The sequence below is a fragment of the Phragmites australis genome, chromosome 13 (genome assembly GCF_958298935.1).
Source record: "Phragmites australis chromosome 13, lpPhrAust1.1, whole genome shotgun sequence".
Classification (NCBI taxonomy): Eukaryota; Viridiplantae; Streptophyta; class Magnoliopsida; order Poales; family Poaceae; genus Phragmites; species Phragmites australis.
In genome coordinates this window covers 12,411,086-12,483,174 of record NC_084933.1, presented here as the reverse complement: position 1 = coordinate 12,483,174, position 72,089 = coordinate 12,411,086, and the positions used below count along the sequence as shown (strand labels likewise).

Below are 72,089 nucleotides of genomic sequence, written 5' to 3'. Positions count from 1 at the left end.
GATGTCAACCAGTATCGAGTAGATTAAAACTTAGTTGAGTTGACAAAAAGCTACTTGAGAACAAACCAAATCTACTCAAAATTTTCTCAGATCAAACACTAGATATTGTAGCAAGATTTTAGATGGTTAAACCAAGATGAAACTTGATAAAAGCACGAGTTTAATTGAAAACCAAAACCAAACATGCAGAATATAGAACATAGAAAAAATTCCGAATCAGCAACTCATCAACTTATGAAACTTGATTTTCGTTGCATAGACGAGTTTACAAGATGCCTCTCCAAAGCATCCAATAAGGATTTCCACGAAATTCTAATACAGCTCTCTCTCGACTTTCTCTATCTATGTTGCGTTCTGCGCGCTTCTGCTGTACTCTACCCAATATAACAGTCATCTCTATTTATAGGGTAGCCACACGCACAAACGTGACCAAATTGAATTACAACTCTCGGTCGTATTTAATCTGATCTCTATCATCTTCTAATCACAAGAGGACAAACAACTTTCACTAATTAATCTAATTAGGCAACAACTCTAACATAATCATGCATGGACATCTCCCATGCATTCAGCATATACGTAACCAACTCAGAGTCCATCTCCGACACCAACTCTTGTCTCAAGTCCAGCCACCACACGACTCCCTCGTGATTGCTTTGACTCGAACAAGAATTCGTCTTCACGTACTCTCACGATCAGATCGCCTCTAGCGTCCATCGTGAAACCTTGTCTCCATATGCGTTGTTCTCTCAGCTCGAACGTCCCGCATGACATCCTCGATCACCACGACCTCAGTTCCTCCTGAGCCTAGTCACGGAACCTCAGTTTCTCCCGAGCCTAGTCACGGAACCTCAGTTTCTCCCTGAACTTAGTTCGTTGATCCGTCATTGACCATGTTCGCCTTCGAGCAACACCTGCACATGAATCAAACAACAATCGAGTACGAGCACAAGTCCTTCCCGACTTGACTCAAGATCAGTTCACGCAACACTACGTAAACTCCAAATAAAACCAACATGATAACATAAGCATACCCAACTAATGATAGCGCATCAAACCAACTATGTTATCCAAGCATATCTTAGCAACTCATGAACATCAACCAAATGTCATTATGCTAAATCACTTGGCTCTGCCAATATCATCAATCAAACCAATTTTTCATCACATGATCTCATATTCTTTATAAATAAGCTCTCAAAGAGCAGGAGAGGAGGACCCCAGAGGTTTTCCCCATAACACTGGCTTTATTTCTCTCTCGTTCTATCCTCTTGGCTCACTGTTCAGCTCCAAGCTTGAGCCTCCTCTTATGAGCGGGGCTCTTGTCATATCTGTTCGGGGCACGCTTTCATGCTCTAACACTATCAGTGTCAGTTCCACATACCAACCGTCACTGATACTTGCTACAATATAAAAGCCCACCTTCTCCCTCAGCTCGACCAGAACAGAGCCGCCAAGAGCCCAAGCAAACAACACTGGCCACCATTCTTTTTGCGGTCTTGTGGTTGGATGATTCAAGATTAGGAGGAGTTAACTGCTCTAAGTTTAGTGAGATGATCTATATTTCATTTTTAGAAAGATTTACTTGATAGATTACTCTAGGGTTGATGTTTGGTGCTTGTTCCATGGTTATAAATTTTGAGATCTAATTTAGAAAAAGTTTGCAACTTTGTCATTATTAGATCCATAGAGATGATCTACATTTCATTCTTAGTTGGATTTTTTTGCTAGATTGCTCTAGGTTTGAATTTAGCTGGTTGTTCCTTGGTGTTGAATTTTGGAATGAGCAAGAGCTCCAATATCGATATAATTTAGAGAAAGATCGCAATTTTGTCATTGTAGATGATTTAAAGAGTAGATTAAAGTCACATGTAAATATATGTGGGTGTGTATATTAAAATCTAGGGACAATTGCAAATTTGCCACTATTTGAACAGTTATTGCCATTAAAAAATTACAAAAATACCACTAGAACTGTCATTCGAGTGGCATCCTTGCAAAAAATAAAAAAAATAGGGACCTATTTGCAAATACCCCTAAAATATAGCTCCAATTTTCTAGTATGCGGATTGCGTATATTTTTAAAGTCTTAAATTTAAATAATAATCTAGTGGATTTCCTCTATTAACTAATCAACCTAGTGAATTTAACACATTTGACAGAATATTATGTTGTCGGTATGGCACGCCCACCTACGGGTTGCAATCAGGCACGGCAGCCTTTGGAATGCAGGTCCCCCGACCTGGCCCAAGTACTGAAAGGAGATGGTCCCTCTAATAGGGACCAATCAAGATATGAGGTAATTCAATAAATTTGTTCTAGATTTTGAAATGTTTAATGATTATAAGTTGAATTGGTTTAATTACAATGATTTGTAGATAGACCGGTCATGGATGTACAAGGATCTAGGGCCAAATGTAAAAAGCTACAATGCATACGCTCAGTGCTTGGAGGAAATGGGGGGAGGGTGGTGGTTGATGAACAGTCGGAAAATGATCTTCATGGGTCACCGTAGGTTCCTTCATCTAGATCACCCATACTGCAAGAATGAAAGAGTTTTTGACTAGACAGTAGAGCATCATCAAGCTCTGAGGATTTGCATTAGAGAGCAGGTATTTAAGATGGTAAAGACACTTAGCGTTGTACTTAGAAATGGGCCAGATAGTAAAAAATTCGGCTGGACAACATGCTCCTATGTGGAAAAAGATATCAATATTTTGATTGCTACCTTATTGGAAGTATCTTATGGTTCGACACGCAATCGACGTCATGCACATGGAGAAGAATGCGTTTAATAGCTTGATTGGTATCTTACTAGACATATCTGGCAAAACAAAGATATACTAAATGCATGGTTGGATCTAGAAGAAATGAACCTCAGAAAGGACCTACATTACATACAATTAGACAATGGTAAAAAGAAACTTCCCATATCTTACTACAATATGAGCAAGGAAGAGAAGATTAGCTTATATGGTTGCTTGCATGATGTCAAAGTTATGATTGGTTACTCCTCCAACATCAGAAGCTTGGTAAATATGAAAGATAAGAAGTTAGTTGGCATAAAGTCTAATGATTGTCATGTGATGATGACTTAGATGCCTCCAATTGCAATTAGAGATATTCTACGGGATAAGTTCCAAGACCTAATCAAAAAGTTGTGTTCATTCTTCAACGCAATTTCACATAAGGTCATTGATCCGAACAAACTGGCAAAGCTGCAGGAAGACGTGGTCCATACTGTATGTCAGTTTGAGACTATTTTCCGTCCGACATTTTTTGATATAATGCCCCATCTAATTGTTTACGTTTTGGGTGAGATAAAGAGCTTTGGGTCCGTGTTTCTGTACTAGATGTATCATTTCGAAAGGTTCATGGGGGTTCTAAAGAGATTCATAATGGATGTCGCTCGGAAGGTTGCATTGCCCAAGGGTGAAGTACAGAGGAGGTCATTGAGTTTTGCATTCACTACATGAAATTGAACGTGATTGGTATGCATATATCTCGTTATGAGGGGAGGTTAAAGGGGAAAGGGACGATAGGTCATCAATCCATATCAAAGATCGTGTTTCATTCACTCAAGCACACTTCGCAGTTCTACAACAGTCACTTGTAGTGGACACGTATGTTAATATGCATGTGAGCATGCTAAACTCCACAAATCCATCGAAGTTAGAGGATTGGATCACAAGAGAGCACAAAGATAATTTCGGTAATTGATTACGTCAACACATGATGGGTAAGGATACCAACGATGCTCTGTTAGAACTGCTGGCTAATGGTCCATCAACTACGATTCGCACATTCCAAGCATACGAGATTAACGGCTATACATTTTATACGAGAGCACAAAACAACAAGAGCACAAACCAAAATAGCGGTATCTGTATTGATGCCTATGACCGCGCTGGCAATAGGGATACCTACTATATATTCATAGAGGAGATTTGGGAGCTTGAATATGACGAGTTGATGGTTCCTCTATTTCAGTGCCAATGGGTCAGACTCTTAGGGGAGTCAAGGTCGACAAATACAGTATGACTATCGTGGACTTCAAACTCGTCGGATAAAGAGAAACAACCATTCATTCTTACCAAGGATGTTGCACAAGTCTTCTATGTAAAGGACCCAGACCCAACTAACATGGAGGAGGGTCACGTGATTCTTCAAGAAAAAAGAAAGATTGTCGGGGTTGAGGATGTTGTGACAAAGAAGACTATGACAACTTCGACGACCTACCTCCTTTTGGAGAGAATGTCAAACTGTCTCTCACTGATGACACTGAGGAAGCTACCTACATACGCCACAGCCATAATGAAGCATATGAAAGCAGCTTTCATGTATTTGTAGGATAAGCTTTAATTCGTACCGAGGACATGTATGGTGAAGAGTAACTTTTTGGAAGTTCTAATCTGAGTGTCGGACCAGGCGATCAGACTTATGTGACACCACTCTTTTCTCTTGTTGAAAATCTATATTATTAAGTTTGTTCATGTTTGAATTGGTTACAATTCAAATAGGATTAAAAGGAGAAAATCAAATGAAGAGCTAAAAATCACAAAGTTAACCAAGAATCAGTCGTTAACGTTAATTTTCATGTAAATAGTATGAAAAATTAAGTTTAACATTAGTTTCACATGTTTTTTTGGATATGGATATTTTGTAATTTCATTACGGAATTAACAAATTATAGACTCATTAATGAAATAAAGATAATTCAATGCACATTTCATGCATGCAAGTATTTTTATCATGTAGGCGACAGTAATACAAACTCAACAAATTTGGTTTGATATTTTTTCAACTCTAATCATTTTTCTATGATTTTTTCAAGTTGTCATCCGAATTTAACAATAGAAGAATATTTCTAAGGAAAAAATAATTATCAGTGCTGGTTCTAAATAATTAGCTCGTCGTCACTTCTCTGCGCTCTGCCGACGTGTTGCCCCGTCGACCCCTAACGCATTGCCCCTCTTTCCGACGCGCCACTGCTCCTCCTGACGCACTGGCCCACCAACTCCTCCCCGACGCGCCACCTCATAGCCAACCACTGCCTCCTCCCTATGCGACCTTGACGTCGGCAGCCTCCTTCCCGGTGACCTCCTTCACGCGAACTCCTCCTCGGCCACCCAAGCCCCCCTCTCCGTCGACTGCCCGGATCCCTGTTGGTGCCCCTGGTCAATTGGGTGCATATTGGGGGCAGTAGATGATGGATGGATGCAATGACAAATTTAGGGCAAATTTTTGTTTATTAGTCTCAAAATGCCAAAAATATACCTTAGAAACTAGTTTTTGGGAAAATTTATTGGATGCAGTGGATGATGGATGAATGCAATGGCAAATTTAGGGCAAATTTGTGTTGATTAGTCTCGAAATGCCAAAAATATACCCTAGAAATGGTATATTAGAGTCACAGATGTCAGCTCCCTGTGTGAATTTTTTTTGGTAGATGACCTAGTGTAGTGCAAGGGATGAGTTGTGCTGGTGAATACCCTTGCCATCCCTGCACAGTATTGTCTATTGTAATAGGCATATCTTGGGTTGTTGTTGCTTTTATTTTTTATATGAGTTGGTCTGAAGATGCTATTATTCTCTATCTGAACGATTATCTTGAAATTTGAATTATTCAAGATTTCTATGGGTCGGTTCTAGCTAGTGTAATCTAAGGATTTCAATTGTCAATGTGTTCACTACTATATGTTATGCCGCATAATAGTATAGGATGTGTAGAGTATGGACTATAAAGTTCTATAGTTTTTTTAACACATGCAAATGTGTTTTCTATGTTTTATTCAATGTTGCTATTGATGTTGTTTCATGTGTCAAGGCAGGGTAAACAATGAATTTTTGTTGGTAAATTCATTCTATCGAACTAAAAAGTGTTTCATGGAAATTGTCAAGGCACTGGACTTGACATGTCCAATTGTTGGAGCTGTCAACTTTGGCATAATTGTGGAAAAACAATGAAATCTAACTAGCTTGGCTTTATGCTTTGATGAGTGAAACATGTGTATGGTTCTTGTCTTGTAGAAAATTAGGATTTAGTCTCTATCCTTATGAAGCTAGTGCCCTCTTTTGAATGAAGAAAATTTTCTAGTATTGTCACCATTTAATATTAAATATAATCATGGTGTTCCAATTGGAGTTGTAGTTTTGAAATACCAAAGTTTATCGATACTACATTTTTTTGCAATTCTGGTGAAAACAAGGAGGGCAGCTCGGATGTGGGAGGGTAGCTGAAGAGTATGGTTGCCTTGGTTTCAAGAAAAGAGATGTGGGGAGTAGATTTTTTAATAATCCAAAAATGCCATGCCTTGGTTTCTAGCTTATTATTTGATATACATCCAGATCTAGGACATGTTCTTTACAGTTAATGGAAAATGTCTATCCATTGCTGACATTTGAGTTGGTTATGTGTTGAAGTGTACTTTTTCATAGAACTTTTGATAATCAAATGCTTGACAGATGGATTGAATTGCTTGCTATTGCTTCTACTATTTCCTTGAGTGAGGAAATTGATTCTTTGATCTAGCAATGTGACAATGAAGGAACACATATACTTCAGTACTTCACTCAATTAAGTCATGCATAGCACATTTGGCTTCATATGAAATAATGAATCGAAGTTTCTTTTGTCGAAGCCAAAATATATTTGCCATTCACCTTGCGCTCTCCTAAGCACTAGCCCAATTTTGGAAATTATAACAACACATACACATACATACATACATGCATATATATATATATATATATATATATATATATATATATATATATATATATATATATATATATATATATATATATAACTCTGCAATTGTGCACTAGTTATTGTTTTGCCAGATATCGTGAATTTTAATTCATATCTCATTTTTTAACTCTAAATCAAGTGCTTCTCATGTCTAAAATTTTTATGTAGGAATGGCAAGTACAAAATCCAATCATCGCGCACGGCCCCGCCCTACCCCCCCCCCCCCCCCCTCTAATACAAGGCCCCTCCTCATATCTAGATCCAACCTCGGTACAAGATGAGCCTGCAAACATGTAGCCCTAGTGCATACCTCAACATGGATCAATTTAAGTTGGAGACAGTCGTTGATGTTGCGCAGGGTACGGCTGAAGATGAATCTTCGGATGGTCGGATTGATCCTAATGTTGATGCTACGGAGGGTGAGGCATTCGAAGAAGAGAGCAGTGGATGAGGTCCCAGCAGGATGCCTGAGGGACGTTTTGTCATCGTGGAGGTCAATTAAGTCGGGGAGCCCGCGAGACCTAAAGTTGTTCTAGGGCCGTTCAAGATAGCAATGGGGTGTCTAGTGAGGGATCATGTTGCAGTAACATATATAAGTTAGAGAAGCATACGAGATGATAGGTGGGTGATTCCCGATAACATCAAGGATCTTATGTGGGGCAAGTTGGTGGCAAAGTTTAAATACCCTAAAGGATGCAACATGACCATAGCGAAGAGTCATGCCATATCAACAATGACCATCGCATTCAGGAATTTCAAGAGTAAGCTATGGAGAAATTATTACTTGGTGGGTCGCACACTGAAATGGGATAATTATCCGATGGTGGACCTATTTTGGAATGATTTCATAGAGCACAAGCAGTCAGAGGAAGCACAAAGACTAAGTGAGGTAAACAAGGCCAACTCCCATAAGAACTTGTACCCCCATAGAACTGGCTCGTGTGAGTATGTGAGGAAATACGACGAGTGGAAAGAGATGGAAGAACAAGTGGTGCCATACCTCAGACGGCCGACTGGATTGAATAAGTGAAGCACTACTTGTACATGAGAGGGGTGACTTTATCGGCAGATGACAGCCTAATCTTCAAAAGCGACAGAGAATAGGAAGTGACTCAAAGAATTGCAAATGCTCATGTCCAATCTTTCCAAAGCTCTTACAGGTCAGAAAGTGAGAAAGACCAGCTAACCTTGGCACTGAGAACCAAGGAGTACCAAGGTCACACCAGAGGCAAGGGTGTGGTGCCTTGAAAAGAGGGATTCCCAGAAGCCATCGAAAGTTACAGGAGTCAGAAGAGAAGAGGAGAAGAATTGGAAGAGTTACTGGCTTTAGTACGATAAGAACTTGTACAAAAGCGACAGATGACAGACCTCAAAATCAAAGAAACATTTCAGCAAGGAAACAGGCAACAACAAGCCAAAGATAATATTGTGATCCATGGTGGTTGTCGGAGCAGCTGCATGTCCGCGGGGTTTACAGAAGAAGAATTGGCATGTTACCCTGTGGATGACATCACAGAATGCAAAGTGTGCAAGCTTGTCGGGCCCACCTTGAACATTACCACCACAGTGGCTATGGGGCATGTCAACAAATGCGTGGAAGAGGCTCTCTTCAATGATCTACCGATACTGCGGGGATACACCAAGGTCCACATGGACTCTGTGTGATGCTATACTGTAAGATTGACATGGATTACCCAGGAGAGATGGGTTCCAAGAGGCTCAGATCAAACGTAGGTGGCATCATTATATGGCATAAGTGTTATATAGTGTTTGAAGAAGAGACAGACGAGTCGTCTGATGCGATGTTAGACCCACCACACAGAAGATCTCCAACTCCTCTACGGTTGCCGTCATCGCTATCGTCACCAAGAAGATCTCCAACTCCTCCCTCATGGAAGTCGCCACCAAGAGAGCCAACTCCTTCTCCTCCCCCTCCGAAGTTAGCACCACTACCACCAAGAGAGCCAACTCGTTCTGTTCTGAAGTCAGCACCACCGCCACCAAGAGAGCCTACTCCTCCCCTCTGAAGTTGACAACACGTGCATAGTCTAAGAATTTGAGTTCATCTCAGAAATCAGCTTCATCCCAGAAGCAAAGGGCACCTAAGAAAGTGGCAGCACCTGAGAAGTTGTCTTATGAACAAACTGAAGAGTGTTGCCTTATGAACAAACTGAAGAGGAAACCAGAGTGATAGTGAACGCTAGTGTCAAGAAATTGATGCAAAAGCCAGAGCATGAGAAGACAATACCAATCCGTGCAGAAACACAAAAGTTTTTCTTGAAAATGACTACAACTGTTGAGCCTAAGCGTAAATCAGACCACACGCACATCAAAAACAAGAAATACTTGAAGGAGTCTTCTATCGAACAGTTACTACAAGAACAAAATTTAGAAAGATTTCTTGAAGATGCCAAAATAACAAGAGAGCAATTTCTAGATGAGTCCTTAGCACCAAAAGCAGCCAAGAGATGAAAATTTAAACTAGACGAAGTGTTGGTTGCGTCAGACATGTGAGACAAACTGACATTTCAACTTTGGAAATTCTATGTGTGGTACATGATGGAGTCGAGGGAGAGTAGAGAAATATTCGAGGCCCGATACATGGATCGAGATTTTATCCACGAGGATGACACTATTTTTATATTATTTGATGAAATATATTGAGTGTACCAACAAGATGCCCTCGACGTGTCTATCTTGAGTTATTGTACTTTGTAAGTATCATATATGTATAATTCACAGTATACATTTCTGTACTATTGGATTGAATGTCTTAACTCATTCCTTATGTAGATGGAGGTACAAAGATGCAGGACGGATGACATCCAGCATGTGGGATTCATCGACCCATATCATGTAAACCTGACAATGATCGAATCCGATCAAAAAAACCGAGGACTATGCATTGAAGTGTATTCTTGAGCTATAATTAAAAAAAATACATACTTTTACCCTACCACTTTGGGTATGTTTTTCCCTCCATGAATGTTCGCTCTTTTTGAGCAATATATCGTTAGAAATTAAGACCAACTAACCTACGGTGACCTATGTGCAGTTATCACTAGATCATTCTTATTATCCAGCAAGACATTAGCAAGATTGTTATCTACAACTCACAAAATAATCCAAAATAAACCTACCAACCTATCATTAACTTGCTACAAAGGTAAAATCCGACCATTTTATTATTAGTTGTAATATTTAATTTGATTGAATCTAAGTCTACTTATGATAATAATCACACATATGCAGAGTGTACCTACAATACATCAAGAAGAGTGTTTGACACTAGTCATTCAAAAATAATAGATAGTCCTACATAACTTTTCTTGTAGGAAGTAAGGCTCGGTAATAATTTATGTGATTTTTATGTAATAAAATTCATCCACAGATTCAACGGATACGCATCACTCTATGTGGCCGATGCTGAGGTAGGCGATATACATATTGATGACTAATTTTTAGATCCGATACATGTTTATAAGGATTCATTTATTCAATTCTTTAAATTGCAACTGCTTAAGCTATCTAGAGATTGTCTCATGTCTATTGAAATCAATGCACTTCAAAAACAACTCGTCGAGTTCATCAATGACCAAATCATCAGTCTAACCAGTGAGTTCTATGAAATTGGCTCATCTCTCTCGTTACCTTCATCCAACAAGAATGAGCACAGTTTAGATCCTTCGATTAACAAGAAACCTAAACTCTTTATTATTGTTGTAATGAAACTTGACATGTATGCGGTGTATATATACTATGACGAGATATGATGTTTTATGGCTTAAATTTATATGTGCTTATGTATATATGCTAAGATAAAATTTGACGTCTCGTGAATTAAATTTATATGTATGTATCCATAAATATATCGTATACTATTAGCGGCAACAGCCAAAATTTAAAAATAGACACGGTATTAACAGCAACCGTCAGATTTTAAAAAGAGCGAGAAACACCTATCAATACCGATTACTACTGATAGTGATTTTCAATATCGATTCTATATCCGACATTAATAATCACTGACTATTAATACTGATTAATCAATAACTATTCAAAATCCGTTACTGATAACAATTTTAAACTGTCATACTTTCTTAATATTTTATTACGCACAAGTCTAAAACTCCGGGCCTTTCTTTTTTACATCACGCCAGAGAAAAAAAAATATCAACAGGTTTTGATGTCATCACCGAATCTAACACCCACAAGCTTTCGATCCATCGATCGGTGCTTCATTAATTCGATCTCACGACCGCGTATGATCGTCGTGGTCCACGGTACCATGCACAGCCCGCTTTCTAGCTCGCTATAGCGTAATAGAACAGTAGATAGAGGATCGATCCATGGAAGCACAGGAGGCTAGGCTCTCTCATTAACGGCAGTGTCGCGTCGTCTTCCTCGTTGCGGCATGTTACGCGCACTGCTGCCAGCACTGTTCATGCTTGCGATCGGGTCGATCGTCTGCCACCACCGCGCGGCCTGCTGCATCAGTGCACATTCTCCGTCAGCGAGTAAATTTTCGGTTAGCGCAGTTTTCAGTCAATTTCCCAAATGGAATTTTAAAAGAAACTTACCGTTTTTGTTGACCTCAAGCCATATACAAGTGGAGGTTATTGGTGACTGTATGTTAAAATTAGGGAATTTTTAAATATTATCTGAGTGTTTAAAGTGCTCCAACACCTGAATGAGGTAAGGAAAACTCGTGTTTTAAGGCCTTCTAACGTCTAATTTTTTTATACCTAAATTACAATTAGTTTATATTGGAATTACAAGTACTTTAAAAAAGAGTTACATTCACTTTTTTTGTAATTTTTGAGTAATGATGGCGTAATGTTCTAACACCTGATTTTTTTTTTTTGTTACTATAAAGTTAGATCTAATATGAACAGTAGATCTCAAAGTTTGATGGCTGAAAAATCAGGTGTTGGGAGCCCCTAAAACAACTAGGTGTTGTATAGACACTCCCTAAAATTAGTATTGCAATTGGCAAGACTTGGCTTGAAAGAAAAGGTGGTGTAACTACTTACGGGAGAGTTTTTCGGAGTTTCCCATTAAAAAACCACACTCAGCCTACTATTCACCCTTGAGGCCTTTCGGTTCCTGCATTGTAGGGCCGATTTTGGCTAGACCAGAATCTACAATCTACTGAAGACTTGTCTCCTGCATCCTCGTCATGTCGTCCTGATGAATCGACAAGCACGGCATGTGATGTGACGATGTGAGGGGCGAAGGTTCGCTTTTTGCCGGCAGGGGTGGCATACATGCGTGGCAAATAAGGTCATACACCAGTAGCTTTGAAGCATTCCATTACGACTTTGAAACATCGGATGATTTTCCCCTTTTTATGAAATTTCGGTTTGGGCTTCGTTTGAATGAACTCAATGTCTACGGATTGGATAGACGGGCCAGTAAAACTGTTGTCTTTTTCACCAGATCAGCAGCCTAAAGTTCTATAGATGAGCTGGCTGGTATAGAGAGCTCAATACACTCCCTTTCAAGGCAGAGAGTGTACCAGATTTTTCAAAAAAAAATAAAAAAAACATGCTTTCTAAATTTTAAACGCCTAAAATTTAGAAGATGAGATCAGGCGAAGAAGGCCAGCGGCCGATGGCGGGGGTTAAGGTTAGAGGTTTCAGAATTTAGAGTATCCTCCATAGCTACCGGACTTATGAGGTCCGAGGAAGGAATGTTGGACCGATGGTAGTGGTGGACGTGAGGACAGACCAACGAGGCAGCAAGGGCGCTACCGGCCAATGGGCTAGGGTGAGGGGAGGGTGTCTCGGCATGCCGGAATAATGCGGTAGGGGCTGCGGGAATAGATTCGACGGCGTCCTCACCACCGAAGATGGCCAGAGGCGGGCAGGATGAGGGAGCGCGGGGAGACAGGGTGTGGCGGAAAGTTGAAGACAGATGTGAGCCATTGGATGCCCATTCAATAGATCACTGCTATCGTTTAAATTTTTTTCAAAATTAAGCGTCTGAAATTTAGCATCTGTCAAATAAAAATGTTGTAACGTAAACTTAGTTAACTATCATCAATTGTTAACTTTTTTGGTTCAATGAATCGATAGGTGTGTGGAAAGCTCGATACATTCAAACCAGAAAAGATCTAAAATTTACCACAATCAGATGCGTTGATCCTGTGTTCTTCAGTCTATTCGAGAAGGTTGCCATGTTTACCTCTGAACCTTTTCGAGAGGCTACTCTGCTCTGCTTTCCTGTTCAGCCGCAAGGAAGATCTTAGGCTTGATTGGTTAGGTACTTAGGCATGTTCGATTTACTTTCACATATTATAGCACCTCTTTACTAAATCAGGTCTAAGTATGACTAACAATTTAATCGGTCACGACACCTTAGGTAAGATCGTGTTATATCTGTGACCTAACAATGTTTGACAACTAACCAAACATATTCTATAAGACTATTTGGTGAGATGTCGTGTCCAGATAAACCGATCTGTGCTGTGTATCCATGCACACGAACAGTGCCGGTCCTTCCATGGAACCTCTGGGAATGGAAGGGATCGATGAGTGCCTGTCGCCTCCCCTGCATGCCGAGATGATATCATACAGCGACGTCCAAACAGAGCACAAGCTAACAAAGCACAGCTAAGATGGAAGAATAGTATGGGGCGTCTAGCGAGATCTGCTCCCTGTTGCTTCAGATCGCTTTACACATGTGCATCTTTGTCCGTGTCAGGTCTTTGCATTGGTGGCCAATTATTTATGTCCACTACTCCCGTGTGTGTTAGAACTCACTTGGCATAGGTCTTTCCATAGTTGGCCAATTAACACGACGTTAGCTTTCTTGTTGAGTCTAGGAGAATGGTGTTGTCTTATAGGCCTCAATATAATCTTGAGATAACTTAATTGATAATCCTTACAATTTATATCTTACATTGACTTAATATCCTCTTAATTTGTAGGGCAGGAAAGAAAACATATTCATCGTAACGACATCCGACACAATAGCATATAAGTTGACTCGTAGCATAACTTGTCGAAACTGAAATTACCCGAACGAAAAAGTTAGATAGAAACTTGTCGCTCCCATAACGAGATCCACAACTGTGCCGGCACAGTGCAGAAACTTCAAATCTCAAAAAAAAAAAAAGTTACAGGAACTCTTAGCGACTATAATAAATTTGCAGTATTATTTCACATATAGAAGAGTTTTGACAAGCCAATTCTTCAAAGGTTACCGGGAAACAGCATCGTTCATCACAAAATGCGACGAACTATGAAGTTTGCAAAATATTCCAGCTGGTAGGAAAAATAAATTGAACTAGTTCATTACATGCTACCAGGACCGGGGAACAGTTCCGATGATGTGCACCAGAAACGAAAAGGGGGTCAAGAATTCCTGACCTGTACATGCACGAGAATAGCTGCAACGTGCAAGATGTCTGGCGAGACGCTGAACCATGACCAACCATACCTTACCGCACAATTTGCACTTAGGCCCTGTTTGTTCCCCCCAGGGGCAAACAAATAGGGTCTTATTGGCAAGGTTACAGTAACAGAACATCGCTGTTGCTCTCTTGTAATGTAAAATCGTCCATCTGAATTTACAAGACAGAATACAACCCTTTCGAGGATCTGAAGAATCTGTGCGCACCTCACAAGATGGTGAGGCACAACACCTTCAGTGGTGCCCTTCCCCTCTGCTTACTAGGTGTACAATATTATACTACCACCTTTCAGTGGTGAAACTAGGACTGAACGAATTAAGCATTGCATCGTCAAATGTTACATTTGTCATATCCGTAAAACCACGAGTTGAGGTCCGAGCTCCTGGAGACCTCAAATGATCCGCCCTGTTGTAAGGTGCTGAACTCCTCCCGCCACTGCTGGTCCCCGGGGCTCCTAGCTGTGTCATACCTAGCAGGCTCAAGATCGCTAGGATCAGCTTGCTGTATAACTTCCTTGTGCTGAGAGGATTCAGGGAGACGCTGGTTCGAGGCAAGGATTTCCTGATCATAATTCTTTTTCAAGTTGTCAATCTCCTGATAGGCTTTCTCCGTCTCCTGCTCTGCTAACAAAGTCCGCCTCTGCAAAAAATGAAGAAAAAGCTTGTTTTACTGGAACTGAAAATCCAATCTGATGCTACTAACATTTGACGTGCTTGGCTAACAAAATACAATCAACTATATGGGAGGATTCAGGGAGACGCTGGTTCGAGGCAAGGATTTCCTGATCATAATTCTTTTTCAAGTTGTCAATCTCCTGATAGGCTTTCTCCGTCTCCTGCTCTGCTAACAAGGCCCGCCTCTGCCAAAAATGAAGAAAAAGCTTGTTTTACTGGAACTGAAAATCCAATCTGATGCTACTAACATTTGACGTGCTTGGCTAACAAAATACAATCAACTATATGGGAATTCACAATCCACATTTTCATCCTAAAGTTTTGATCTACCAAATTCATAAATTATGGTGTATTCTCAACTGTTGACAACTGTTAGATTCGATCCCGTGAGAGGTGGATTGGAAGAACACACACGAGCACACACTGGGCACAGGAGTTTTGTCGCTGCTAACAAAAGTTTTTCATGGATTTAGAAGCTTTAAGGCTTTTTCTCATTACAACCAGGGGGGGTCAACCCAATACATATAGGCACACACAAACCGACACACAAGGACTAACATTACTTCCTCTAAGTTTTGTGTGCTTGCTTAAGTTTAATTTGGACCATTCCAGTTCTAGCTCTAGGCTTCTGAGATCGAACTCGTCCTAATGCCTTTGTTAAGATGTATACGAGCTAGTCCTTGATGCCAATGAAGTCTACAATGACACTCATGTTGTCCAAGCACTCCCTGATGAAGTGGTAGCACATATCGATGTGCTTACTATGCTCATGGAACATAGGGTTTCTGCTCAGTGCTAGAGCTGATTTGTTGTCAACCTTGAGCTCAACAGTATCGGCAGGCTTCCCCATGAAGTCACCGAGCAAACGAGCCAACCACACACCTTGTGTAGCTACAGTGGTGGTGGCAACATACTCTGCTTCACAGGACAACAGGGTCACCACCATCTGTTTGAGAGAATGTCAACTCACCAAGTTGTCATCGTAAAAGAATAGAGTGACAAAAGTGCTCTTCTGTGAATCAATGTCACCAGCGAGGTCGTTGTCTCTGTAGCCGACCAGCCGTCCATCTTTGCATTTCCGTAGCGGCAGTTGTTGTTGATTGTCCCGTCAACATAATGTAGGATCCTCTTCATGGCCACCAAATGCTCTTGAGTTAGTCGCTCCATGAAGTGGCTCACGAACCCGACGCTGAAGGTGAGACTCAGGCGCAAGTGGATGAGGTAGCTAAGGCTTCCGACAAGCCTCCAGTACTCCTCACGTCAATTTCTATCGCCGTGCTCTCGCAACTAATCTTGAGTTGTTCCTCCATCAGGGTGTGAGCTCCCTGCAATCACTCGTCCGCGCCATCACCAGGATTCAAGCGGCGTTGTGCGCTTGGCACAGCGTGATGCCATCGCAGTTGTTCTCTGTTGGACCTCGATCCCAAGGTAGAAGGAAAGCAAACCGAGGTCGCTCATCCTAAATTGAGTCTTCATCAACGCCTTTAATCAATCAATCTCCCCTTTTGCCAATCCCGTGATGATCCGATCATCCAAGTAGACCCCAAGGAGCAGCAATGTGTTGCCAAGGCTGCGCCGGTATGTCGCATGTTCGTGCGCGCTTTGCTCTAAGCCGAGAGCCCTCAATGTGCCGTCGAGCTTCGCATTCCATGCGCGCGATGTTTGTCGCAGGCTGTAGAGCACCTTCCGCAGCCGCAGAACCATGCGCTTGCTCTTCTCCGGTGATGACGAACCCCGACAACCGCGCAACATACACTTTCTCTTCTAATGCGCTGTTGAGAAAGGCCGATTTCACATCAATGTGATGGACCGGCCATTCCTCTTTGGCAGCTAGCGCCAGCAGCAGGCACACTGACTCTGGCAACAGGTGTGAATACCTCATCGAAGTCCATGCCCGACTGCTGCACATAACCCATGGCGACAAGGCGGGCTTTGTGCTTGATCACAACCCTGGCTTCATCTTTCTTGAATTTGAACACCTATTTGAGTCTGATTGGGTGGTGTCCACGCAGCAACTCCACCAGGATCCATGTCTCGTTCCCCTTGATGGACTTCATCTCTTCTAGCATCGCTGCTCACCACGCCACGACACATTCTGCCTTGACGAAGAAGCTCGACTCTCCTGCGCTCGCCAAGTGCAGCTCGGCGTCATCCAGGAAACGGGTAGTGTATCCCGCCGAAGCTCCCCCATCATCGAGCAGCTTGTCGATGATGTGGTATCGTATTGGGCTGTTGCCGTGGTGTGCGTCAAGCCTGACGCTGTCATTCGACAATGGCGTGACGAAGTTTGCCTCCCTGGTAGATTCGTCATTCGACGTTCTAGGCGACGCATCAACCGCCGCTGGACTTGGTGCGGGTGGTTCCGTCACCGGTGTTTCTCCTCCGGTTGAGGTGGACTTATGAACTATTGGGAGATGGAGTTGACTCATCATAACCTCCATAGCGAAGTCGCTCGGCAGAGCCACACTCCTAGCTGCATCCGCCTCCCAACTCCATCCAGTGTCTTCGTCGAAGATCACATCTCACAACATGCGGACGCGCTTGGTGCTCAGGTCGTAGAGGTTGTATGCTCATAGCCGATGAAGACACATGGCGCGCTCATGTCATCAATCTTCCGCAGATGCAGTTGTGCCTCCTTGATGCACGCTAGACAACCGAAGGTGCGCAAGAAGTTCACCACCAGCTTCCGACCGTGCCACGCATCTAACGACGTCATGCCATCCATGCTCTTCGTCAGTGCGCAATTGAGCAGGAAGACGGCGATGCTCACCACCTCTCCCCGAATCTCCGTCGGTATGCCTCCGAGACGATCGACTAATTGCGTCTCTCCACCACGCCGTTCTGTTGTGGACTGTACCACAATTCGCGCAGTGGCTTGTGAATACAATGGATGTGAATTCACCGCCGTTGTCGGTGCAAAGGACGTGAAGCTTCCAATCGCTCTCCACATCCGCCTGGATTACCTTGATCGCCATCGTTGCGTCGCTCTTCGCAGCCAGAAGCGTCAGCCATATATAGCGGCTGGCGTCGTCTACCATCAACAAGAAGAAACGACGTCCACCTGGTGTCGCTGGAGTGATGGGACCGCAAAGATGTCCATGGACGAGGTCAAGTTGCTCTTTCGCTAGATACTTGGCATGTGATGGGAACAGAGCTCGACGGTGCTTGGTGATGACGCACGTGTCGCATAGCCGCTCAACGTACTCTAGCTACGGCAAGCCCCACACCATCTCATGGCGCGCCAACCGCCTAAGTGCATTGAGGCTTATGTGGTCGTAGCGTGTGTGCCACCACCAGGAGTTCTCGTCATGGTGCGCCGCGAGACAAATAGAACGAGCAACGTCGAGGAGCAGGATGTACATCCGGTTGTGCCCACGATGAACTTTGACGAGGAGGCGGCGTTGGAGGTCTTAGATCCGCAAGATGTCGTCCTCGATCAGCACCTTGGAGCCGCTTCGTCCAGGTGGCCCACACTGATGATGCTATTCTTCAGCCGTGGAATGAAGAGAGCCTTGTGCTCTCTATTCTTCCCAGCGAACAGGATCGTGTCACAACCGCGGATGTCGACCACCGGAGCCATCTCCGAAACGAACGAAGCCCACCACCTCGATCGAGCTTCACGAAGACATTGTGGCGACCCGTCATGTGGTTGGTGGCGCCGGTGTTGAAATACTAACTCTCTGAGTAGTCGCCGTCGTCAGTGACACCAAGGTGGACTTGCGCACGAGGCTCGTCGAGGTAGATGTTGCTTGGTTGTGGCTCCTACGCATCACTGAGAGCGCACACTTGCGCCATCAAGAGCGTTGGCTCATTTGTTTCCTCCTCGCCACGGGCCAAATAAGCATGCTCCTTAAGCGATCGACAGTGCTTGACCCAGTGGCCATAGCGGCCGCAATTACGGCACTTGTCGTGGGAGAGATCGTGTGCGACCTCCTAGCTATCGAAGCCGCCGCCTCCCCTTTTGTTCCACGATGCGCGCACGGCGACGAGCATTGCCGCTGCTTGAGGACCCTTCGCCCTACTTCTGCTCCTTCATGCGTGCAAGCCACGCCGACAACAGGGAATTCTTCTGGATCAAGACGATCCTCCACAGCTTTTAGCCACCCAATCACTTCCTCCAGCGTGAGCATCAAGTGACAGAGAAGAGTCTCAATGGACAGAGCAATCTGCAAAAAAATCTTGAGGACTACACGAAGATATTTTTCTACCATGCTCTGTTCTTCAATCATTTCTCCGAGCCTGGTGAGGTTGGTGACGAGGCCGGAGATACATATCGCAGAATCATCGATCATCTCCCCATCACAGAACGAGATTTCCTCAAATTCCTTCCGTAGCTATTACGCTGAGGCCTTGCTGATGCAATTGTCACCGACGCGCATCGATTTGATAGCATCCCATGCCTTTTTGGCGCTCATTTTAACAACGAGCGTGCCAATCATCTCCTAGGGCACAGCGTGGAGGATAGCCTCCAGCGCATAGTTATTACGACGGTAAGGCGAGGCACCTAACCACCTTCACACCTTTTAGGCGAGTATGGCGTGCGGCGAGGCGACGCTATACTCACTTCACATAAATGTACAAGCACAACTATCAACTAGCTATCAGCATTCAACAATCAACTACACAGAGCAAAGCATTACCAAGGCCAGCAGAGCAGAGCAATTATACAATTATACAACTACATAGAGCCAGCCGACCAAGTTAGTAACTGCGGAGGAGTCGACACAGAGCAGAGCTGCGGAGGAGTCGACGAGCTGCCCCAAGCTGCTGCGGCCTGCAGAAGTGCGAAGAAGTCCACAGCTCCATGAGCCGTTGTAGGGGAGCAGAGACCCGCTGGAGTGGGCGGGGTCTGGTGGACCGGCGAATGACAAGAGGCAACGACAGCGGAAGTGGGGATGGGGTAGGGACTGGTCATTGGGGAGGCGTCGACGGCGGTGTACGTGTTGGAGCTGGATTGAAGCAGCAGGGGCTACGGGAGGCGGACGGCGGCAGATCTGATTCTGGGCTTGAGAGATGGCGACACATCCTGCTCTGGAGTTCTCTTAGGTCTGGTCCCGCTCCTCTTCCCCCCGCTCTGCGTGTTACCTTTCCCGCACGAGTGCTCTCAGTTTTCTTGCCTCGCACGCACTTGTCATGGCCACACGTTGGACGATCACATCGCGTCCACTGACGTCTCAGTTTCGCAATTGTCGTGGCGGCGGCGATTGAAGTGCTGTCAGGGACTCGGAACCGCACCACTCGTAGGAGCTGACATCGCCGGGATCGATCAATCCTAGCTCCGATACCAATTGTTAGGTTCGATTCTGCGAGAGATGGGTTGGAAGAACATAGATGCAAGCACACATTGGGCATAGGAGTTTTCTCGCTGCTAACAATTTTTCATAGATTTAGAAGCTCTAAAGCTTTTTCTCATTACAACCAGGGGGCCAGCCCAATATATAGCAAAAAGATTAAACTAACACAAACCGACACACAAGGATTAACTAACAACAACCTATATCTAGCACATTCCAAGCATCCTACTCATTTGTCTACCAAAAGGTAAGGTCTGAGTGATGTGGGTACCTTGGCTAGTGCTTCGGCTTCCTCTGCGTCCTTCAATCGTACAAGTAATTCACCAGCTGCCTGAACAGCTTCAGCAGTATCCCTTAGCTGGACCTTAAGGCCTTCATTTTCAGCTCTAAGAACTGAGATTTCAGCAGAAAGGGAATTGATGAACCATAATTCAGCACCATTGACACCAGCTTTTGCTGCTCTCATCTTCAAATCATCAACACCTTCACGCATCCTCCTATGCAGTGCAAGCAGACTAATATGCTTTTCTTGAAGTTCAGCATACTGTTCCAAGATTCTTGCATGTCCCTGCATTGCTGTTTGTAATGCCTCCTTCAGTTCCTCTGAGCATTTCTTCTCAGAATCCAATTCTGAATGCAACCTTCCAACCAGAGATTTATTTGCTTCGAGTTCAACTCTAAGCTCGTCTGTGAGTGTAATCCATTTACTCTCAGTTTCAATCCAATCGGGAGCATCCCCAACATTAGTATCACCATATTTATCTTTTCTTCCAGGTGAAGAATTAGTTCCCTGAGACAATCGCGGCGGAGGCCACAGTTTACGAATTGATGAGGATGATGAAAGCATACAATGCAATTGATTTTTCAGATCCTGTATCTCCTCCTGCATAATTTCTTTCTCATCCACGGAATTCCTGAACATGTCCAATTCCTCCTGGAGTCTCTTTAGCTCAATTTCAGCATGTAAAACTTCAGGATGGTTATCATATTTCTTTTGGAGGATCTGCATTTGTTAGTTGAAGGCAATTGCTGATTAGAAAATGCTGACTTAAAAAATGAATTAATATAAGTATAGTGGGAATGGAAAATTCTGACGACCTTATGCTCATTCATAAGTGATAGATACTCTTCATTCATGAATTCTTCAGTTGGTAAAGTTCCATCCATAAGACTTTCAAGCCTAGCAATTTTTCCTTCCAGTGTTTGTATAATTACAGCATTGCATTCACGTTCATGCTTATATTGTTGCACCTGCAAAAGAGAATGGTTAACACAGACGAACATATAGTTACTTGTTTTATGCACTGAGAGAAAACACCCACCAGACGATTTAGTTGTCTAATTTCTGCAGCCTGCTTTGCACACTGTTCATCACGTGCCATCTCTCGCCTGATAGTTCCAGCCAGGACCTTCTCCACAGCCTACATAGACAAAAAGATATGCTTGAATAAACACCCAACTTAACTGATGTATAAATTCGCACATGGAAATTTTCACTTGAACTTACTTTCAGTATGTGTTGCTGTTTTTGTTCATCAGAAGGTACTGCTCCATCAGCTGGTACCAATCGTAGCTCCCTGCAAGCATTGGGATCCCTACTCGCATTTGCAGAAGCTTCAAGCAGACAACTAGGGATTAGAGCTAGAGCATTATCTCTGGCTTCAGATCCTTCAGGATCAGTCTGAATTGCTACATCAACCTTGCAAGGCTGAACGTCCATGATTCTAGCATTTAAGCCAATCGATGCTCTCCTCCACGCACCATTGTTTTGATGACTTTCAATGACTTGAAGTCCCCTCTGTATACTGGCAGCAAGGTTTAACTTGCACCTGCAATCTCCACCATCAGTATCAGTGCTAAATTTATTAGCATCAGAGCAGGACCTTTTTGTGGGTATCAAATTCTTATCCCCGTCAAGAGCACTTATCTCCATTGAAGCTTTTAGCCCTTTAGATTCTTTATCTCCAATAGGAGATGTTACTGTATTTACAGCATTGTAGGGCTTCTCAACGTCATTCTCATCAATTTCCATTTCCTCATCACTGTCTTCTTTGATAGCTTGGAATGTTGTAGGCCGACTCAAGCTCATTTTCAGCAGATGCAAACTCCGCCTAGCATTCCATCCAGTGGAGAAACTGCCATTGTTTCCTTCTAAGCCTCCATTAGACTTCATTCGTTGCAGTTCGTCCTGTAGTGTAGGATCAAGAAAATAAAAAAAATGATCATGAAACTTGAGTTGGAAGACCAAAACATTATAGAAAAACTTGGTTGTCAGATGATAACACTTATCGTACCTTCAATTGCCTGATTTGCTCACGCAGCACATTTACATCTTCGACTTTTTCTTCATTAATAACAGCATTGTTTTTTATAGCTTTAGCACGTTGAGCAAATCTAAGAGTGCTTAAAGTTTCACTCTTACAGCTGTATAACAACAAAGAAAATGTCGTGAGGAACCAACGCTAAATGGAAAGAGAAGAAAACAGTTGTGGTTGAACTCAGATAGTACCTTTGAGAAGGCGATACAGCACATATCATTGCAAGCTTTGCATTGCCTCCCAGGGATTCTTGTAACAGAAATGTCAGCTTGGAATCGCGATAGGGAACATGGTGCCTTTGCTTTCCAGACTGCGATATTTCTGCCAGTATATTAATCAAATTTCTGCAGTGACCAAAATCATAGTTATATCAGAACCTTCATTACATAACTATATCCACTTACTGCATCAAGTAAATGAAAAAATAAAAAACCCGGAAGATGTGTCAATGGGAAAATCAGTCTGGCATGGCAAGATTTCACATCCAGAAAAGAAAATGATGGGGAAAATCAGATTCAACATTCATCAACATGCATTTGATATAGCCATAATCCATGTCAACAGCTTATGTGATCATTCCATAACTTGAGAAGTGTTACACAACTCTAATTTCAGGACATCAAGAAGTCCAGTAAAACCACATGTATCATTAGTTTAGTAGTCCTTAAACTGAATTAAGCTATTAGCAGATGTTTCGAGAAATTAGCAAAGATCCGACTTAAATCCTTGAATATGTAGCTTTTAGTCTAAACTATAAACAGAACTTTACCCAAGCTGTGAAAGTGAGCGATTTATATTTCCAGCTTCTTTTAGACGATCTCCAACTGCATTTGTTAGTTTTTGGCTCTCTGATCCAGCAAGATCTACTAAGTTTATCTTGCTTGATCTTGTGCTGCTTGATCCATCCTCAGGATTCTGCAGAACAATAGCAAACAAGTAAATAGCTAATAGATGTACCTAAACTGAAACCAACAAGAAAAGACTGCAGAAGCAGATTCATCCCATTCATATAATAATAAAAAAAAGTAAGGTTTCTATCAAAACTGAACACGCCCAGCAATGAGTTTAAAGCCGTGCGCTGCATGGTGAAAACAGTGGCGACCAAGCAATACCTGTCATGTGGGGGCGCACGTATTCCCGGCGCCAGCGAGCCCGCGATGTGCGCAGAGCCGCTGAACGCGCAGCGAGCGCGATGGACGCGCATGGCGATGCGCACGGCCAGACCTCCACCAGTGGCTAAGTTGGAAGGATAGGATAGTTTCCTATGATCTGTTTCCTATTTCCAGTCCTGAATTCTAGGAGCAATCGGCTCTGATTTGGTTTAGGCCTTGGCCATATATTCCTGTACGGGAACACTCGATAGGGGGGGAAAAGAAAGAACAATTTCCCTAATCTCCTCCTTCTTCTTCTCTAACCAATCCTGAGCGCAGAGGGGCATAACCTCGCCTCAACCACGGATCGAGACTACGAGCTTCGTAGTCGAGGTCCGGCTACCCTAGGGCCAGGTGCCCTTGACAACCTGGTATCACGGTCCCGGCGATCCCCGTCCGCTCGCTCCGCCTCACCACCAGCCGCCGCGCCACCATCTCTAACCGCCGCGCCACCCTCCCCCGCCTCCGCATCCTCCGCGTCCTCCTGCACCGCCGCCATGGGTGATCAACCCGACCTCAAGGCCACCGTGGAGGCGCTGGCCAAGGCCGTCCAAACCCTGCAAGCCACCGCGGAGGCCAACGCCAAGGCAATCCTTGCCCTGTCCTCCGATCGGTCATCCTCCTCGGGCCGCAGGCAGGCCACCGGCGAGCACCACAACGACCGGCCGCCTCGGTTCCAGAAGATGGATTTTCCGCGGTATGATGGCAAGTCCGACCCGCTCATTTTTATCAATCGATGCGAGTCGTATTTCCATCAGCAGCGGATCATGGAAGAAGAGAAGGTTTGGATGGCGTCCTACAACCTGGAGGAGGGAGCCCAGATGTGGTACATCCAAGTTCAGCAGGACGAGGGTACTCCATCCTGGCGCCGCTTCGCCGACCTCCTCAACCTGCGCTACGGACCGCCACTGCGATCTGCGCCGCTGTTCGAGCTCGCCGATTGCCGGCGCACGAGCACGGTCGCCGAGTACCAGGACCGTTTCCAAGCGCTTCTGGCACGCGCGGGTCCTCTGGAGGAGGCGCAACGGGTGCAGCTCTTCACCGGGGGTCTCCTACCGCCGCTCAGCATCGACGTCCGCATCCAGAACCCCCAGTCGCTGGCGGCCGCCATGAGCTTGGCGCGGCAACTGGAGCTGCGGGAGCAGTACACGCCGGCACCAGCCAAGCCCGCGACCCGCGGCCTGCTGCCAGCTCCAGCTCCACGTCTCGGCCTACCGGCTCCACCCGTCGACAAGGCTGCAGCACCCACGGCCACGGTGGAAGACCGCCCGGTGAAACGCCTGTCCCAGGGGGAGCAGGAGGAGCGACGCCGCTTCGGCCTCTGCTACAACTGCAACGAGAAGTACACACGTGGGCATAACCGTGTCTGCAGGCGGCTCTTCTACATCGACGGCGTGGAGATCGCCGACACCGACGACGTCGCGGCAGGCGAGGCACCGGACACAGAGACACCGGTCTTCTCCCTGCACGCGGTCGGCGGCGTGCCGATCTGCGACACGATGCAGATCAGCGTGTCGCTGGGCGCCACCACTCTCGTCGCGCTCCTCGACACCGGTTCGACCCACAACTTCATCGCCGAGGCTGCTGCTCGCCGTACCGGGCTGCCTGTCCAACCTCGGCCGCGTCTCACGGCAACCGTGGCCAACGGCGAGAAGGTCACGTGCCCAGGCGTCCTCCGGCAAGCACCGATCTCTATCGCCGGCAACGAGTTCCACGTCGACCTTTTTGTCATGCCACTTGCAGGGTACGATTTGGTCCTGGGGACGCAGTGGATGGCCACCCTCGGACCGATCATCTGGGACTTCACCGCGCGCACCATGTCGTTCAACCGACACGGCCGCGAGGTCTGCTGGTCGGGCGTGGCCACGCCTAGTGCGCCGGCCCTCTCCGCTGCAGTAGCCAGCGACTCCCTCCTCGACGAGCTGCTGGCCTCCTTCGAGGACGTCTTCGCAGAGCCCAAGGGGCTGCCACCCAAGCGTGCCCGCAACCACAGCATCGTCCTCAAGCCGGGAGCGCCACCGGTGGCAGTCCGCCCGTACAGGTACCCGGCGGCCCACAAAGATGAACTCGAGCGGCAGTGCGCTGCCATGATCGAGCAGGGCATCGTCCGCCGCAGCGACTCGGCGTTCTCTTCGCCGGTCATCCTCGTCAAGAAAGCGGACGGCTCGTGGAGGTTCTGCGTCGACTACCGCGCCCTGAACGCGCTCACAGTCAAGGACGCGTTCCCCATTCCCGTCGTCGATGAACTCCTCGACGAGCTCCACGGCGCGCGGTTCTTCACCAAGCTGGACTTGCGGTCGGGGTACCATCAGGTGCGGATGCGGCCGGAAGATGTACACAAGACCGCATTCCGCACCCACGACGGTCTCTATGAGTTCTTGGTGATGCCGTTCGGGTTGTGCAACGCCCCGGCGACGTTCCAAGCCCTCATGAACGACGTACTCCGGCCGTTCCTCCGTCGCTTTGTACTTGTCTTCTTTGACGATATTTTGATCTATAGCAAGACATGGGCGGACCATCTGCGCCACCTCCGCGTCGTCCTCTCCGAGCTTCGGCGGCACCAGCTCTTCGTCAAGCGCGCCAAGTGCGCCTTCGGTGCCGCCTCTGTCGCGTACCTCGGCCACGTCATATCAGCGGCAGGCGTCGCCATGGACCCGGCCAAGGTGCAGGCTATCCATGACTGGTCGGTACCTCGCTCGGCGCGGGCAGTGCGAGGCTTCCTCGGCTTGGCGGGGTACTACCGCAAATTCGTCCCCAACTACGGCACCGTCGCCGCGCCACTGACGGCCCTCCTCAAGAAGGATGGCTTCTCCTGGACTGAGGCGGCGGCCGCGGCGTTCGGCGCGCTCAAGGCTGCGGTCACCTCAGCCCCGATCCTCGCCATGCCGGACTTCTCCAAGATGTTCGTCGTCGAGTGCGACGCCTCGTCACACGGGTTCGGCGCGGTGCTCGTCCAGGACGGCCACCCGATTGCCTTCTTCAGCCAGCCAGTCGCGCCTCGGCATCGAGCCCTCGCTGCTTACGAGCGGGAGCTCATCGGCCTCGTCCACGCCATCCGGCACTGGCGACCGTACCTGTGGGGCCGCCGCTTCCTCGTCAAGACGGATCATTATAGCCTCAAGTACTTGTTGGACCAGCGGCTCGCGACAATTCCCCAACATCATTGGGTGGGGAAGCTTCTGGGCTTTGATTTTTCCGTCGAGTCAAGCCCGGAACAGCGAACGCGGTGGCGGACGCTCTCTCTCGGCGCGATACGGCGGACGACGGGGCCATCCTGGTCCTCTCGGCTCCCCGCTTCGACTTCGTCACGCGTCTCCGCCAAGCACAGCTCTCCGACCCGGCACTCGTCGCCATCCAGGACGAAGTACGCGCGGGCTCCAGAGGAGCGCCGTGGGCGATCGTCGACGACATGGTGCAGTTCGGCAGGCGCCTCTACATCCCACCGGCGTCTCCCCTCGTGCAGGAGATCATGGCAGCCGTCCATGAGGACGGGCATGAAGGGGTCCAGCGCACGTTGCACCGGCTGCGGCGTGACTTTCACTTCCCTAACATGAAACAGCTCGTGCAGAACTTTGTGCGCGCTTGCGCCACTTGTCAGCGATACAAGTCGGAGCACTTGCACCCGGCTGGTCTCCTCCTACCGCTGCCCGTCCCGCAGGGTGTCTGGACGGACATCGCCCTTGACTTCGTCGAAGCTCTGCCACGCGTCAGGGGCAAGTCAGTCATACTGACAGTGGTGGACAGGTTCAGCAAGTACTGCCACTTCATTCCCTTGGCGCATCCGTACTCCGCCGAGACCGTCGCTCAAGCGTTCTTCGCCGACATCGTTCGTCTACACGGTGTACCACAGTCCATGGTGTCCGACCGTGATCCGGTCTTCACCTCGAAGTTCTGGCGCGAGCTCATGCGCTTGGTGGGCACCAAGTTGCACATGACCACTGCTTTCCATCCCCAGTCGGATGGACAATCGGAGGCCGCCAACCGCGTCATCATTATGTACCTGCGCTGCCTCACTGGAGATCGGCCGCGTCAATGGCTGCGGTGGCTGCCATGGGCGGAGTTCGTCTTCAACACCGCCTACCAGACTTCGTTGCGGGACACGCCGTTCCGCGTTGTCTACGGGCGCGATCCGCCATCCATCCGGTCTTATGAACCGGGAGACACGAGGGTGGCTGCCGTCGCCAAGAGCATGGAAGAACGTGAAGAGTTCCTCGCCGACATCCGCTACCGGCTGGAACAGGCTCAGGCTGTCCAGAAGCTTCACTATGACAAAGCCCATCGCCAAGTCACGTACCAGGTGGGTGACTGGGCACTCCTCCGCCTCCGGCAGCGCGCGGCGTCGTCCCTGGCCCAGGCAGTCCCCGGCAAGCTCAAGCCTCGGTTCTACGGGCCCTACCGTGTCATCGAGTTGATCAACGCCGTCGCTGTCCGTCTCGCCCTGCCTCCCCGAGCTCGTCTGCACGACGTATTCCACGTCGGCCTCCTCAAGAAGTTCCAAGGGCCGCCTCCGGATGCTCCGCCGCCTCTGCCTCCTATTCATCATGGAACCATTGCCCCAGAGCCGGAACGTGCAGTATGGACACGCCTGGCTCGTGGTGTGCGCCAGGTCTTGGTCCAGTGGAAAGGGGAGTCTGCGGCATCGGCGACATGAGAAGACGTCGAGCCTTTCTGCGCCAAGTACCCAGCGTTCCAGCTCGAGGACGAGCTGCTCCTCGACGGGGGGAGAGATGTCATGTGGGGGCGCACGTATTCCCGGCGCCAGCGAGCCCGCGATGTGCGCAGAGCCGCTGAACGCGCAGCGAGCGCGATGGACGCGCATGGCGATGCGCACGGCCAGACCTCCACCAGTGGCTAAGTTGGAAGGATAGGATAGTTTCCTATGATCTGTTTCCTATTTCCAGTCCTGAATTCTAGGAGCAATCGGCTCTGATTTGGTTTAGGCCTTGGCCATATATTCCTGTACGGGAACACTCGATAGGGGGGGAAAAGAAAGAACAATTTCCCTAATCTCCTCCTTCTTCTCTAACCAATCCTGAGCGCAGAGGGGCATAACCTCGCCTCAACCACGGATCGAGACTACGAGCTTCGTAGTCGAGGTCCGGCTACCCTAGGGCCAGGTGCCCTTGACAATACCACAGATTAATAAAAAACGCATGAAATACGTTTTAGCAGAATGTAACATGATGATTCATCCTTTTCATAAGAGAAGAAGAGATTGCGAGGATTTGGAACAGTTGTTCCATGACCACACCTTTCAGAAATACGCTTTAGCAAAATGTAACAGCTAAAGGAGATCCAGTTATAGCAAGATACATATATGCAATCAAACATAAATAATGGACATATGCTTTGGCAAAATGGAGCAAACTAGTATTCTCTCTGATCATAAAGACATGATGTTTTGGATAAGATGTGGTCAAACTTTTACAACTTTGACTAACAATAGCTTTCAAAATATTTAGTTTGGAAACATTACAATCATATGTGTAGATTTGTCTTGAAAAATGCTTTCATATTGCCACAAATTTATTAGATTTTATAAACATAATAGAAAATAGTGGTCAAAGCTACGCATCGGGGACCGTGCCTTGTCTAAAACGTCATGTATTTATGGCCGGAGGGAGTAATAGGTTGGAGATGATCAATGACACAAACAGCCCAAAGAAAGATGACAAGATAGAAAATCGTTATAAAAAGAACAAGAACACTTATTACAGGTAAAATAACTGCACTCACAAGTCACAGTTACAATCATATTTTTCTAAGTAACATGCAGATATAAGTTGAAGGTAGGGTTAGAATGATGAATAAAATTATAAAGTAATGCAGGCCCAAATTCAAAAAATACCTTCAATTCAGACTTAATGACACACGTGAAAACACAATGCGAGCGTGAGCTGTCTGCATTTGCACTCGTTGCCCCAGTCTTTCGATTTGCCAGGCCCTGCATCATTAGCAATAAATAAGTTTAAAACAAAATTAAGAAAAAATAGGATGTATCTGTATGGGTTACTGGATTATATTAATCTGAAGAAATCTGCCATTCTGTGATCAAATTGCAGAGAACCAAGAATTATGCAGTTTGCATAAATCAAGAATTGCCATAAAAATCTTCCAGTATGGCACTACCATGTTCAATGACAATTAGAACTCAAGTAAATTCAACATAATTGTCAGAATGGCCGGGCATAGTATGTACCAGTTCAGTGACTAAATCATCATATGCATAGTTGAGAATCGTATCTGAGAGTGATAATTACCAAATACCACTGTTGGACATTAGGATCAATATCATCAGCACAAATAGTTGAGATCGTATACATGTCAATAATTCTGTTAGATGTCAATATCGAGGTACACACACCTTCACCAGCAACTGAGTTACATCCTTCATAGAGAAAACCAACTCCTTTGTCAATGATTCAACATAAACACAAGCAGTTCTGACATCCTCCCTAATCTGCAAACGAATAGGTTATATATTAGCAAAATGAGCAAAGGCAATCGGGCTTTGCTACTGAACTTCGCCATTTGCTTTTTCACCTGAAGATTCTTTTGCAACGGATCTAGCAAATCAGTTATATGTTCGTTGTAGATCTGCACATTACAATAAAATTGGATCACATTTCCTGTGGCAAACAAGAATGGTTACAATATGTTTCTAGGTACTAAGAACAGAAATTTCCTCAACAAAAGAGCAGACGCAATTGTAAGTTAGCTCTTTATCCGCATGTTTAACTTGTTCCTGCAAATGGGACAGAAAGTTTCAGCTTCAACTCAGAAAAAATCTTAACAGAAAGGCAGTTTAGAAAAAACTCGTCACATTACTTCTTTAATGCGGGAGAACAACTGCTCAAATACGTGGGGTGTCAGTCCCCTCTCGCTGCTCATTGAATCTTCTGACAGCGCAGACAGAGGCCCCCACATAGTGTAGGTTTTTCCACTGCCAGTCTTTTAAGATGACAAAATAAGAATGAGAGTATCAGTCAATTTGTTTCCAGGAACCAGACATAACATGATTTAAATGTTAAACTGAAGATAAAATCACCTGTCCGTAGGCAAATATTGAGCTGTTGAAGCCCGATAAGCAATTTTCAACAAGTGGCAGCCCAACAAGCTTAAAGATATCCTCCTATAAAAGCCCATACAAATTAAACACATATAGACCCAAGACCACGCCAAACAACAAATGCAGTCAAACAATAAACTGGAATAAATATATAATGAAACTATGCAAAGATAAAGAGAATTGCAATAATCATAATAAAGGAACAAATGACAAATATGAACTCCAAGAACAAAATCCAGCAAAAATACGAAAAGCTCTAAAGACTACCAATCAATCTAACTCCTAAACAGAAGTAACAATAAGTTTGAAGTATGTAGTACAGCGACAACTAACCTTAGCTGCGTCAGCTAAAATCAGACCTAGACCTTGACCTACAGTGATAATAACATCAAACTAAAACGAGCAAATGAAGAAAATTGCAGGTTATATTGACCAACAGATATATACATTCCCTGAAATCCAAACTAATAACACAGCCATTAGCACTGGACATCAAATCATTTACCTCTCTGCGCTACCTACTGAAATCCCCCAAAATTGAGGTAACCCCTAATCCATACCGTGCCCACAGAAACCCCAAGCTCGGAGAATCACCCCCCCCCCCTCCCGCGGCGGGTTGGGGGGGGGGGGGGGACCGCCCAAAATTTGACCCAACCTCACCTGCGTGGAGACCGCGTCGGCCACCGCATCGAACGTGAAGTCCTGCCCATGGATCGCGACCGAGTTGGCCGCCGTCTTGCGCACGCAGGCATCCGGCCCCCGCCCATCCTCGCCTGCATCCTCCTCCTGCAGCCGGCACGGCGGCCGTATCCTCACCACTACCTGCGACCAAAACGGCAAAACCAACAGAAACAACCCCCGTCAAGCCAGATCTATCGCCCCACCACCGAATCCCTAACAACACCACGGAACCCTAGCCGTGCCTGGACGCCGGAGTCGGGCGCGGGCGCCGCGTCGTGCGCCGGGCCCGCGGCCCCAGCCGTGGAGGAGACGTCGAGCTTGCGCTTGAGCGGGTTCCCGGACGGCGGGCGCGGGGGGAGGCGGTTGCGGGCGGAGAGCGGCTTGGCGGCGGAGGACGGGGAGCGGAATGGGGAGGCGGCGCGGTCAGGGGTGGAGTGGTGGTGGTGCGCCGGGGAGGAGGAGGAGGAGGGGTCTACGTTCTCCTTAGGGGTGCGGCGCCGCGGCGGGGTTTCGCCGCCGCCGTAGAAGGAAGGGGGCGGCGGCGTGGTGGGGGGGCGCGCGTGCCGCGAGAAGAGCGACCTCATGGCTGCAGCCTGCGGAGACCGCGGGCGGAGAGAGAGTGAGAGTGAGAGTGAGAGCGAGAGAGTGACGAGAGAGAGAGACGTTGGGGAGAGGGGGAACCGGGGAAGTAGGGGGGGGCGAGGTGGATTTGAATTTGAGCCGGGATGGGATTTGGTCTCCGGTGCTGTGAAGTGGGGGTGGGGAAGTAAGATTTTATTAGAAAGCCTCCGTGAAACTTATTTATATTATTTATTTTATAATTTAATAGCTGAGCTGAGGAGAAGAGATTAAGTTGACACGTGTTATTATCTAGAAGAAGATTTTTCGCAGGATAGATTCTATAAAATTTGCTTTCATGAGGTAGGGTGACTAATCAACTGGGCCAACCGGGCGACGCATCGAGTGCAACGTGTGGGCCCATGTGACGCTACGAGCTATAAGAGCGAGAGCAGTCAGGTGTGTGGTGTGTCTTGCCCATCCATGGCTTCCCACATTGGGCCAGTGGATCAGGCCAGGTTACACGTTAAGGCATGACTAAAGCTCCAGGTTGGATAGTGCAGGCTCGGATGCCATGTGGAGGGAAAAAGCGGAGAGATGTTGACCTCCCAAGCTGTTAGAGGTAGCGCTTGCCTCACTTGAGGAAGATCAGAAGCAACGGCTGGAGCAACGAGTTGTGCAGAAAGAGGGACCCCAACACGTGTTTCCTCATGACCACGGCTGCCACCCCTCCCACTTCGACCCACCTTCGTGTATGCTCACGCCGATGACCGAGCCGAGCTGTGACCACCAGGTAGGGATGGTGCCAGCCTCATATGAGTAGATATGGACCTTGTCAGAATCTAGTGGAGGTGAGGACAGCGTCGCCGAGCGGAGTGAGGACGATAGCACCAGGGCGAGGCGAGGATAGAGCCTGATGCAGCGATGGCGGAGGTGTAGCGGCGAGGCAGCCAGGGAGGCCACCAATTGGTACTCCTACATCAAATTCGTCTCCTTCGCACCAAATCGAGTTGTTGGCACCTTAAATCAGTCACCACATCCTCAAATGGAGCTAGCGTCCAAGTCGAGCTAGTGACTGGTGACAGCAATGGGGCGGGAACAAGGAAGAGAGAAGAATGGGAAAAGGTGAAGAAAGTGACGAGGAGAAAGCGTGTGTAGGGACTAGAGAGAGAGTGGTTGAAGGGATCAGTAATGTTCTAAGAGGGGATGAATTAGGATACTTAGAACTATTTTGGCTCTAAAAACAATATCAGATAAACCTATATCAGTTTTTATCTAAATGTGCTATAGGTTTGTCTAGTGTATCTACTTTACCGATGAAAGGACTTGCAACCTATCTAAGAAGGTAAATGCAAGAATGTAAATACGGAAACGTAAATTAGATAGAGAGCAAACTTGACACAAGGATTTTTTTTTTTCCCGTGGTATCGATGGCATGAATGTTATCTACAATCCACGTTAGAGCTACACTAAGGATATGCTCCCGGTCGGTACCTGGTCACGGCTATTGAGCCACCAAGTCACAAAGACAAGATCTCAACCCAGATGAGCTATTAAGCCACCAAGGCAAGGTCTCACCACAAGCCTCTCTTCTGGTCCCTTGCCACCGTGATCATTTCAGAGCTTGAGCCACTAAGGCAAGGGTCTCTACGTCCCCATATACGCTTCTCGTTGCCGCTCCGCACCAAGTCGAAGGGTCAACAAGCTTGTCGGTGAGTTACCAAGACTCCAAGGTGTCAGCGTACCACTTGGTACAAGGTTGGATCACTCATTGATCCACTCTCTAGGCAGCAATCACCTAACAACACTCTGTAGGCCTATAAACACTAATCACTCACTAATTTTGTGCTTAATCACCTTGGATAATCACATTAAGCACTTTAGTGACTTGGATATCTTTTTAAGTGTGTATGAGCTTCCTCTGGACTCCAGCAACATGCCACTCCTTCAAATGAATGAGTGGATAGGTATTTATAGCATCAAACCCGCGCACTAGCCGTTAACCCAACGACTTAGAAAAGTTGTTAACATCGGATGATCCGGTAAGAACAATAGTATTAACACCGGATCATCCGATGAGTATATTTTCACAAATTAGCCATTGGAACTCCACTCAAACAAATGGGAGGTGTGGCTTGCGTTGGCTCGCTGGTGGCTTTGGACCATCCAAATCGACTTGGTGTGCAATTTTCTGGTGAGGCTATCATTTATGGGTGTCTGCGTTGTACTTTCCCTTACCTTCATTCATCTAAAACATCCAGCTATAATGGTCTCATCTTTATCACACCCTAAAAGCTTTAACCTAACCTAGTCATTAACTATGTATATGCATCATGACATTATAATTCATATTTTTTGTTTTTGTTTTTGTTTTATGTGTTATAATTTTTTTTTGAAAATGTTACATCGTTAAATGCCTTGCTTTTTCCACCTATGTTATGAGTGGGAATTGTTTGAAGGTGGGACCCACCTATTTTTGGGCTAACTAGTTCATGCTTTATTTGCTGGTTAGGTAGGTGGATAAAATAAGGATTCTAAAGGTCTACCGCAAGCAGCCCAGACAACCATGTTGGCTTGCTTACGTGGTGTGCCCCCAGAATGACATGGCGATAGGAATAGCTAGGATATCTTCTTCATGACAGTGAAAAGTGGGTCCCACCGGGTTAGGAATGGGGAGTGCAACAAAATGGTAGTTTTGTGAGAAGGGAGCCCAAGTTATTGGTAGGTATGTGATGCAGGACAAGATTGTGGTGGTTTTGTGACAATTAGGCCAAGAAAGTGGTGGGTTTGTGAAATTAACTCATTCGAATACAATTTGGACAGGTCCTCACAGCGTGGTATCAAAGCATGGTTGATCATAGGTTAGAGTAGTATGGTGGTTTTAAGTAAAATATGTAAACTTCTCTAATATAACTCATTAAAGTTTAATTTCACACTCTAAATGTGTGCTCTATTTTACTCCTTACCTTTTCTTATAGCTATCACATGTCTTGTGTTTGTTAATATGATTTAATTTGTTCTTTAACTCACCTTATTCTCTCATGAGTTAAAGGCGAGATGGAAATGCTCTCAGTTCTGATGTTCTATTTAAGGACTTGTGTCCTATCTAGTTCTTGATATATGATCCATTGTGCCTCATGTTGCCCTTGGTCCCCTCTCTCATATTTATGCTTTTCTCGCTAACGGTGTAATGGTTGGAGCTACCGACAAAGAGAATACGCTATGGAGATGTATGAGGAGCAAATCTTTTATGCCGATGTATTAGGCTAAACAGGCGAGTAGAAACCGGAGCTAATTAACCAAAGGTTAGTTGAACTTAAGCAACGTGAGTTAGAGCGTAGCATCTTATTCACGAAAAATAGGACCTTTAATTAGCTATATTATTGCCCCTAAGTGTAATGTAATCGTGGATGTTGAATCATTTTTGTTTTTCTACTAAAACATGTGAGGTGTGTGGAACGCAGGTGGAAAAGCTGCTGCTTGGTGATAGAACTCCTAGCGGTTTGACTGCCATGGCAGCGGTCTGACACACTATGCCAGCAGCCTGACTGCTCACTTTTGCATAGAGCACGTTTGTGAGTAGTGAGCTAGGCTATGTGCATACCCATGCGACACCTTATCCTTGAACATGTATTATCCCCTATTGTCGGATGACCATAGTTACATCATCTTGACATTCAAGAATTTCCCTGAAGAACATTCTTAGAAAAATCTCAGCCGGAGGAAAAGACCCGTCCTGGTGGTCCAACTGCACCCTTGTTGGTCTGACCGCCAGAGACGTGCAGTAATCAATTTTGTCCTCTATCACTGGGTGATATGACTGCCTAGCCCACGGTCTATTCGTGATATGACTGCAACGCGAGGTCGAAGTTAGCCGAGTGAATCGGCTCAAGTAGTAGATATGCATGCATGGTGCATGCAAGATTAGTTAGTTTGTTAGTGCATGCAGGTGAGAAATTACCTGGTCATTAGGTGCATGCTTGGGGGAGCATGAAACTAGGTAGATCGTGGTGTGAGTGGGTCTTGCTGAAGTGCCTGCTTGTGTATATATATGTACTGCATCAGTTCAGTTTTGAAGTAGAAAAAAAAGAGAAAAAGAGACGTGAGATGTGATAGCTGCGTCGCCAAATATTGCCTCTCCTGTGTTGTCTTGTTTAGCACTAGAGAGAGGGAGAGATTCCCAACAGAGTAAAGAGAGGTTCGATTAGTTTCAGTTCAAGATGTTGAAGGATCTCAGCAAGTCCTAATTTTTCCATTTATGGAAAAAATTACACCTCGAATAAAAAAACCCTTAGGATGTATTCTTACCAAGATATGACTAATTCCCACTTTGTAGTGATGTTTTACCCATCACCCTCTCTCTTGAGTTTCCAAATCTCGGGTCAAGATTCTTTTTAAGAGGGGGTGGGGAGGATTGTCACACCCTAAAAATCGTAACCTAGTCATTAAGCATGCATATGCATCATGACATCATAATTCATATTTTTGGTTTTTGGTTTATGTGTTTCAAAAACTTTTTGAAAACATTACTCCGTTAAACGCCTCGTTTTTTCCACCTATGTTATGAGTCAGAATTGTTTGAAGGTGGTTAGATAGCCCAAAATCAGTTAGGAAGGAAAGGGAGAAGAATTGGTAGAAAAGTAAAAAAAAAGTAGGGAAAACTTTTAGCACGTGGGTTAGCCCGTGGTCTAGCTAAGCCTCCCCATGATCTGACCGCTAGGACTCAGAGTGATCACTTAAGACCCCATCGACCACCTCTCACTCCCTCACTCGTTCATTATATCCCCACCCAAGAGAGAGAGAGAGAGAGAGAGGAGGGATCCCTCACCATTCCACCACCTCGAGCTCCACGGAAGCCAAAGGTCAAAGGAGAAGGTTGCCCATGAGTTCCCCACATCATCCCTGAGCTCATCCCTAAGCTTCCCCTTGCTGGAGCAAACTCCAAGCTCTTCTTCCACCTCTAGGCCAGTTGGAGCATCTCGGAGCCGATCTCCACATCGGAGCTTCCCCGAAGTTGGCCAACCCTCAAACAAGCTTCCCCACACCAAGGTGAAGCTCCACATCCCCTTTTCCCTCATTTCCCCCTAAGTTCTCCCACTCCCCACAGCCATAGGAACGAGCTTCACCTAGCCATGGACATCGATCCATGGGAGGCAAGCTTTTGGCCCCATGTATGTCGCTCAAACCACATAAAATGGATCCCCTAGTTTCATAGAGCATTTAGGTACCAACCTTGGTTGAAAGCGTTGTCGAAATTGTCACCAGCGAGCTCGCCAAGTGCCACCGGCCGAGCACAACGGTCTGACCGGGTCTCATAGAGGTCCGACCATCGTTCCAGGAGTCGGGCCGGTCTGACCGCTGGGTATCAAATCGTCGCACTTCCTAGGAGTTTGACCACACTTCCCCATGGTTCAACCACCAATCCCAATGTCTAACCACCCATATTGGCGATCTGACCATGGTTAACTCAGACATACCCATTTTAGTGCAATTTATTATTTTCTTAAAACTTGTAAAATTCATAATAAATTCTTTATAGTTCAAAAAAATTTGAAACCAATTTTGTTGGTTTCATAATAATGTCATATACCTATTAAAAAAATGCACAAATACCTATTAAAAAATGCACAAATATGAAATGATCAATTAATTTTATGAGATTAATTATTTTAAAGCTTCATTAATTCACCATTAATTCATTACAAGTCAAAAATTGGTGAAACCAATTTTGCTAATCTTCTTATGATATGTGATAAATGGAAAAGTGTTTTCATGACATTTCATATTGTATATTGTTCATAACCATGCATCATGAAGTTTACCTCATTACATTTCATCATGCTTATTGCGATGCATTTTCCTCTTTTAGTGATCGATGAACCGGAGAGTGACAGATTTTCTTCAGAAGATTTTGTGGTTGATCTTGATTTAAAGAAGAGCATCAAGACAAGCATCTATCATATTTCGTCCATATTTTGGTGAATTGTGGGTCAATCTGTTAGATATTGCTATGTGTTATATATGCATATTTAGCTAGTCGATGTCGGGAATCAGGTAGAACCTATCTTATTGCATTTATCTCTATCTTGTTATTGTTGATCCCAATCCTTGTAACCTAGGGATAACCATGTTAATGTGCAAATTAAAATTTATCCAAAATATTTAGCAATGCATAGGTCACCAGTATAAGTCGAGTGGTGGAACATTCCATCGTTTGCAAGCTATAGGCTTAATTATTTTCACGAGTATAATGATGTTGGGATGAAGAGTTGATGAGGATGAGACGAGACGTGGACGGTGCTAGGGGTAGGTCAGGAGAGAACCCGAATGCCATATATCATTTGCATCGTTTAAGCACCGTTCGTTGGCGCTGTTGACTTAAGCACTTTTTCGTACTACCACATATTTGAATAGGGAAAAGGATGAGCCAGGTATCGTAAGTCGCCACGTTTATTTAACTCATGCACCCGGGATTTGAACGAAAGAGCTTCTAGAGGCACATGAGATTCCTCCAGGAGTAGATCTAGGTGGCATCCATATACTCAGGCATGGGAACAATTGTTCGGGTGAGTACATGAACATTTGTCACATGAATTATCGCTTGCAACCAATGGGTTGTATGGAGGGTTGCCTCGTGGCGTGTGGGTAAAGATGTACCCCTGCAGGGTGTAAGATCAATTTGAATTGTCGTGCTCTCGATCGTGAGCATGCTTATGTCTATCCGCATCAATCGTAGAGTTTCTATGGTGGTCATATGTGGTGTGTTGGGAAGTGGCTAGTGAAGTTTTATGTCGAGGAGAGTAGGTTCATATGTCAGTTATGATTATGTTCTTATGGTTAGGCTAGGATAGTCCAAGAGTTAGGATATGTAGGTGCTCACATATTTAAGTTGTAAGTTCATTTGACTTTTGCATAATTCAATTTGACATTGTGGCCTATTCCTTGCTAATTCATCTAAATGAATTATCCTTGGAGTCGAGAATGTATATACCCGTATGTGTAAATCTTGCGAGTACATTCGTACTCACCGTGTTTTGTTGGTTGTTTTGCAGGTGAAGTTAGGTGTCGGCTACTTATACGCCACCAAGAGCAGTGTGGTGACGAGTAGTTACTATACTACCACTAACTTTAGTCGGTTGCCTTGTGGGCAAATGACATCATTGATCTTTGTTTTTTTAGATGTTAATTCCACTGCAATTTATGTATAATTATGCTAGATGATACTTATTTTTTTGTTTAATTTTATCAACATGTAATCTCTTGAGCTTTTATATAATCGTGATGTTGTGATATACATAATGGTAGAGATATGTATGGATAATGGCTATCTTGGGAATTATCAAAGCACATATATCAAGATTGTTAGGATTGGATTTGGGTTAATCATTAATTGTTATGATTATTGTGATGAGATGTGGGTTGGCACGTGACGCACCGAGAGACGGGCGTGTGCTAGCTCTTATCTTATTAAATGATCACCCTAATAATTAATTTGAATACAATTTGGACAGGTCCTCACAATTTTCCATTAAAAAATTGCAAAAACCCACCAACAATCTTAGGGGTTTGTCGAAAACTCTCCTACAATTTGTTTGTCAGTTTACCCCTGCAACTTTCATTTCATGTCAAATGATCCATATAACTATTTGATCACATGATGCGGTGTCTGTGTGACCTCCTAGAGTTCCTAGGGTTGCTTATTGATATCTAGTGCCGTTTCTGGCATCTCTTGAACCATTTAAACCAGCATAGCATTTCATTATTTAGGCTCCCAGCTCACATACTTTTGAATATTCATCCTATTTTAAGTGTTCAAAGTCGTAGTGGTGAATTGAATCTAATGGGTTCAGCAGATCACTTATGCCACGTCAGGACTGCTTGTATGGGCCTCGTCTAAACCAAATCAGTGGGAGCAATTTGCTTGTTCGAATTGCATTTGGGGAGAGTTAGTTTTGCTAAATTTTGTGGGGGCAATACCAAAGTTTGATATGGAACCAAACCGTAGCTAAATTATAGCATCAATGTCATCAAGATAACAAACCAAACCACCCTAGGTTGAGGCCATCTTATGATTAGGGATGGCAACAGGTATAATACCTATGGGTAGAAGCTATACAAATCCATATCCATGAGCTAATTCCTAAACTTGTGCCCGCACCCATTACCAGCCACGGGTAAAAACTGACACCCATGCTCGTTGTGCAGGCACGCCTGTATGCCCACCAATATAGTAAACATGCATTGAACATAAGAACAAGTATGTAACAATAATATCATCAATTTAAATATGCATCTCCATAAGATTATGAACAAGAATCTCACAGATACATATCATACATCTTAAATCAAGTAGGTTATGTACCTCAGTTGAGAGTTTGGCTATATTTCTATGGATGGTAGTAGCAGCATAATCAGTTAATCAAGCAAAGAATAAGTTTAAGAGGTCTGAAGAAATAATTTGTAGAAAATTTCTACATGTCTTGTGCTCTGTCAATGCCTTAGCTACACAAAACATTAGACCTAAGGATCCAAACTTTACCATCATGCATTCCAGACTGCAAGATGGTAGGTTTTCCCTCATTTTAATGGATGCATCGATGCTATAGATGGCACACCTATACGTGCCATTGTACCTTATGATGAGATTGTTAATCACACCTGTCGACATGGCTATCCAACACAAAATGTGATAGCTGTTTGTGACTTTGATATGAGATTTACCTTCGTGTTGGCCGGATGTCCACGGTCAGTGCATGATACTTGTATATTCAATGACTCATTAAGGAAATATGTGACAAGTTTCCCTCACCCCCTCCAGGTAACAATTTTCACTAATCCATTGACTGTTCAACTTTTTTTTAACTCACCGCTGACATGTGACCTTGCATGTAGGTATATACTGTCTAGTTGATTCCGGATATCCAAACAAACACGGATACCTAGTACCTTAGAAGGGAAAGAAGTATCATCTTCAGGAATTTCGTCAAGGACAACAACCAAGTGGGAAGTATGAAGTGTTTAATCATGCTCATTCCTCTCTTCGAAATGTAATTGAGAGGTCATTCGGTGTTTTAAAGATGAGATGGAGGATCTTATTGGGCATACCGGCGTACCCATTGGTGAAGCAAACTCAAATAATTCTTGCATGTATGGCCCTTCATAATTTCATACGTGATAGTGCCTTACGTGACGAGAACTTGGAAAATGTGACACTGATGAGGACTACATTCCGGAAGGTGCTCAACCACCACCAAGTGGGACGTGATGGAGACACCGCTATAGAGCACGATGAGCAAGACATGAAATAGTTTCGTGATAGTATTACAACCTCTTTGATGGCAATCATAATTTAGGAATATTTTCATTACATGCTACTACTACTATTTGTCAAATAAGACTTCGGTAACATATCCTACTATTTGTCGAATATTTTTATTACATGCTACTACTACTATTTGACGAATAAGACTTTGGTATTGTAACGTGACATAACGTACTATTTGTTGAAAATTCTCTGTGATGGATGTATGTATTGTTTGATGTCATTGATCATACATATGTCGTTGCACCTTTATCAAGGTTTAAACAAGTCAATTACGCTTAAACAACATATTTACAACTATTTACCTAAACCAGGGGCATTTCAAACATTTCTAGCTACAGCAGACAGACAACCCATCCAAAAGCCATCTATCCAAACGGTCTTCTTCCCAACTCCGAAGCCCAACAGCTGCTTCTGCAGAAGCCACAACCTATCCAAATAGGGCCATAGAACGGAGAGTTGCAGCGCACTAGCATGTAGTTCTTGTGGTGTCTGATGCACTCTAACCCGGTTTATACATATCCATTTATGAGATCTTAACTTATCCACCAAAGAAGAGTTCAGGTTTAGTCTGGAGCTCCAATTATGTGTGCCTAGAGAGAAGAGTAGTCTTGTTGGTTCCTGATTGCAATACTATCAAACCTCAACACATGGGCTATTTTTATAACTTGTAATTATTAGACTATATGGTAAGGATCTGGCTGTTATAGTATGATAGGATTATAGTATCACGACTAACTGGGATTTAATAGGATTTGTTAGGATTAAGATTCTATGTTTCCATCTTATCTTTAGGAGGCTTCTTGACCTCTAAGTCTTGTAAACTCTATAAAATTTGTCCTCGAGGCTCAAGCAATACATCGACCATATTAAGCAAATTCTTCCTTCTATCATGGTATTAGTTTAGGCTTCGGTTCTAACTCAAAACCATTGCTTCTGCCACCCTACCCTAGGGAGATCGATCTCCATGATCTCCACCGAGGACTGCGTGACCCGTAGCTAGGGTTTGATCCGCCGATCAATTCATTCGGCTACCCTAGAGAGTTTTGTACTGATCCATTGGTCGGGCTTTTCTCTCTCGCTAATCATTAATCAGCATTTTGTTTTTAGTTTTTCCGATCATAGATAGGTTTTCATCACCCAACCCTTGTCGTTCTTGCGCACCTATACTCCGACTTCAGTAACAACTACACTAGCTGACTCCTCGTCTCCAATTGTGCGGCTGCTCCGTCTGCACGACTACACGTTGCCACATCATTGCCACCAATCGGGACATCCTTTGGTCTTTAATACGGCCGTCCCCGACACCATCACCACCATCTACGATCTATGTGGAATCGTCCACCACCGTCTTGCTCCACACGCACCTCAATCTGATCAGCCAATCAATGCATAGTTACGACATGCACAACTGTGGGATGGAACTTGAGTGCACATGCATCAACTCTGAGCACCAGGCTGCCGTTGTGAACCCCCTCGAGAAGTAGTGCCACCGCTCGTAGTCATTGCCTCTGGATTGTTGCCACACCCTCCCAGGTGTGTCCCTGTCTTTGGTGGCTCCCGCCGTTGGTACACCTCGCGCATGGCTGCTGCGTTGCCCCCTCGGGCCACAACATCCATGCCACATGGCCTTCATTGATGTTCCCGTGTGCAACAACCCTTAGATCGAGCTAGGCCGCCTCTCTTAGCACAATTTTTGCCATCAATCGTACACACGTCTGGTCTTCATCACACCGATCGGATCCTTCTCTACCTACTTTGAGCACCACCACAACACTTCTCTTGGATACTGGTGTCGCCACTCTAGGCCACCAGTTCCGCCTCATGTTCAATCTCCAACCACCGCAACCTCATCGCTAGAGTCACCGTCTCTTCCCAAGCTATAATCTATTTACTCCAACAACTACAAGTTGCACTGACACTCTCCTCCTCGCCGCTCTGCGCATCACAACTGTCACAGAGACCTTCTTTGCTGATCCCTCTAACACTAGCACATGGTTTGTGATAGTCTCTTTCCTAGCACATCCGGTACTGGCAACACCGGTGCGTGCTTTCGTCCCCAACGTGTTCTTGGGCCTGGCAAACCAGTGCAACACCTCATCCTCAATGACCTCGATTGCATCGACTTCGGCATGGAACTCTTCCTCACCGATTGCCTCGATCGTGTCACTGTCTTCTTCCTTAGTGCATCCTCACACCCTCGGCTCCATGGCTTCTCCTTGCTCTCGTGGCTTCAAATGTGGCTTCCTCATCAATGACAATCCTGACTACAACTACCTTAAGCATGGCATCCTCAACCATGGTTGCACGCCCTTGCTCTTGGTTACCTCAACATCGGCACAAAGTGCTATCATCTGCATGAGCACCTTGTTAGCTTCCACTCTAGTCACAACATCTGCATCGCATTGGCGCTACCGTTGCGACTACCGAGAGGGGAGGGGGATGTCAGTGCGACGCTTCCGTTGCGACTGCGGAGGGATGTTAGACTATATAGTAAGGATCTGAAAGGATCTAGTTATTATAGTAGGGTAGGATTAGAGTGTCACGACTAACTGAGATTTGATAGGATTTGTTAGGATTAAGATCCTATGTTTTCATCTTATCTCCAAGAGGTTTCTTTCCCACTGAGTCTTGTAAACTCTATATAATCTGCTCTCGAAGCTCAAGCAATACATCGACCATATTAAGCCAATTCTTCCTTCTATCAATAATGTTAAGCCGAGACAGAATCATAAGCTCCTTTCTTTTTGGGTCAGGTTTCTTCTGCTCATTCAAGAAATCATACAGTTTGTGAGGCTTTTTGATGGCCAGTGGTGCTCAATTTATTATCCTTTTATGATGCTGTTAAACCAGCGCACGCAATAGTAGAGCGTGGCCCGTGAGAAGTGGCATGTGAGAGGATTTTGAAAGCTTGGATTATATTGGGTTGGGAGATGGTACACTTGATTGGATCTTTTGAAAGTTTAGCATAATAGCGAATGGGGACCAGAAGCTATCGGCAGCAGTGGTCTTTGTCTGGTTGAGAGTTCAGGCCTTCGGATCCAACACTTGCTGTTCTGCCAGGGAAAGTACTTGGCTGCTCCCGGTGCCTGTTGAAGAAGTTGAACCCAGAAGGGCTGCTGCTGTTAGGGTCCCCGTCCCCAAACGATATATTGTTGGCATCTGAGTCCAAAAATGGAGCATTCGTGGGCATACATGGTACACGCATTCCATTTCACAAATATTTTATGCAATCTTATCACCAAAGGGAGAAAGGAGTAAGAATCATGTACTTTGGCGAAACCATGAGTTCTCATATGAGATATATGTCACAGTTTTTATTTACACTACTGGTCTAGAGACTTCATGGATTATCCGTTTTAGCTAGATCGTAAGGGGAACTTTTATTTAAACAAGTATAATATACCTCATTCAGCTAGAAAACCATGTGAATAGAAGGTCATGAATTGTTATCAAAGTACCTCCTTTCCGCTTTGCACTCTGCTTACAATGCATCTCCCGAAGAGGCGAGCAGGAGATGAATTGAAACTTAGCATTGCAGATGATAATGTGTCTAGATTGCCCGCGACACATGGTTCCAGATAAGGATCACCGACTCCTAGAAAACAATGCAATGTGATCTTTACTTTTATTTACACAAGTGCAATATACCTCGTCCAGCTAGAAAACCATGTTATTAGGAGGTTATGGATTGTTATCAAATTACCTCTTTTCCGCTTTGCACTCTGCTTACAATGCATCTCCCGAGGAGGTGAGCAGGAGATGAATTGAAAATTAGCGTTGTAGATGATAATGTATCTAGATTGCCCGTAATGTATCTAGATTGCCCGTGACATATAGTTCCAGATAAGGATAACCTACTCCTAGAAAACAATGCAATGCAATCCTTAGAAACAGGGGTTGGGCACATGCAGATGGGCCCGACAAGATCATCATCGTATCACATGTATAATCAATCTCATGCCTTTTTACTCCTAGATTTAGCCAATTTTATGTTGTGTGGACTGTTTTTGGCCTTGTTCGACTAGGGTGGCTTGCAAGGAACCCGTAACAGTGCCGCCCGATGCTTATCGTCCGATCCTTATTGTCGGTTATGTGTAAGACATACTACCAATGTGTGGCTTGCAAGGAACCCCTCACGTAACACTGGAAAAATGAACCCCAGATAGAGTACTATAACTATCGATCTTTTTGCTAGACCAATGGCCGTTAGGGTTGTCAGATCAACAGTAGAAGCTCGAGCTAAGCCTAGGCTTGGGCTTGAGCTCGGCGGTGCCGTCAATACTTGAATAAATTTGGAGTTAAAAGTTAGGTTTGGCAACATAAGCTCGACTTGGGCTCAAGTAGCTTCATGACATATGGTCAGCTAGAGTAAGCTCCAGTCTAACTGAACTGCTTCGGCTCGACTTGTTAAGTTTGACAAAGAAATGCATGCACACATGCAAATAACTAAAGTGCAGCTAGGCACTTGATTTTCGCCACAATTTACTCGCACCGAATGGATCACGCAAATGGGCGACCTCTATCATTCTCTAAGGGGTGGCGCGTTATCATTCCCTTCCTTGATGACCAACACTATATATTTGTACACCAAGCCAGCCCTCCACCATACCACCACCAGCGAAGTAGCAATGGCAAGAACGGCCGCCACCTCCTCCCTCCTCCTCCTCTCCATCCTCGCCGTCGCCTCCGCGGTGACCAAAACGGCATCGGCTCCGGTGACCGCGGTGGGCGGGCGGAGGGATATCACGAACGTGGGCGCGAACAAGGAGGTGCAGTCCCTGGGCCGGTTCGCGGTGGCCGAGCACAACCGCCGTCTCCGCAACCGCGGCGGCGGCACTGCCAGCGACCCCGTCCCGGTCCTCCTCTCCTTCACGGCCGTGGCCGCGGCGCAGGAGCAGGTCGTCTCCGGCGTGGCGTACTACCTGAAGGTCATCGCCCGGGACCGCTCCGGCAGCGGCGACAGGCCGTTCGACGCCGTCGTGGTCGTCAAGAAGTGGCTCAGGTCCAAGGAGCTCATCTCCTTCACGCCTTCCCCGAAGTAGTTAGTAGTGAGCCGGCATGTAGACTCAAGCCACCGCGTGTGCTCACGCACGTTATGTATGCATGTGCTTTGCTGGTGTTGCGTTCTTCGTTCTTTGGGCTGGGTTCTACGTGTGGTAGCAGCTACAAATTGAATAAATTTGGTGTTCATGTATCACAAAAGCGTTCGTTTGGTTTGCCTATGTCAACGTGCTTGAGGTTTTAAAATTGATTGAATTTGGTGGTTTGTGGATTTTCTAGAGAAGGGAAAGTTGTGTATGTGTGCCACTCACTATTTATGTGTATGCTACTCGAATATGTGTGCACCACTGCCCTCGAAGTGGAATTTGTGCGCGCGCGTCACTTTTCTATGGCACACACAAATTATAATGTCATAAACACAAATAGCAAGTTTTGGGACATGATTAATTTATGCTTTTAGAGAGACATGAATCAAGGACGAGCGAAGCTCAAGAAGGCACCAAACTGATTAATCCGTCACCCTCTTATGGAGTTCATTCCATTTTAGGTTGTTACAAAATATGAAAAAATTGGTCCAATCACTCTTTTCACATCCCTCATACTACATAAGAAACTCTCTCCACACCCACACCCTTGTCCAACCCCACTCTAGTCGCCGCCGTCACCCTCCTCACCCTGCCGTCTCCTCATCCACCAGATCTTGATTCCCCAACACCGTCGCACCTACCCCAGTCGTCAAACCAATAGTTGCCTCTTCCTCACCAACCTCCCTCTAGCCCACCCGTGAGGGGGGAGGGACGGTGTCAGCTTAAGCATGTATTACGAGAAAAATCTAGTGTAAGAAAAATTGATGCGATCATATAAACCCCAAATTTAGGTTTGATGGAACTTATTATAGTTTTTGCTATTTTTGTATGGAACCTTTAATTTCAGCTCTTATATACCCCTCTTTGTTGCCCTATAGAATGTTATGTCCAGATCACACCAAGTCTCACAATTAGTTGCTCGGCCTCCTCCCCAAATGCCAATGAGAGGAAGAGGGCCCTAGTGAGCCTCCATTGTCTGAAAATGCAACCGTTGTGGCCACAGTAGTGCTTATCAATGACAACTTGTTGTAGGAGGTGGTCCCCCACCGGACCCTCTCAACCCCACTTGTCTATGTCACCCTAGTTTGCAAGCGATGGCTTTGCGTTGCCTCCGAACCTAGCTTCGTCTGCCACTTCCTCAGTCTCCACCTGCCTCGGCTGCTCGGTTCCATTCCACCCTGATTATTCCCAGATCTTGTTCTGCATCTTGGGTTGCCCCATGAGCTTGTTGTTGTCACCCGTCAAGTCAACAAAATTTATTTGGAGAACTGTGAAGATTGCTTTTGATTTGCCTCCACCTACATCTATTACCAATATGTATGGGAACTGGCTAGCTGGGGTGGGATCAAAGCTCAGGCTAAAGATTTGGGTTGGGGTTGCGTCACTTTGTTGAAAAATATGGTTAAGTTGTAATGATTTTGTTTTTAATAAGAGAAGAACATTACTTACATGTAGGTGACACTACCTCAAAAAAGTTTATTAGTGACACGTGATAACCCTTATTAGTAACGGGTGCCACACCCGTCACTCTGAGAGTATCATTAATGTGGTCTCATCAGTGATGGGTCTGGACTCGACCCATCGCTAATGTGTGTTTAAAAAACAAAAAAGGGAAACTGACTGTTGGCCTAGGTAGTGTGGTGCCTGACCCAGATTTACCCTTCTCGGCCGCCATGTCGTTTTGCTGCATCCATAGGCCGAACCCAATTAAGCATCTCCTTGAACTGAATTTTTTTGCCCAAACACATAGCCAAATTAAATCGCTTAAGTAAGGAGATTACCTCAGGCTCTGGCATGAGCATGATCTGTGCAGAGACCTTGTCTGTGTCCATCTGTGCATGTTAAATTTCGCAGAACATGTAAACAATCAAACTGAAATCTATCAAAGTAGCTAGGGGGGGGGAGCTCGTGGCCTGCTCGATGTGGCCCTGCAAGAAATAGAAGATGAGGTCATCGATGTGCGGGACCGTAACAAGCGGGTCGACGCAAGCGCGCCAGAGAGAAGCCAGTAGCCGGCCCAAGCTGACTGGATCTGGGTGGCCGAGTCGTGCACCTACCTAAGTTAGATGGGGGCGGCGGCGACGCCATGGCTGCGGGCGACATCTGCCTCGGATCGGGATCGGGCAGTGGCGATGGTGGGGAAAACTCTAGAAGAAGGTAGCGGCAGAAGTGGAGGAAAGGGGAAGGCAGCGGAAAGGGAGAGACAACAAGGGAAAATTTTAGTAGAAACTTTTTGAGAAAAAATCATGAAAAAATCACAAAGATAAAGAAAAGAAAGAAAGAGATATTGAGATGCACACCGACGGTGGTTCGTAATCACCGGAGGCAATGGCTCCCCCCATGGCGGTTTGACCTCACCTGCGAGTCGTGGTTCCTGGTGGAGGATCAAAGGGAGTGGATGAGAGGCCTCGCCGACCCTCGGCCACCCCATCATGATTTATATTCAGAGGAGAGGGAGAGAGAGCACAAGTGGTGTGAAGCTTATCCAATTGGGAGGTCGTCTCATCTAAACTCTCTAGAAAAAATGAGTGGAAGGAGGGGAGCCACGTGTCCGAGCAACGCGTGAGCGAGGCAATTCACACACACACACACACACACACACACGTGAAATAGACGTTTCTCGAGTAATGCAAGGACATTAGTGATGGATTATAAAGTGACCCACCACTGTTGTCATTAGTGATGAGTGATTCCTCACTCGTCACTAATGACTGATAGTATATGAGGATTGGTTAATGTGCCTCAAGGGCGGAATATATAGAGTACAAAGTTTGGAGGGCAAGAAGTCTCTCCTAGAGATAAGGCAGTGTATTGGGATTATAATCAATCCTAAACTATCATATCTAGAGATATCCTAAATATACAATAGCATCCCCCCCCCCCCCCGCAATGGGAGCGTCACTGATGATGAGAGTTAAGAGGAAGACAAATGACATCCCCCCGCAGTCAAAATAACGCAATGTAGATGTTGTGACTGGAGAAACTGATGAGTCGCTCATGCAGATGGTAGACCTTTGTGCCAAAGTCGTGGTTGCCGAGAGCGAGGTGAGTAGTCATGGTCGAGGATGTCACACAGGAGATAGCCATGGTCGACGTAGCCGTATTCAGGGTTGCCACGAGTGGTCGAGGGAGCCGCACTTGAAGCCATGGGCGCCAGAGGTGCCATGGAGATGGGCATAGGTAGGCCCAAGGGAAGAAGACGGTGACGCGGACGAGGCAATCGTCAAGGAAGAGGTTGATGCTGAAATCAATGTAGTCGAGGTCATCGAGGACGATGCATGCACCGGGTTTTCCAAGCCTGGGAACACGTCAGGGACGAAGGCATATACCAGTGTTGCTAGTACCAAAAGTGCAAAGGTATGAAGCCCAACCATGCGGCACCAGCAGAGGATGCTTCCGAGATAGTTGCGATGCGCAAAGCAGCGAGAAGGAGAGTGCCGATGTAGCCTATGGTTGCTGGAGTAGACTAAGTAGTTAGGGAGGAGACTGCGATGTTGGCGATGAGGTTATGCTAGACGAAGGCAGTAGAGGGAGGCGGAACCAGTGACCTGGAGCGGCGACGCCGATGTCCGAGAGAGTTTGCTCAAAGAAGTTGACAAAGAACACACAAATAGCGTGACAAAGACCAAGTGCGTTGACGATGAAGGCGATGACGCGCCGAGAGAGGTGGCATCGATCAGCCGGAGTGTCGTGGCACACGGGGACAACAATGTAGGGTGATGACGAGATCCTTCATTGGCTGGATCACACCTATGGGGGAGGGGGGCGTGGCGGCGCTGCGGTGTAGCATCTAAGCCCTTAGATAAGTGGTAAGTGTTTCGGTGCTTAATTACAATCGTGTCATTATGACTAACAAGTTTGTTTTAACATGTATCAAAAATTTAGTTCATAATGTTGATTGGGTATTCTTGGTCCCTAAGTTGATTCTATGGATGATCAAAGAATATGAGAAGGATCTTCTAGTTATAAGTGTCACAAGAAGGTGAAGGACACTTAGAGCATTATAGGTATCTTTTCTTAGCCTTTTAACCATACTATAAAGAGGGGTTAAGAGTAGTAGTTTGACCTAGGTGAGTCTAGACTTGGTTAGATGCACACTTGTGAAATTCTAGCACTAGGTAGCTCAGAGAAGTCTATGGATAAGTTATCGAGAAGTTAGAGCTCAAGAAAATTTGAATTGGATAAGCTCAGAAAAATTTGTTATCACCGGATGGTCCAGTGATTTAGAAGTTGAACTCACTAGAGGCTTCTTTGTTCAAGTTAGAAATCTATTGACTAAATGGATGGTTCGGTGATCTTCAAGTTGTTCTCATCAGAGTATTTTTGGCTGAAAAAGAACAAGTCAACAGTATATGGTCCGATGTCAGAGTGAAGAGAATGCTAGAGCATTTTATATGACTTATTCAAATTCACAGAAGATCACGTTGAACACGCCGGATGGTCCAGCGTTGAGGTAGGAACACTCTGGTGCTTCTTATACATAACCGAATTTTCGGCAGAAGTAATTGAACACGCCGGATGTTCCGGCGTACTCAAGGTGACTTCAACGGAGCAATCTTTCCAAAGAAGGTTTCTCAGCTGGTCTGGCGTGATTGTGCACGTTGGATGGTCTGGCGTGAGTACAGAAGGCTTAGCCATAGTATTTCAAAATAGTAATAGCTATTAATAGCTGGCATCAACTAGCTTTCAGAAAAAGGTACACGTCGGATGGTCCGGTGTATGTGAATTGGTGCACGCTAGATCATTCGGCGTTCACAGAAAGTGTGGGTGGTTGGACAACAACTAGATTTGGACCTCTAGCCTATATACATCCCCTCACTCGGTCTTACTTGAATCTCTTGTGAACGCAGAGGAGCCTATGCATTGTGTGTCATTATGAAGCAAGAGAGAGCACTTGAGTGAATTTCAAAGTTCTTAATTGAAGATTAAGGACATCATTAGTGCTTAGAGAGTAGCAAGTGTGCATCTAGCTGTAGTCTAGGCTTGATATTGGTCAAGTGAAGCTATTAGCTTATTACCCTTGATGGTTGGCAACACCTAGCTGGTCTTTGGTGATTGGAGGTGTCTCGGTGAGCTCTTGGAGTTCTTGTGGGAGCCTTGGGAAGAGTTATGTACTTGGTTTGAAGCCCACCAATCTGGATATGGAGAAGTGACAATCATGAGGGAGCACTTGAGTCTTGGTGGCTCAAGGAGGGCTATATCATTGGTGGATGCTCTAACGAGGACTAGGGGGTGCCAACTCCTCGATACCTCGAGAAAAAATTGGTGTCTTCTTATCCATCTTTTTACTTTTTTATAATTTACTTTGAGAATTTACTTTCTTACAAGCTTTCTATTCCGCATTATCACACCCGGTTTTAATGAACAAAACCAGGTGCAGCTTATGTGTGCCCAGGATATTTAACACACATAAGGACGTCACAAGTGATGTAACAAAAGCAATACTTTAAAGAAATAAACATCGAACTCTTACAACAATTGACATATATTGTCTTCTATGTAGATATCTGCAGCGGAACAGAAGCACTGATGCTCAACAACACCGCAGGCAACCGACTGGGAAATACGCGCCTAGAACATCACAACTTTGTCCTGATAGTTTTCAACATGTTCACTGATAACTCCATAGGCAGTCAACGGAGAATACCTCACTAGAATGCATCTTTCACGAGATCTTCGAATTCTTTCCCAACTGAGTGTTTGGTTATAGCAAGTGTGAGCACATGTCATACTCAACAAGTTGTGAAGGAAATATTATGCATATGAAGGCTTTGACAAGGTAAGGCTAGTTTGGGTCTTTTGCATAAAAGAACATTTAAGTAAAAACATTTGAAAAATAGTAGTAATTAAGTATATGACTTTAAAGAACCCACCACCTCAAGATTCCACCCATCTTGACTTAACCAACTGACCATCTCAACCAAGGTTCTAACCAACAAGGTTGAACACCCAACACCTCAACCATGGCTCCCACCGCCAAAGTTGAACTACTAACCACCCCAACCATGATTCCCACCATTGTGACTGACCCACACCTCAACTATGTTCCCCACCACCACAGTTGATCACATTGACCAAACCATCAAGCTATAGTCATGGTAGGTTTTTCGTGCCGCTCGTGACTGTGAGCACGACTGAATATTCAGTTTTAACTCTACAGAGGTTGTACATACCAACAAGTCATGATTTCATCACCCGCAAGCAGGTGACTAAGTCTCCATTTTGCCTATATTAGCTAGACACTTGCACACATCCAAGGTGTGTGGCCAGGAGATCACTACAAAGCCGTTACAATGCTCCTCTCAGCACATGTCTACCCAGTATGGTTTCACCGCCGCGTGATTCCACCTCAACAACGAAAGCCCCCTCTTGCGCCTTTCAGATCCCAAGACATTGTCCATTCACCGCTCTTCTGCCTAGTCTACACTATGCTGAGAGTAGCAAATTAATTGGCTAGGCCTATCCTATAACAGGCTTGTGGTTGTACTGTAAACACAGAAAGGTCACCCCACGAACCAGTCCTTAGATTTGAGCAAGACTACCACTTTCCAAACCATACATCCCATCATACCACATGCTCAAATCCCTATACCATGTTGCTAAAAAGTTATTCCATCATATTTTATCATTGTTGCATAGGACCATTATCAAGTTCGTAGAGCATTAATCATGATTACCATCCTAAAGCAAGGCTAAGCATATACCCTTCCATAACCCAAAATCATACTAAGGCGACAAGGATGATAAGGGAAAACTAGGGTAAAGCCTAACTCTTGGGATTCCCAACAAATTATTAGCATGCATGTTTATAAAACAAAATATTTGTAAACTGGGATAAATATGATCAAGAACACAACTTGCCTTCACTCAACTCAGTTGGGTCTTCAGAAAAGTCTTGGTCTTGAAGTCATTCTAACTCCTTCGGAACATTGACTAATCGCGAAAACTACTGACAAACAACAAAAAGGAAAACACTAAGAACAACATACCAAACATAATCAAAACACTTTCAAAACACTATGATTCGATAGGTATGATTTTAGAGAAGAAATTTAGATGCAAGAATCATCTAAGTCGGAGTCAGGATGAAAGATAACGGCTTTCGGAAGATGGATTAGGCTAAAAAGGAAAGGCTAGTTTACCAGAGTTATCTTCCTATAAGAAAAGGTTTATTACGCAATCATTGTGTCAGGCTTGATAACATTATTGTGCAAGGTTCAAGAGGTATAGGGCTGACTAGACTTCGCTGACTAGGCTAAAGAGGATGATGTGGTGTTGACTTGGCATGCCATACAAGCATCATCTTGGATTAAAGAAGAGGTGAGTTGAGGTCTAGCCTAAACCTTCCATGATGGTTTAAATGACTGGAGGTTGCGCTTCTAGTTTAATGATACTATCGGTGACTCTGCGTAGTGATGGTAGCTCAGGTTTCGTCGGAGATGGCGATCAGGCACGTGGACACTGACTTCGATGTTGGGCTTCAGTGGTGTTTTAGTGAAACGAGGGAAGAATAGCGTAGAGCGTAGAAAGGCTAACTCAAAGGTATGGTTAGTTTTGGAAGGGGTCATCCGAGGTAGCGGCAAAATAGCGACGACTGCTGCTAGATTTGGTGGTGACTGCGAACAGATGCAACAACGTAGATGCTCGTGTTCCTAGAGATTAGCTATAAATTTTGAGGAACCGTCTTAACAAAGACATTCATATATCCCGGGGACACAATTCTATAGCATGGGTTTGGGTAGATCATCCCCTGAGAGTAAGAACGAACAACGGAGATGAGATGGATGACGGCTGCGGCATGCTGTGGTTGGCAACCGCATTCTGGACATGTTGCTACACAACCAGTGAAGGGAATATAGGGGAATGTAGAAGAATCCATGGGACATGTTGTGACGCATATGGCACATCCATACGGCTTCTGGATTGATGGGGAACACGCTAGCAAACTTGGTGCGCGCATAGAACGCGTCCAGAAATCGGACAGCGGGCATGTTGACCTTGATCCCGGTGGTTTGGCTGATATACTGGACAAATCGGTTGGTGAGGGCATGGGCAACATCATGGGTCATGCACTGGTGAAAGGGCATGACTATTTGACCTCTAGTCAGCCAGGAACGTCAATGCCAATCAGCGATGGTGCGGCTGTCCGCGGTGGCGACGACCGTGGCGGCGTAGATCGGGCTTTGGCTAGGGCTAGGGCTTGGCTAGGGAATTAGCATGATGGTAAAACAAGGGTAAGGAAGGAGAAGGAGGGGTTCTCACCTTACTTCAACTATCGGAGAAGGAGGATTTACGGATACGACGACGTAGCGCATCACGGGCGACACCGGCGAACGACGGCGCACGGGCAGGGCACCTGTGGCTGCTAGGGCTTGGAGGGATGTAAAGGGGGTAGGGGAGGATGTGCAACACCTATTTATAAGGCTAGGGGCAGCTGGTTGAAGTGGAGTCCAAGTCGGACACGATTCGGATTCGAGTTTGAGTCAGTTAGGATTTCCATTTTCACAGCTCTTTATTCCGAGGACGATATCTCTACCTCTAGGACTCCATATTAGACATTTTTGGACTCTAAATTGTAGTACTCAAAAAGACTTTGGTATTCATTGGAACTTCGGAAACGCCATTTTGATTTCCAAAAATGCGTCACAAGATAAACTATTTAAACCGAGACTTATCTGCGCAGCACTAATTTCGGGGGTCATAACTCCTAGCTCTATTATCCAAAAGGGGACTTCCATAGGTTCAAATCAAATCTCTCGACGAGGCATACAACTTTGGTATTATCAAGATTTGCATTTGAGGCCATCTTGAACTCTGAAATTGCATGGGAAGATGAGGCTGTCTAGGACTCCGCGAATATCTACAGATTTCGTGGATCCTTTGTGTTGAACCTTCTAAATGACTTGTGTGCCGGCTAAGGGCTTGGGCTTGGGTAGGATTGGGTCCAAAGGCACTTTAGGCATATCTAGGGTTTTAGAAAAGAAACTTTTGTAGAGAAATTTGAATAGGGTTTGAATTTGAATTGAACTTGGAGTGAATTTAGGAGAAACAAAAAAATGAGGTTGAATAAGAATGAGAGTAGATAAGGAATTTGAATTTGGATTTGGGTAGAATTTAAGAAAAAAGAGAGATTTGATTTAAACAAGAATTTGGATAAGATTTGAATTGAACTACAGAAGGATCAAGTATGATAAAGGTTTGAATAGATGATGAATTCAAGAATTTTGAATTCGAACCATTAAGATCCTTAACCTACCCACTGTTGAATTTTGTAAAACATTGTCAAAACCTTTTTCATTCCAAAACACCAAAAAGAAGAAAAAGAGGAACTCTAATGCATTTACCTGGCTCATAGCAAAACTCAGCATGCAATGCACAAGAAATGATACCCTAGGTTGCTTGGTTGTTTATGAAAATAGGTTTTAAACTGCTCTATTGGTGAAGCCACTTACTAATGTTGGAAAATTTTAAAAAGTTGTAAAATCTTCGAAAGTAGGGTGTTACACGTATTTACTTTGTGTTCTTGCTTGCGTGTCTTTTGCTTTCATCTAGATTTTATGTAGTCGCATTACTTTCATCTAGGCTAAGGTTGCTACTTATTTTAGAATTCGGTAGAAGTTACTTTTAAATTAGAGCCTAGTTCACCCCCCCCCTCTTGGGCCATTCGATGATTTCAATTGGTATCAGAGACTCATTCTCTTGGTAGGCTTAACATCCTAGATCAATGCCCCCCGGGAATGTAAGTAGTGTGCAAAGGTTTGAGAGAAAGAACTTCTCCTATTGGAAAGTTCGCATGGTTATTTCCCTTGAAGTTTGGCTAGCCACTTCCATTCTTAGATGGAATGCTAAGGCTAGAAATGCTATATTTGAGGGAATTAGTGAAGATGCTTTTTCTAGAGTAAGGAGTAAGAAATTAGCTCGTGATACTTGGACCAGCCTTTGTGAAACTCAAACATATCATGTTCTAATGAACAATCGTAATCAATTTAAGATATTTTCTAATAAGTTATGCAATGATATGTATTCTCATATGAATATGTTTGTTGAGAAAATCAATTCTCTTGAACTTACTCAATTGTCTCAAGGAGACATTATTCATATGATCTTGATGGTGCTTTCAAAGCCATAATACAACATTGTCATCTCTTTTCTTCATGAAAGGAACATCAATTATATGACTGTCACTGATGTCGTTAGGAAGATTTGTGCTCTTGAGATGTTCATATTTGCAAATCAAGATGATCAATATTCATCCAGGAAGAATCTTGCTCTCAAGGCTAAGATGGGTGACAAGAAGAAGAAGAAGAAGAAGCTTCTATCATCGAGTGAAAGTGATGAAGATGATGATGATGATGATGACAATTCCAACACCAAGCATGCCCTTCTCATGAGAAAAACCACAAGGATGATATCCAATTTGGGCAAGAAGGGCTATGATTCTAAGAAGAACAAATTTCGCTCAAAAATATTTGACAAGTCTGGTGGCAGAGACAAGAAGAAATGATACAATTATGGTGATTATGGCCACAAGTCATATGACTATCCTCATCCCTACAAGAGAAACAAGAACAAGAGCAAGCCAAATGATGCATGTGATGGTAAGGACAAGCACAAGAAGAAGGGTTAGGATAAAAAGAAGAAGAAGCTCTTCAACAAGAAGGCTGGAGGCCGAAAGGCTTACATTGTTACTGAATGGGTCTCCGGTGAGAGCTCAAGTGATGATTCAAGTAGTGATAAACACAACAACTTCGTAGGCCTCACCATCACAAATGATCCACCACTTCCTCCATCGCCTATGTGCCTCATGACAAAAGGTAACAACAAGGTGAACTACAAAGCCGGTGGCAAACATTAAGTGCTTGATAGTAGATCTGCACAACATATGACCGTCAATATAAAGATGTTTACCTCACTAGAAGATAAAGTGAGCGATCATGCCAAAATTACTTTTGGTGATAATTCTAAGGTAAATGTGGTAGGTTTGGGTAAGGTTGCAATCTCCAATGTTATTTTAATAGAGTCTCTTAGTTTTAATTTGTTTTTCGTAGCTCAACTATGTGATTTAGGTTTCACATATTTATTTAGTGATGTTGATATTATCATAACTAGCAAGAAGTATAATGATCCAATCTTTAAAGGCTTTAGACATGGACATATCTATCTTGTGCATTTTCTTTTAATGAAGCTAGCTTGACAACATGCCTCTTCACCAAGACTTCAATGGGTTGGCTTTGTCATCGTCTACTTGCACACATTGGAATGAGCCAACTTGAGAAGATGTTCAAGAATAGAATGGTGGTTGATTTGAAGGATGTGTTATTCAAGAAGGACAAGCTATGTAATACTTGCCAAGCGGGGAAGCAAGTTGTAAGCTCTCATTCATACAAGTCCATGATATCTACATCAAGACCCATAGAGCTTCTACACATGGACATCTTTCGACCAACTACCTGCAAAAGTCTTGGTGATAACCTTTATTGGTTTTTCATTGTTGATGATTATACAAGATACATTTGGACTTTTTATTTAGATGACAAAAGCAAGACCGTTGGAATCTTCAAGAAGTTCACGAAGAGAGCTCAAAATGAATTTGAGGCTACACTTATGAAGATCCGAAGTGACAACGGGACGGAGTTCAAGAACACACAAATTGAAGAATTTTTTGATGATAGAGGCATCAAGCATGAGCTCTCATCAACCTACACCCATCAACAAAATAACGTGGAGGAGAGAAAAAAAAGACGTTGATCACTCTTGCAATAGCAATGTTGGATGAGTATGGTACATCGGAGAAATTTTGAGTGGAAGCAATCAACACGGCGTGTCATGCATCCAATTAAGTGTACCTCCAATGACTATTGAAGAAGACGCCATACAAGCTTCTCATTGGGAGGAAATCTAATATCTCCTACTTTCGGGTGTTCGGGTGTACGTGTTTTATCTTCAAGAAAAGAGAACGCCTAGGGAAGTTTAAACGTCATTGTGATATTGGTTTTCTTGTTGGTTATGTATCTAACTCCAACGCATGTCGAGTATTCAAACTTCCCTAAACGTTCTCAAGGAGAAGGTGTCTCTTATGATGATGTAGGTGATGAACCCTTGAGAGATGTGATGAAGAAGATGGCGATTGGGGGTATGAAGCCTAAGGATGAGGATGAAGATGTAACTTCCACTTACAATCCATATACCTCTATGGCGCCTCAAGTTGATCAAGATGGTGAGAAGGATGATCAACCACTTCCATCACAAGATGTCTATATCTCTCAAGAAAAAGCTCAAGCTCAAGATGTTATACCAACCAAGATACACCTCAAGAACCATAAGTGAAGCAAACATATATTTTCAGGGATCATCCCATTGACTTGATCATTGAGAGTCCATCTAGGGAAGTAAGAACTCGCTCTCGTCAATATGCTTCATTTTATGAATATTACTCGTTTGTCTCTTATTTAGAATCTACACATATAGATGAGACTCTCAAGGATCCGTATTGGGTGATTGCTATACATGAAAAACTCAACAACTTTACGCACAATAAAGTATGGATACTAGAAGAGATGCATCAAGACAAGAATATGATTGGAACTAAGTGGGTCTTCCGCAACAAGCAAGATGAACATGGTGTGATGGTACGCAACAAGCCAAGACTCATTGCACAACGATTTGCACAAGTTGAAGGGTTAGATTTTGGCAAAACATTTACTCCCGTGGCAAGGTTTGAAGCCATCTGTATCCTTCTTACATATGTTTCACATATAATATTAAGCTTTACCAAATGAATGTGAAGAGTGCATTTTTGAATGGCTTTATTAATGAACTCGTTTATGTTGAATAACCCCTGGTTTCAAAGATACTAGATATCCCAATCATGTTTATAGGTTACACAAGGCGCTCTATGGACTCAAGCAAGCACCAAGATATTGGTATGAACGACTACGTGACTTCCTCATCAACCAAGGATTTATGATTGGGAGGGTGGACACTATATTATTCACAAAGATTATTGACAATAAGCTTTTCTTGTGTCAAATTTATATTGATGATATAATATTTGGTTCAACTAACAAAGATTTTTGCAAGAAATTTGGTGACATGATGTTTAGGGAGTTCGAGATGTCAATGATTGGAGAGCTCAACTACTTCCTTGGATTTCAAATCAAGAAATTGAAGGAAGGGACTTTCATCCATCAAGAGAAGTACACGAAGGATATTCTCAAGAAGTTCAAGATAGATGATATCAAGCCAATCAAGACTCCAATGCCTACTAACGAACATATTGACATGGATGAAACGGGTAAATCAGTTGACCAAAAGCTTTATTGTTTCATTATTGGGTTAGTTCTTTACCTTAACGCATTTAGGCCTGATATCGTACCAACCACGAGACCTGGTATGGGATAGACTTGGCCTATTAATTAGTGAATTCAAGTTTTGTACATGCCAAACGGAAGAGTGGATGTGTGGGGACAGCTAAGGCCAGAACTATTTGGTTAGTGGTATGAGATGTGTAGTGGAAGGGAATGGTGAAAACTTGCTGAAAACTACAGGGCGCAAAAGGGGGCTTCTGGGTGGCGTGTATACCACTTTGATGGCGGTAAAACCTAGTGAGCGTGCACATACTGGATGAAACTTTATAACGGTTTTGTAGTGATTTTTGGACAACACACCATAGTCGTGTGTTAAGTGCTTGGCTGGCACGGCAACAAGGAATTCACGACTCATGGGGAAAGCTGGACAACCTCTAACAAAGTATAAAATCTGATATATCAGCCATGCTCATGGTCATGAGAGACTTGGATTCTCACATGATTAGTTGGTTTGATTGGATAGTTCTTGGTTACCTGTGGAGGGTATCAAGTCGGATGGTTTGGGAACCTGAAGTGGTTTTCGTGAAGTTGAGAAACATATGGAGATGTTTCTAGGAGTTGGAAGTTTAGTGATGATTCGCTAGTTAAATAGGATGCTTTTATAATTCTATGATAGCATAGTTGGCATTTATGCAAAATAAACCTGTTATAGCATATTCCCTTTGTTCAAGCTTGCATGTCATTTATTTCCCACACTTGCGGAGTACGATATGTACTAATACTTGCTATTTCCATCCAAATGTACATCAAACGCTGCTCATATAATGAAGAATAACTAGACTAACTTGCCGATGAAGATAAAGATTGCTAGGCTGGTAGACCCCCGGTCGATTGGTTGTGGAAGATGGGAGCTTCGCTGTGTTTTGCTAGTGTGTTTTAGTTAAAGACTTTGAGGTCTTTCTATTTTGTTTAAGTTAAGCGTTGTAATAATGACACTTGTGTGATACACTGATGAAGTCGCTGCATATATTAAACTTGATCCTGACATACATGTGGTTTACATATGATTTTGTCCCTTTATAAAATTGGGTGTGACACATGCCTTGCTTGATCTTCATGTGTGCAGTTAGGATCACCCTTGACTCCCCCGGCCTCCTTGATCGTCCGGCACTAAGCACCCCACTTGGCCCTGATCACCCGTTATCGACTGTCAAGTTGCATCTAACATTTGCCCACCAATAGATAAGCAAATATGTATCTCCAGAGCCAAGTAATATCACCACATGTTAGTCCAAATCAAATCTCAATTGAGAAGAACAGACGTGACCCAAAATGTGTACACCGAATGTTCTGGTGTGTTCATCCTCTGAACACCAGAGAATCCGATGAGTACATCTCCATTTTGCACCGAGAAAAAATCCCTCTCTAGAAAATATGGTTTGGTGATCACTTGAGCACACACCGGACCATCCGGTGGGTACATCCCTACTGGAACCAAGTTTTGAAACCTCTCTGAAAATATTGGTCTGGTGATCACTTTTTGCCTACACCGGACAATCCGGTGCTCACTTCAAATTTGGCACCAAAACCTTCTCTGCAAGAATTAGTCCGGTGTTGTCCTCCGGTAATCACATTCCACTCACCGGAGCATCCGGTGAGTTCTTCTGCTCCAGGCACACATTTCAGTCCCTTTGAAAATATTAGTTCGGTGCTTACTCATGCACACACTGGACCATCTGGCACTTGATTCAAATTTTGGCGCCAGAAGACCTTCTCTATAGAATTTAGTTCGATGCTCATATCTGTCATACACTAGATTATCCGGTGAGATAAAAAACCCACACACTGAATTGTCTGATGAGTGAAAACCTTCTGCACCGAACTAACTCCAATTCCTTGCAACTTTGGTTAGACAAGATTATCATTGCAGTACATACCTATGCATTAGCAATCAAACAAGCATTCATCCAAAGCCACACATTGTCAATCACTATCACAAAGCATAAACCAAGGCACATCTCAACTTGGTTTCTCAGGGTGCCATACTCAAGCAAGAAGAGGCGCTCCCTTACACAGCAGTGAAGGATCAACTAGATGAACCCCTGGCTTTTATAGCTAAGGCAATTGCTTGTGCACGCTAGGGGAGGAAAACAGAGTCTTCATGGGCGTCATTTTGTGGCACTCCCAATTAGTCCCCTAGGGGGGCCCATGGTCACGCCTGGGTCGATCCATGCCCACGTGGCAACGTCCTGCGGTGGCTCCCTGGTTTTTTGCGCGCATGTCTTATCGCATTTATGGCTCGAGCCTCTTTCAACGCATGAAAACCCTAGGTGAACCTATGCATTACCCTATCAGACACACTGACATTACTGCACATCATCTATTACTCGAACCAAAAAATGAGAAGAATACCTTGCTGCCACACACAACCTCCACCATGATGGTGCAAGCGGCCAAAGGACTCACCATCAAGGGAGCTGAAGGGCTTACTCTGCATAGGCTCCGGAGCGCATTGACTTTGTCAGGCCTCATCGCGGTAAACCGCTGAGGGGGTCATGGACTCCCACCTTCAGCGTACCTATCAACCACACAGTTTCCTCCAAATTACGCTATCACCATCAAGCTTCACCATCGTCACTCACGGTCACCACGGAGAGGCTCCTCAGTGGCGAGAAGCTATAGTATGATATATTGATTATGATGTTGGGCTGGAGCTAGTTCCTTCTACATCCGCTCGTCCCTCTGTACCTCGGGGCCAGCGGATCAGGAGGTACTATTGAGGGAAATACCCCAGTCTACAGACATTATTAAAGGGTCACCATCAAGAGCTCATCCAAAGCACTTGGGCTCTGGATCCCCATGCGGAGGTCTGGCTTCCGAAGAGCGTGAACCCCTCTGGCCACTGCCTTTTGAGACAGGGGAAGTTGCTGGTCTTCGGAAGAGATTGTTGGGGGCTGTCTTTAAGGACCCTATCACCCTTGGTCTTGTCAGTCTATGCCTGTGAATCTCAGGTTCCAAAGGCCTCTCGGATTTTCGGGCTCCAGAGCTCTGCAGAGCCCTAGCCTCCTAGAGCCCCAGTCCTTCGGAACCTGGGCAAGCTCTCCGAAGCTTGGGAAGTGGACCATAAAGCCTTGGAGAAAAATCAGCCGCTGCAAGTAAATGATCGATATTTAATGCCAGTGCAAGTGGTAGCCATCCTTACATTCGGGACAGTGCGGCGTCATACCGCAATTGACGACCGGTCGAGTATCGCACCCTCTGGGGTCACCTACACTATTGTATTTGTCATAATAGATAATATATTTTAGTTATGGATAAATATATTCTGCCTGAACTCAGGCTGTATAATTCGATTAGCCCTAAGTTCCTATAGCATGACGATAACTTACATCGTTATTTTTATAAGGACATATTTGTATACTTACACCCCAAATAGCACTGTAAAAATACAGACGTATGGCCATCAGAGCAGTGACCAATCTTTTGGTGATAAACACATCGGTATTCCTTCTATCTAGAGGAGATTATCGCCATACTTATTTGTGGAAGATATTTTCTTACACAAACACCAAACTGCCCTATCAATTTATTTTGACTAAAGTAAATCTTTATGGAAATATTGACAAGAACAAAAGGTCTAATGTATTTGAGTATTGTGGTAATTCCAATGGAATTTTCCATAGCTCTATCAGGTTACAAGTCACAACTGCTCCTTTCAGTGTTTCAACGAGCAACTGCAGCCGCCGATGTCCCGCCTCCGCTCCTCCACCCCCGCCGCTGCCGCGGCCGGCAGCGGCAGAACCTCATCCTCCAGCTCCACCTCCTCACGCTCGTCACCATGCTCTTTCGAGGCAGCCTTGGGCGCCTTCAAAGAGCGCCTAAGCTCCGGGACGCTCGGGCCGGAAGACGCGCGCCACCTGTTCGACGAATTGCTGCGCCTCGCCAGCCCCGGCTCAGCCCGCGCGCTGAATGGCCTTCTTGCCATGCTGGCCCGCGCGCCGCCGTCCTCTACCTACAGCGACGGCCCCGCCCTCGTCGTCGCCCTCTTCAACCGCATGTCCCGAGGCGCCGACCCACGGGTGGTGCTGCCCACGTTCCACACCTACGGCATCCTCATGGACTGTTGCTGCCGCACGCACCGCCCAAACCTAGCGCTTGCCTTCTTCGGCCGACTCCTTAGATCAGGCCTGGGCGTCAATGCCGTCACCTTCAACGGCCTCCTCCAGGCCCTCTGCAACACAAAGCGGACAGACGAGGCTGTGGACGTGTTGCTCCACAGGATGACCGAGCTGGGTTGTTTGCCTGATGTCGTCTCATACTCGATTGTTCTGAAGAGCTTTTGCGATAATAGGAAGAGTCAGCGAGCGCTCGAGCTTCTCCGGACGATGGCCGAAGGAGGTGTCTGCTCGCCCAATGTGGTAGCCTACAGCATCGTTATGGATGGTTTCTTTAAGGAGGGTGAAGTAGCTAAAGCATGTGATCTATTTCATGAGATGATGCAGCAGGGGATTTCACCCGATGTGGTGACATACAGCTCCATTATTGATGCACTATGCAAGGCCAGAGCGATGGATAAGGCAGAGATATTCCTCCTACAGATGGTTGATCAAGGTGTACGACCAGATATTGTGATATATACTAACGTAATCCATGGATATTCCACTGTCGGCCAATGGAAGGAGGCGGCTAGGGTATTAAAAGAAATGACAAGTCATGGTATCCTACCAAATGTTGTTACATGGAACTCGTTCATGGCTTCCCTTTGCAAGCATGGAAAAAACAAGGATGCTAGAGATGTTTTTGACTCAATGGCTATGAAAGGCCAAAAACCTAATATTCTCTCCTACTCTATTATGCTTCATGGGTACGCTACTGAAGGATGCTTTGTTGATATGATTGATCTCTTCAATTTGATGGTAGGAGATGGTATTGTACCTGACCACCATATTTTCAATATACTGATCAATGCATACGCTAAACGTGGAATGATGGATGATGCTTTGCTTATCCTTATAAAAATGAGGCAGCAAGGAGTTAAACCTGATGTGGTCACCTATTCAACAGTAATAGCTGCATTTTGTAGGATGGGTAGGTTGGATGACGCTATCGAAAAATTTGATCAGATGATTGACCAAGGTGTACCACCGAATTTAGCTATTTACCAGTGTCTGATCCAGAGTTTTTGTGCTCTTGGTGCTTTGGTAAAAGCCAAGGAATTGGTTTGTGAAATGATGAATAAAGGTATGCATCCTGACATTGTGTTCTTCAGTTCAATAATAAACACCCTTTGCAAAAAAGGAAGGGTAATGGACGCACAAAATATATTCAAATTCATTATACGTATTGGTCTGCGTCCTGATGTTATTATGTTTAGTTCACTTATGGATGGCTATTGCCTGGTGGGAAAGATGGAGGAAGCATTGAGAGTATTTGATGCTATGTTATCAGCTGGCATTGAACCTAATGTTGTAGTGTATGGTACACTTGTTAATGGCTACTGTAAAATTGGAAGGATTGATGATGGATTGAGACTTTTCAGAGAAATGTTGTGTAAAGAGGTTAAGCCCACGACTATTATGTACAACATCATACTGGATGGGTTATTTCAGGCTGGGAGATCAGTTGCTGCAAAGGAAAATTTTCATAAAATGATTGAAAGTGGAATCCCAGTAGGCACTGATACATACAACACAGTTCTTTGTGGACTTTGTAAAAATAATTGCTCTGATGAAGCATTCACGCTTTTCAAGAAATTACATGCAATGAACGTGAAGATTGATATCATAACTCTTAATATTATGATTACTGAAATGTTTAAAACTAGGAGAATTGAAGAAGCTAAGGATCTGTTTGCTTCTACCTCAGCAAATGGGCTGGTGCCTTCTGTTGAGACTTACCATCTAATGATGACAAATCTTATAAAAGAAGGGTTGCTGGAAGAGGCAGACAATATCTATTTATCTACGGAGAATGCTGGCTGCGATCCCAACTCTCAATTGCTAAATCATGTTGTCAGGACGTTACTGGAGACTGGTGAAATAGTTAAGGCTGGAACTTTTCTGTCTAAAATTGATGAGAAGAATTTCTCACTTGAAGCCTCAACCACTGAGTTGCTGATCACTCTCTTCTCAAGGAAACGGACATGTCAGAAACATATAAAATTTCTCCCTGGAAAGTATCAGTTTCTTGTGGGAGGCAGCCACAGCTGGTAGATTATAGAGATTGTTAGGGGCTGTCTTTAAGGACCCTATCGCCCTTGGTCCTGTCAGTCTTGTTGTTTTCCTTGGAGCCAATCCTATCTGCCTGTGAATCTCGGGTTCCAAATGCCTCTCGGGTTTCTGGGCTCCGGAGCTCTGCAGAGCCCTAGCCTCCTGGAGCCCCAGTCTTCCGGAACCTGGGCAAGCTCTCCGAAGCTTGGGAAGTGGGCCATCAAGCCTTGGAGACAAATCAGCCGCCTGCAGGTAAACGACCGATATTTAATGCCGGTGCAAGTGGTAGTTATCCTGACATTCGGGACAGTGCGGCGTCATACCGCAATTGACGACCGGTCGAGTATCACACCCTCTGAGGTCACCTACACCATTGTATTTGTCATAGATAATATCTTTTAGTTAGGGGTAAATATATTCTGCCTGAACTCAGGCTGTATAATTCGATTAACCCTAAGTTCTTATAGCATGACGGTAACTTGCATCGCTATTTTTGTAAGAACATATTTGTATACTTACACCTCAAATAACACTGTAAAAATATAGACGCATGGCCATAGGGCATGGATCAATCTTTTGGTGATAAAACACATCGGTATTCCTTCTATCTAGAGGAGGTTGTCGCCATACTTGTTTGTAAAAGATATTTTCTTACACAAACACCAAACTGCCATATCAATTTATTTTGACTAAAGTAAATCTTTATGGAAATATTGACAAGAACAAAAGGTCTAATGTATTTGAGTATTGTGGTAATTCCAATGGAATTTTCCATAGCTCTATCAGGTTACAAGTCACAACTGTTCCTTTCAGTGTTTCAACGAGCAACTGCAGCCGCCGATGTCCCAGAACATGCTCTTGAGTTTTGTTTGTCACTAGGGATATTATCTGCACAAACAGCCAGTTCCTGATCCTTTTGTTTTGTTCATTTTGTGTTAAGTCACAAGAAGACTAGCTAGGTGTGAATTTTCTTTCTAGTCGTGTTTAACAAAATTGGGAGATAGAGTCTTCTGACTGGGAAGGCATACACATGAGTTTTTTCTATATAAAGTATAATGAATTCTTTGCAATTTGTTCGAGCATGCAACTCCCACCTTGGATATATAATGTTAGTTCAAACAGTTAGTTCGTTTCATGTTGATGCTTTTTTTTGGCGGATGTCATTCTCGGTGATCTGCTTGATATGTAAATGTTCGTTTGTGCAAGCACAGTTTTTAGTCAAGCTGGCATGCAAGCTCCACATAGCTGATCTGGTGAGGAAACACTATTTGGAAATAGAACACTTCTCATTTTTTAACATCATTCACATATATATTTATATCTCTCTTTGTAGGTTAACTTGGCTCTGACACCAAGGAATTATGTGAAAAAGTGCAGGCATGGGCTGCGGAAATGTTAGTTCAAGAGCTATGCGCATGTGCCACAGTGATCAAGGCGTCCATGAGGTCTGGCAGTCTATCAGTTCTGAAAGGAATACCCGTTGGAATTTATGGTTTCCTTTGTTGCAAATCCAATCATCTAGATTGGAATTGGAAGAAGCAATTCCCCCATTTGTAGCAAATGGTTATCCATTATCCAGTTCACCAATTATGAGTTGGGCGCTTTAACCATTCAGCCATGGATGCGCAGTGATGCGTTCTGAATTATCTTTCTGAATAGTTATGTATCTTAGATAGTGTTTTGCTAATCCTTGTTGTAAAAAATAGCAATACAGGTGGCTGTGTGGCGTGATCATTATCTACGACACTGCAGCTGGTAGATGCTTGAACGTCTGATCTGTAGCTAGAACTATTGCCAGTATATCATGGTAACACCTGCAGCAAGTCTTTCCTTGTTGATCTGAAATATCATGGAACGATATCTAGCTCCTCCAAAAAATAAAATAAAAGTGACTCCCTATAACGCGTGTGAACTTTTTTTTTGCATTGAATGCGTATAAACTACTAAGCTTTGACTAATAATGTTCTTTGAATATTTAGAGTGGCTATAGGAAGATGATACGAGTAGATCTATCACGAAATATACTTTCATGTTATTATACTGTATAACTTTGTTATGTTTTACAAATATTATGACTGAGACAGTTTCAGTGTCCAAAATTTGATTATTTGTGACCTGAGGTAGTAACAACCATGGTTCAGATAAAGTAGCTTTAAGTTAACCACATCTTTTTTGGAACAAGCTTTAAACACATATATCAGTCAGTATCAGGCAACCAAATCATTTTGGAGAGCCTGGGCCAATGGTCAGACAATACTGAGTTGCTGTGATAATCCGTTCTAGTTTTGAATCTCACTCGTTCTCGGAGGTAAAAACGTGACTTCACACTGCTGAATTTCAGCATGTCACATGCTTGTCTGAGTTGCTTGCTGATAACCTAACCCTGTTTGTGAATTGGTGATCGTGTCCTGCTTGTTTGTGGATGAGTTGTGGCATGAAGCTATAAATGGTATCCCATTTTGTCATATTTTCCTTTACAAATTTTAGACGCACAAGAGATCATTTTTACACGATTTTGGTATAGACAACGATAGCATGCACGATGAGGTTGTTTCTTTTTTTTGCTGAGAGGACGCTGAAAAGTAGTTTCCGTTCTTTTTTCTTTGAGAGAACAAAGTAGCAACCATATACCCGCAAAGAAAAAAGAGGTAACAATCATCTGCTAGCGGATACTGCATGTAGTTTCTTTTTTTGCTGAGAGGACGCTGAAAAGTAGTTTCCGTTCTTTTTTCTTTGAGAGAACAAAATAGCAACCATATACCCGCAAAGAAAAAAGAGGTAGCAATCATCTGCTAGCGGTGAGGCGCTGCTGTTGACTTGTTCATTCTGCGATTTACTTTTTTGTTGATTAGAGAGGAGCAGTTCAAGAATTTTTGCAGTTAGAAATCATAGCAACGCTGCACTTCAGTGGACTGCTGTTTACAGCCTGATTACAAGAGTGAGTGGTAGCATACTCTAGAAGCATGAATACAGCTTTGTTCACAGCTTTGATCACATGAGCAGCTCTAGAAGCATGAATACATGTTTCATGATATGTCTGATAGAGCTCAGATCTCTAAATCTTCATGGTATCATGTGAAATACCGTAGATCACCTCTCAAAAAGGAAATTAAGAAAGACAGCCAAACGTGTTTGCGGTTTCAAATTATTTTACTTAGCTGTCTTTATTACGTGCCACTCCAATTTAGCATAAAAGATTCCACTACAAAAAAGTTTGCATTATTATTTTGTGTCTAAAACCTGTAACATTTGGGTCTGGCCATTCTCTTTCCTTTGCCGATACTTTCCAGCATTTTAATCTTTTCGCCGCGTGTTTTGGCCTAAGTATCATGGACCAAACATTTAATCTGATTTGAACCAGACTCTCACTGTTATATGATGCTGATTGCTGATCGATATTTGAACTCTAGTACATGGAAGAGAAATTTACCACAAAAGGATTTATTGCGCCAAGAACAGTGCTTCCCTGGAAATCAATAATGAGATTAAAAAAATTCGTAGCATGATGCTTATCGTTCCAAATCACAATTTACACGTGACAAGTGCCAATGGAAATATTTAACTCAGAGCCATCAAGCTAGGCAATATCCAACCATTCAATTTCTCTGTATTGTCTCATTATTCTCAAATTCCTAGTGATCCCTTTCACTTTGTTCCAGTAGACATTGTGTGAGTACATGTGTGTGGTGATATGAGTATATGCTACATCTGCGTGCTATACTAGGTTTATGAAAAAATCTCTTTATCTTTGCACCTGCCACACCCGCACCCATAATTCTAGCAGATACAACCAGAGGAAGCCAAAAATGGGGAATAGAAGAAACAAAAAGAATCCAAGAAGGGATGCGGATCTGGATGAAGATGGAGGAGTTGAAGGATCACAGGAGATGAGTGTAGCATCTAGGCTCCTAGATAAGAGGTAAGAGTTTCGGTGATTAATGACAACCGTATCATTGTGACTAACGTATGCGCTTTGAACAGTATAAAAGAAAAAGAAAAACATAATTGACAATGATGTCTTGATACTCTTGCCCTTTAAAGAGCTTATATGGATGATCAAAGGACCGGTACATGAAGGATAAGGATCTTCTAGTTCTAAGTGTCACAAAGAAATGAAGGACACTTAGAGTAGTATAGGTTCTATTTCTTTTTAGTCTTTTGATCGTACTATAAAGAGGGGTTAAGAGTTGTAGCTTGACCTAGGTGAGTCTAGACATAGTTGATGCACACTTGTGACTTTCTATTGCTAGGTTGGCCATAAAAGCTTTTGGTTCAGTATCCAAGTAGTTAGAACTCAAGACGGCTTTGAATTAGATAAATTCAGCGAAAATTCAACTCACCGGATGATCCTCTGTAGAAAGAGTGATCTCACCGGAGCAATTTCCTAAGAGTTCTGACTTGAAAATTTGTTGAAGACCACGCCGGATAGTCCGGCGTTCGAGTGGTGAGATCACCGGAGAAATATTCGCAGTGAAGTCTCGGATTAAGTCTACACGCCGGATGGTCCGGCGTAGAAAAGAGTATTCACCGGATGAATTTATACAGAGAGGTTGCAAACTATCATCTGGCCCGTTTCCATGCGCCGGATAATCCGGCGTAAGTCCGGATTAAACGCCGGAGCTTTAACGGCTAATGGAACAGTTAACGGCTATTTTGTCAGGGGCATTAGCACCGGATATTCCGATGTGAAGTGAGTTATTCACACCGGAACTTCCGGCGTTAAGAAAAATTCTGGGTTATTAGGTAACGGCCAATTCTTGATCCTTAGCCTATAAATACCCACTCATTTGGACTTCTCAGTATCTCTTGCGATCCTGTAGCAGCTCATACACTTGGTGTGTCATTTAGAAGCAAGAGAGAGCACTTGTGTTAATTCTAAGTTCTTAGTTGAAGATTAGGGACTTCTTTAAGTGCTTCAAGAGTAACAAGTGTGCATCTAGCTGTTGTCTAGGCTTGGTCTTTGTCAAGTGAAGCTTGAGGCTTGTTACTTTGGTGGTTGGCAACACCTAGACGGTCTTGGTGATCGGAGGTTTTCTCGATGAGCTCTTGGAGGATTTGTGGGAGCCCCGGGAAGAGATTATGTACTTGGTTTGATGCCCGCCAATCCGGAGATGGAGAAGGGGCAATCAAGAGGGAGCACTTGAGTCTTGGTGACTCAAGGGGGAGCTACATCCTTGGTGGATGCTCCAACGAGGACTAGGGGGAAGTGCCAACTTCTCGAAACCTCGGGAAAAAATCGGTGTTCTCTTCTCCAACTATTTACTTTCCCGCATTTTACTTTGAGTATCTTTGCTATTGCGAGTCCTTCTTTAAAATTCTCTCTCTTGGTTATCTTGCTTGTTTAGTTGCCTTATCCTAGTTTAAATCACGTAGTCGCATTCTCTTTTATCTAGGCTAAAGTTTTTATTTGTTTAAGCGGTAGAAGTTTTAATTAGCGCCCAATTCACCCTCCCTCTTGGGCCATTCGATCCTTTCAATGAGCTGTGCCTATTACCAGAAGTAGTGGTCATGGCATCAACGCTATGTTGTGTGAGATTTAGGGATGAAAATGAAAACAATAAATCTCAGTATTCTAGAGATCTTTTTCAAACTTTTTCGGCCGCTGAAGCCAAAAATGATATATCAGAAAAAACAAAACAATAAAACTTTACATAAACAATAGCGAAAATGATTTAGGTCACTTCCAATCATTTTCAAGTTCTTCTGTTTTGAGTCGGAACTTCTCGGATCTCCTTCTAGACAATAGGCCCCCTTGGTCCCTCTCATACTGTGTATCTAATCACGGTGCGTGGGGAGGTTACAGACCCACTAGGAATGACACGCGTGTGGCGCACGGTGTGTCTGAATGTGACAGTGGATGACGACATCACCGTGGGCGCGCTCCTAGGGGACATGGTGGTGGGTGTCGTCGTTGTGACCATCGCCACGATCACCATGCTCGGTTGTGCTCGGCGCGCGCGTGGTCGTGCTCGGTGGCGTGATGCTAGAGATGAACTGCAATGCGATGATTGCTATCGTCAACATGTCAATCCACAACTAGGGTTGCCTGCAGTGCGTCTAATTGTTATGATTGTAATCAAGCAGCTTGATTGTAATCGAGCGTCTCATTGCGATTGCCTTTGAGTTGATCTTATGAGTTATTTTCGCAAAACAAAACTAAGTTAGTCAAAACTATCACAAAAAAATAACACCTTCAGATATTGGGTTTCAAAGAACATTGCTTTTGTATGTATAATTTTTTCATAAAC

The 72,089-nt window shown here is 44.5% G+C and overlaps 3 protein-coding genes across 3 annotated transcripts; 2 read left to right on the top strand and 1 right to left on the bottom strand.

Annotated features, from left to right (window-relative positions):
• Positions 1-13,992: 13,992 nt before the first annotated feature.
• On the bottom strand, positions 13,993-32,085 carry LOC133889729 (kinesin-like protein KIN-12A). The gene is made up of 16 exons (XM_062330190.1): positions 31,598-32,085; positions 31,335-31,496; positions 30,654-30,737; positions 30,434-30,556; positions 30,293-30,350; positions 30,149-30,204; positions 29,970-30,065; positions 29,454-29,549; positions 23,224-23,369; positions 22,646-22,798; positions 22,431-22,560; positions 21,644-22,324; positions 21,459-21,557; positions 21,235-21,387; positions 20,408-21,139; positions 13,993-14,807 (listed from the first exon to the last, which is right to left on the bottom strand). The coding sequence occupies exons 1-16, from the start codon at positions 31,937-31,939 to the stop codon at positions 14,499-14,501; spliced, it is 3,420 nt and encodes a 1,139-aa protein (XP_062186174.1). The 5' UTR covers positions 31,940-32,085; the 3' UTR covers positions 13,993-14,498.
• A 13,773-nt stretch (positions 32,086-45,858) lies between these two features.
• LOC133889647 (cysteine proteinase inhibitor 10-like) lies at positions 45,859-46,471 on the top strand. Its single transcript, XM_062330090.1, has one exon. It carries the CDS (start codon positions 45,867-45,869, stop codon positions 46,278-46,280), a length of 414 nt encoding a protein of 137 aa, XP_062186074.1. The 5' UTR covers positions 45,859-45,866; the 3' UTR covers positions 46,281-46,471.
• A 16,749-nt stretch (positions 46,472-63,220) lies between these two features.
• On the top strand, positions 63,221-66,407 carry LOC133887873 (protein Rf1, mitochondrial-like). Its single transcript, XM_062327867.1, has one exon. It carries the CDS (start codon positions 63,379-63,381, stop codon positions 65,842-65,844), a length of 2,466 nt encoding a protein of 821 aa, XP_062183851.1. The 5' UTR covers positions 63,221-63,378; the 3' UTR covers positions 65,845-66,407.
• Positions 66,408-72,089: the final 5,682 nt, after the last annotated feature.

Excerpts from the sequence above, each read along its gene's own strand:
- LOC133889647 (XM_062330090.1), top strand. The coding sequence starts at position 45,867 with ATGGCAAGAACGGCCGCCACCTCCTCCCTCCTCCTCCTCTCCATCCTC.
- LOC133887873 (XM_062327867.1), top strand. The coding sequence starts at position 63,379 with ATGTCCCGCCTCCGCTCCTCCACCCCCGCCGCTGCCGCGGCCGGCAGC.
- LOC133889729 (XM_062330190.1), bottom strand. The coding sequence starts at position 31,939 with ATGAGGTCGCTCTTCTCGCGGCACGCGCGCCCCCCCACCACGCCGCCG. Across the intron at positions 29,550-29,969 it reads TAACTCAGTTGCTGGTGAAG|GGCCTGGCAAATCGAAAGAC; the intron begins GTGTGTGTACCT and ends CTAATGATGCAG. Across the intron at positions 21,140-21,234 it reads CACTTATGAATGAGCATAAG|ATCCTCCAAAAGAAATATGA; the intron begins GTCGTCAGAATT and ends TAACAAATGCAG.